Genomic DNA, 69863 nt, shown 5'->3' with positions numbered 1-69863 from the left:
GGAGTATGAGGTAGGAAATTCAGCTTGTTTTTCCACATGGCCAGTCGTTCCAATGTCATCTATTAAATGATAGACTTTTAATTTACTAATTTGAAATGCCAGCATGTGATGTGATAATACACAACATTTGACATGAACTCTTATCCTTTCTTTCATTCATTTGGCAAATATTTCTTGTGTGCCCACTTGGGAACTGTACCCGGTGCTTGGGTGAGCATGAGACGTGTCTCCTACATCCAAGTGGAAGGGAGGAGAGACAGGAGACAGTAACTCTGCAGGGCAATGAGCGCTAGGGCTGAAACGCAGCCCAAGAAGAGACACCTGACTGGGTCTTGGTGGTGAAGGATGACTTCCTGTTGGAGGTGTGAGCATAGTAAGAGTTAATCAGGGCAACAGGATCTCAGTTCACTCTAAGGTCTGGAGACAGAAAAGAAGGCTTATGTGGGGATCAGCAAGAAGTTCAGGGTGACAGGAGCTTGGACTCTTGAGACTTGGGAGAAGAGGCTGGAACCACAACAGGCACCAGACCTGGATGGGGAGAGGGGAGGAGAAGTCGCAGATGGCTTCCCAATTCCCAGCGCAGACAGCTGAGTGAATGAAGTCACCTTATCACTCAGACTGAGAGCACAGGGGAAGATTGCTCTGGCTAATCTGCAGGAAGTAGATGCAGTAGAGGAAGAGTGGAGGCCAGGAGACCAGGGAGGAGGTGAGTGAGGATGATGGCTTGGACTAGGATGGTGGTGGCAGTGGAAGAGGGCAGAAGTGGTCAGGCTTTACATATATTTTGGAGGTGGAGCTGTCATCGGGACTGGCAGATTGATTAGCTGTAGGAGATGAGAGGGGAAAGAAAATCAGGGTAGCCAACTGGGCCTTTGGCCTGCACATCTGGGAGGCATCACTGATGGAGATGACGAAGACCTAGAGAAGAGAGGTTTGGTGGGTTTGGGCTAGGGAACAAGAGCTTTGTTTCAATATGTTTAGTTTGAATCGACCCTTGGACGCTGTAGGGGAGGAAAAAGGTTTCCTTGACCTTCTTAGGGTCCCTGGCTAGAGAAAATTAGACTGACAAAGAAAATTTGACAGGAGAAAGCAGACGCATTTATTTAATATAAGGTTTATGGGAGATGGGAGCCTTCAGAATGAAGTGAAGACCTGAAGAAATGGTTAAATCTGTGTTTTATACATGCACCCCAATGTTCATAGCAGCACTATGTACAGCAGCCAAGACATGGAAACAACCTAAATGTCCATCAATAGATGAGTAGATAAAGAAGATGTAGTATATTTATACAATGGAATACTACTCACCCATAAAAAAGAATGAAATAATGCCATTTTCAACAACATGGATGGACGTGGAGATTGTCATTCTAAGTGAAGTAATTCAGACAGAGAAAAGAAAAATACCATATGATATCACTTATATGTGGAATCTAAAAAAAAAGACAAATGAACTTATATATACACCAGAAACAGAGACATAGACAGAGAAAACAAATTTATGGTTACCAAAGGGGAAAGTGGGTGGGAAGGGATAAATTGGGAGCTCGAGATTTGCAGATTACTAACTAGTATATATAAAATAAATAAACAACAAGTTTCTATTGTGTAGCACAGGAAACTATATTTAATACCTTGTAGTAACCTATAATGAAAAAGAATATGAAAAGGAATATATGTATGTATATGTATGACTGAAACATTATGCTGCACACCAGAAATTGACACAACATTGGAAACTGACTATACTGCAATAAAAAAACAGTGTTTTTAGGCTAGGTTTGTTGAAGAGTGGAAAGTCCTGGAAAGATATTATAGACAAAGAGTTTGAGCTGATTGTCATAAACTGAGGGAACTCAGCAAGGTCTGTTTGTTTGTTTGGGTGCTTCTTGCTGTTATCCCTGTCTTAGAGACAAGGATGCTCCTTTTCTCCAGGTATAGGGAGGGCACCTCTCACATCTCACGTGAGGGTCTTATGAGCTACGCCAAAGGAGGATAGGGATGTGGGGAAGCTCAGAGAGGCCTTCTTGCTTCTGCCATTTTCTCAAACTCTTTCACCTTAAGATACTCAACACACCAAGGTGCCATGTTTAGGGGTTGCGTGTCTTGAATCCCATCAACATCCACATAGTGATTTCATTGAGCATTTCTCCATGTAACAAGCTCTATTCTTAGCACTTTCTATGTGTTACCAATGTAACCTTTACACCAACCCCAGGAGGTAGAGGCTGAGATTCTCACCTCTTTTGTATGGGTGAGAAATGGAAAACAGGCGAGGGCAGGGAACTTGCCCAAGGTTGCACAGCTATTGATTGACACAGCCAGGACTGGCACCCAGACAGTCCAGTTCCAGAGTTTGTTCTCCTAACTGTCAATACCTCCGGAGAAGTGGAGTGTCAGGGAAGCCAAGAGAAGCATGTTTTTCCATAATGAAGGAATGAGCAACTGTGGTTAAGAGGTTAAGGGAAGGCAGAGATGTGAGGATTGGGTCTGGCAACATGTAGATCATTGGTAACATTGACAAGAGCAATTTAAAGGGCGTGGTAGGGTTGAAATCCTGATAGGAGTGGGTTTATAAGAGAACTGAAGGAGAAGAAGCAGAGACAGTGAGTCTAGACAACTCTTTCACGGAGTTTTGCTCAGTAGAGGAGCAGAGAGATGGGACAGACACTAACTGGAGGTGGGACTGGAGTCAAGTGAGATTCTTTTTTTTTTTTAATGTTGATGGGAACACTCCAAATGAAATGGACATTCTTACAATGCAGAGGAGAAAAGGCTAATTATAAAGACGGAAGTCCCAGCGGAGGTGAGAAGGGTGGGATCCAGGAATTCGTCCATTCTGACAGTTGTGTGACCTTTGCCAGCACTGTCATCACCTTGGGGCAGGCACAAAGAAAGCAGGTGTTTAGATTTGTCCAGATTTGATGCAGTGTCAGGTAGGGGTGACAGGGACAGCAGAGCTTAGGGTGTTAACAAGAGAGCTGTTGAAGTGATGAGCCATTGACTCCATGCTGGGTAGGGAGGGAAATGAAGAGAGGAAAGGGCTAATGGTTCGGAAGAAAGTAAACCAACAGATGGGAGGTCCCCGTGAGCTGGAAAGATAACTGTCGCTATCTTCCAACAGGAAGTAGTTGAACAAGCCCACTAGAAAGACAGAGGTCAGAAAGTGGAAGCCCTGCAGTAGAGGTTCCAGAGGTGACAACAGGATGCAGGCTGCCCCTGTGGGAAGAGGTGGCTGCAGTGGAGTTGACCAGGTCTTGGGAGATGTCAAGGTCAAAGAACTGAGAGGCTTGAGGGTTGGAGATCGATAGTGCACAGGCAGGGACGCTGAAGTCTCACACTCATTACTCCACATCTTTGCCATCCTCCCCATCCTCCCAGTCACTTTCTCACATCCAGCGAGGTCTGGGTGGAAAAGAAAAATGAGCCCGATGCAGAGCCTTGCCTGAATGTTCATGGTGCATTAGGCAGTTGGCCAGAGCCTCAAAGGAAGAGAGGTTTCCATCCAGGGACAGAGTAGTCTACCCAGAGGTGAGTGGAGTGTGGCTGAAGGAAAAGCCTCCCTTGAGTAAAGTTGCAGAGGCACCTTGCTTAGCGGAGGGACCCCGGCCTCAGCTAAGGAGAAGTGGAGCGGCTAGAGTGGGGATGTCGGATAGAACTTTCTGTGAGGATGCAACTTTCTTCTGTCTCTGCTGTCCATTACAGAAGCCACCGGCCTCATGACATAGTGTGGCTATTGTGCATGAGGAAGTGAAGCTTTAATTTTATCCCATTGTAATTCATTTAAATTTAAATAGCCACATGTGGCCAGTGGCGCTCTAGGGGCCTGTGCTGGTGAGGGAGCTGCAGTCCTCATGGTCACAAAAGGGCAAGCTGAGAAGAAAGGAAAGTGGTGGAAGGCACGATGGTAGGGAGCCTAAAACTGTTTGGTCAAGTTCATAGTCCCCAACTACAGGTTACTGGCGCTGAGTAGGGTAGACAGGGGCCAGGTGCACCCCCACCCAGACTGCTCTGATTCCTTGTGATGAGAGTCAACCCCTTTCCTCGATGCTGAGAAGAGGAGTTTCCACCAAGGGGGCTTTGGCCCCTTGGTCCTGCTCAGATGGACAAGAAGGCAGCCTCTGATCTGTTTGACCTCACCCCCCCGAGACTCTCAAAGTCTGCTCCCCTTGAGGAAATCAAGGCAGCAAAGTACCCATGGAGGTTTCCGGAAAAAACTAATAGACAAGCATACATCGTGCTTGGGGTGAGTCACAGTAGCCTGGCTCTCCTGTGTGAGGCCTGTCAGGGATCCACCTCATTTCCCCTTCTTAAGTGCAAGGGCACTGCTTGACCAAAAGGAACAAATCAGCCGCCCTTGGAGGTGGACAGACCTTCAGATCGCTGTGGCCTCGGCTCCCCCGACCAGTGGTTTAGCCGGGTCAGGCTTAGCCGGTCCCCTGAGTGAGAATTTGGGCCTCTGCCACTGGACAGAGCTAGTGTTCAGAAGTCAGCTTTGCTGTGCGGCCTGCACCCACCCGCTGGGTCTCCCAGCCTGGGGCCCAGGTCAGGTCTGGGGGCACCCTCCTGTGTCTTCAGCAGGTGGTGGCTTCCACACCTTTCCTCTTCTAACAAGGCCCAACGGGCATGGATCCTGTCAAAGGGTCCCAGGAGCCTGGGCTGCTTCTGGGGCAAAGGCGGGGCCTTTGGGGGCAGGGCTTGGGCCCAGCTCGGGGGAGGGGCTCCCCACAGGGTCAGACAGCCTCCAGATTCCCCAGTCTGCTGACAGGCCGGGACCCTCAGCACGGCCCCTGGCCAAGAGCGGCTGAGCTCTGAGCTCGGGGGATGAGGGGGCGCTGGGCAGCAAGCCCACTGTCTCCTCCTCATGACTTCCCTTCCTCCTCATCCCAGAAGCCTCCTTGCCGGCCAACTGTACTAAAACTCCGGAAAACCATGGCGGGGAGGTTTTCCAATTAGTACATTCTTTTTCCGATCTGGGGATGATTCTTAAAGCAGCGAAAAGCCATTCTTCAGGGCTTGTGGGGATTATCTGCCAGCAGGGACTTGGCTCAGCTCGTGCACTCGTGCTCTGGAGGCCTGGCCTGGGGCTGCTTCGGAGCCAGAGACAAAAGGCAGTCTGCGTTCTGGGGCATCAGGTCACACAGGCCAAGACTGATCGCTGAGTGTTTCCTGGGCTTATGCAAAGGAGTAGATTCAAAAGGGGGGGGGGCAGGTTGCAGGTCTGGTAGATGGCCACGTGGCTGGGGGGGCCTGTTTGTACAACCTCCCTGCTCCCGGTGGGGCCACTGTCCACAGAGCAAGAAATACTCAGGTGTGAATTCTGCCCCTTGGAGCCAAACTGGTCTGCCTTCCCCACCACACTGGGAGTTACTCCATTCCAGGGCTGGGTCTGACTGGTCTCTGGGTGGGGCGGGAGCGGCAGTACGGTGGGGAACAGGAGGTCCCAAAGGGGGCCTTCAGTGAGTGAGGATATGTGTGTGCGACAGGAAAAGGGACAGGCCCCTTAGCTGGGAGTGCAGGTTGAGGGTGGGGCAGGGGCCCCAAAGGCAAGACTGGGCAGGCAGGGTCTCCCTCCATGCACTGCAGAGTTGGACCAGCTCCCAGCAACCTGGAGAGCTGGTTATAGACTCAGAGGCTTGGCCTGCAGGTTTGGGGCTCTGTAGAGGCCATTGTGGATGCAACCACGACTGGGGACCCCTGCCCCCAAGGGACCCACCCTGCTTGGAGCCAGTGGAGTCACCCAGCAAGTGGAAACTGGTTGAGAAGTTAGGAGGATGACGTGGCAGGGCGGGCCCTAGCAGGAGGGGAAAGAAGGGGATTAGGGTGCAAACAAGAGCCAGGCCCTCCCTACACATGCGCCCAAGAGCCCCAGTGGGGTGGGGGCTCCATCCAGAGCAACTGGAGTCCCGGTTCCAGTCCCAGCTCAGCCTCAGGCTGGCTTTGCAGCCCCCACTAAATGCTGTCCCTCTCTGGACCTGCTTCCCAGTCTGCACATGGCAGGGTGTGCGTCAGTTGTTCATCTCTGGTCGCTTCTCGTGTGAGGACACTCCGCCTGGGTTGGCTTTGGGGCCTGATGGTTTTCAGGGCCCCTCCCATCATCCCCCTTCCTAACCTGGGAACCCTTCGGCTAGACCAGCTTGCCTGAGTTCTGTTCCCAGACCTGGAGATCAGGACGGGGTCTTCCCGGAGCTTAGGAGCACTGCTGGCCAGCTCTTTCCAAATGGCCACCTGTCCCTCAACTCATCTGCTGGCTTCAACCTGGCTTCCATTGTCTGCTCACAGGTCGTGGCTCCCCTCAGCATGGGAAGTCACCACCACCCACTCCTGCCTCTACCTTCCAGGCCTCCTGCTTCCCAAGGGGGCCCATCCTGGCTCCACCCTCAAGCCCACGTGCCTTAAAGGGAGCACCTGTGTCCTCAGAGTAGGGCCTTGCTGAGGGCCTGCTTGTCATGGGGAGACTGCCCAAGCTGGAGGACTTCAAGGGGACTTCACCAGAGCCTGGGGGGATGGCCAGCCTTGGAGCTAGAGATGGGGGCAAGGTACAAGAGAAGCTGAGAGTAGAAAGGGACAGGGCCCAGCTCAGGCCAGGCAGGGGTAGTGCTCAGTCTAGGAGCAGCCATAAGCCACCAGGGTCTTGGCCCTTGAGTTCTAAGCAAAAGGGAAGTTCATGAAGGAGGCAGTGTTGCGGCTGGGAGTGGGTGGGAGGTCACCACCAAGGGGACATCTTGTGTGGGGCCTGGTGCCACTGGAGCACTTGGTGTGTCTGGGCCCACCTGCCGGAGGGCAAGGAGTCAAAGAGGAGGCTGATGAAGTTGGCAGGGGCCTTGAAGTCTGGCTAAGGTGGCTGGGGGTGGCCCTGGCCGGAGGGGTGGGGCTCTGTTGGGGTAGTGAACAGGTGGGCAGGGCAGGGCAGGGTAAGGCAAGGCAGTTACCATTCGAGTCAAACCCGTTTGCAGGCAAGATCAGCTGCAGGGCCTGGCAGCCTGGCAGGGAGGGCGGAGTTCAGGAAAGGCTGGTCCCTCTGGCTGGCTCAGCCATGGCAGGTCAGACCCGGAAGGGGCTGACTCACCTGGGATATGGGAAGAGCTTGAGGCCCCCAGGCAGCCCAACCCAGGTAGCCTTTGCTGCTGACTGGCCGTCGGTGGCCTTGGACACCACTCTCCTCGTACTCGCCAGCTGGCTCACCTGGACTCACCGCTCTGCAGTGAGCTTGCCATTTCCCACTGGTGGCCTCTACCTGATACCGGTTTAACCTAGGGGCCCTTGAAGAGTAAGGGGGCCCAGAGAGAGCGTGTAACACACCCTAGGATCTAGGATGTTTAGGAGCTAGAATGCCAAGCCAAATTCATGGCCACCAGCAGCCTGACATAGGGGAGAGGAAGGTGTTAGATGCTGGCCACCAGACTGGAAGCAGAAAAATGTTTGTTGGCAAGAGACAGAGATGAACTGAAGTGACTTTACACACAATCTCCAGCCCCATCCCCCCCCACACATATTTAAACATACACAGGGCTGCTTCCTCCCTATCTGAGAAAGCCCCAGAGGAAAGAGTACAGCTTCCAGAGTCTCCATCACCTCTCAGTCCCCCCAGCCCCCGATGCTGGTCCCCATGCATGCCCCAGTGATGACTCAGACAGGGACCTGCCCTCCCAGAGCTCACCATCTAGAACAATAAAAGGTGACAGCCACTATGCTAGATCGATGTAGTCAGAGGGACTGGGGGAGCACACAGAAGGAAGTGATCTACTCGCCTGGGTGGCCTGTGCAGTCAGGAGAGGATTTACAGACACTTGACTAAGTTTTGAAGAATGACAAAGAGTTCACTAACCAGACCAGGGGACAAAGGACAATCTAGGGAGTCCGAGTGCCAGGAGCAAATGCCTCAAGGAGACAGGACTTGAGATATGTTCAGAAGGCAGAAGGAGGTGAGTGTGGCTGGAATGTACTGAATCCAGGGAGATGGTGGCTGGATCTGCAGGGAGAGGTTGGCACAGCTGAATCCTAGGGCCGCTCAAAGACTTTGCCTTTTATCTCGAGAATGATGGGAAGCCATCAAAGAGCTGCAAGCAGTGGAGTGATGTGTAAAGTCTTACACTGACTTCTGTGTGGAGACTGGATGGGAAGGAAGGCAAGACCAGAGGCAGGGAAACCAATGAGGGGACTGGTCCTGTAGCCGAGACCTGGGAAGTGAGCGTGGAGAGAAGTGGATAGATTGGAGGGCCAGTTGGGACATAGATCTGGCAGGGCTTGATGAAGAAGAACCTGCTAGTCCATTCTTTTCCTTTTGCTCCCGTCATCCTGGTAGGCCAACTCACGGCAAACTCTGTGCTGCAGCCCCCAGCCCAGTGCCTTACACAGAGCAAGTACTCAGCAAGCATGACAATGACACAAATACTCAAAAAGCAGGAGTGAATGCCACTCATCAAACAGCACTGGCCCTCTGGGTCTGGAAGTGTCTCCCCACCCAGCTTGAGGGGTGGCCTGGCTTGCTGATGGGGTGTTCGAGGCTGGGCCTTGGAAACCCCATCTCCCCAGGATGGCTTTCCAGGGCGAGAAATTCCCAGGCCCAGCCGGGGAGCAGGCGCTCACTTTCTTCTTCCCAGCCTCTGGGACTTCCTGCATGATCTCAGCCGACAGCCCCCAGCCGCCTCCCCGCCCCTGTCTGGGATCTCCATCTGTAAAATGGATCTAGGAACAGTAGTTTTCGACAGAATTAACCCGCAGCATCTGTGGAAGTCATCGGCCCCGAGTGGGGGCCAAATCGCGTCGGGCGCGGGCAGGGGAGCAACTAGGCAGCCGGGGCCCTTCACGTGGCGGAGGCCTGCCAGCCCGGGGCCGCGAGCCCAGAAGAATTTGCCTGGCAGATTTCCACGGCGGCAGAGCCTTCTGGAGCTCGCACCGGGCTCGGTGCAGGGAGCCCGGGCCTTGATTTCTCCAGCAGCCCCGCAGGGCGGGGCCGGGAAGGGGAGGGCGGGCCGAGGACACTGGCGGGAGAATGTGCGGAATGTGCCAGGCGCATCTACCTACCCCAGGAGAGGGCAGAGGAAGAGGGCCGGCCGAGGGGAGGGGCGAGGGGCGAGGCTCCGGGCGCAGGAGAAAACCTGTTTGTTCTCCTGCGGGCGGAACCCAGTCCGCGCCTCCTCGCCGCCCTGCGCGCTCCCCGCTGCGCCCCGCACCCCGCGTCCGCTCCCCGGCCGGGCGCTGCCCACCTCAGGGAGCCCGCGCCCCGCGCCCGCCGGACCCTCTGCCCGCCCCGCAAGACGGGCACCTGTGCCAGGTAGGGCTGTCTAGTCGCCGTCGCGCTGCCCGGCGGAGAGTCAGCGAGGGGGAAGCTGGACAGTGCCCAGCTGGGTGACGGGGGCAACTCAGGGCCTCAATTTCCCCATCCATAATCTCCACCCTCTCTAAGCATCCCTTCTGGGCTTCCACTGGGAAAGGCAATGTGCTTAGTTTTCTGGTTTTCATTTAGAGCAAAGAAATTAAGGAGAGAGGTGCAGAAGCCTGGCCGGGTCCCTCCGTCCTGACTCGTTCTGGAAGAGAGGGTTGGGTTGTTAGTAAAAGGCCTGGGGCCAGGGTGCTCTGAGAGTTGACTGCAGGCGGCAAGAATAAGGGAATCACAGATCAGTTAGTTCTCCCTGTGTCCATTTAATAGAGGAGAAAACTGAGACCCAGAGTTTGGCTTGCCCAGGAGCCCAGAGCAGGAGGCTCACGGGTGGCTTATGATGAGCATGTGCTGTACACAGGGCGATCTCCTGGAGCCACTGGGAAGGTAGCTACTCAGACAGAAGGCGCCGAATCAAGTGCCACTGAGTGTTATCGACTCAATCTGCTGGGAGCGGGCTCTGTAGCTGGATTGTTTTTATGGGGGCAGGGGAGCCAAGAGCCTTGTCCTCTTTGGAAAGGCAGAGTGATACCTTGCCTTGGAAAGAGACTGAAAGCTCAGCTTCTCTGTCCACTCTGCAACTTCTGAGCTGGGCCACCTGGGAACCTCCATAGGTCCGAGGGGGTAAGACACCAGGCTGCCTCCCACCCAGGACTACTGGGGGCTCAGCTGAGGTTGGTGATGGGCGTGCCTGGGCTTTGGGACATCCGAGGCACAATGGGACTTGTGTTCTCACTGAGCCATTTGCACTTCATTTTCACTTTGTGGGAGGCAGTACAGCCGCATCTGATAACCACTCTGCGAGCTTTGATAGGGAGCCCCTCACGGCCCACCCAGCAGTGGTCCCGGCCTCTGGCACCTGTACCCAGTCTTGCCTGGGCCTCATGGCCTTTTGTACTTCTGATCGTGGTACGTGGCTGTGGACAGAAAGCAGGGCCCCATGGGCATGGGGAGGGACTCTAGGTTCCCACTCCCTCTTCACCAGCTCACTTAGAGCTGTTGGGGAAGGCAGGGGCAGTGGAGGGGGATCCTACCTTCCCAGGTCCTCCACTGCCTCATCTGAAAAATCAGGGACTCCTAAGAGGCCAGTTCAGAGGTCCTGCTCACCATTTAGAAGCAAGTGGCCAGAAGACAGATGCACAGACCAGGGGCCAGCTTGCTGGCTGGCCTTGGTACTTGTGCTGTTTGCCTCAACACCTGTGTGCCACCCCAGGATGAGAAGGAGCAGATCCGCCTCACCTGCCCTACCCCCTCTTTCCATCAATTCCCAGCCCCAGCCCTTGTGCTTCCTGGTCTGGCTTGGGGGCTCTATACTCAACTGTGAGGAGCTGATGGAAGGCACCCAGCACACGGCTAGGCACACAGCAGGTGTGCCAGATCTGTTCATTTCCACCCTCTGGACGGATGCTCACAGGGCAGCGACAGTGGTGGCCCATGACCACACTGGGTGCTGCAGCTCTGAGTGGCATAAGCACCAGGGGCTGTGGGAGCCAGGAGCGGGCTTGGCTTGGAGGATCAGAAAAAGACTTCCTGGAAGGGGAGGGCTTGGACGCGGGAGGAAGAGTGCGTTCTTTGGGGATGCTTGAGTCTAGCCTCCCCCTTGTTCCCGAAAGACCAAAGCAGGGTCTTCCTAAACGCTTGGAGATAACTCAGACGCAGGTCTTGCCCCAAGAAATGACGGTCTAGTTGGGAAGAGAGATGAGCCATCAGTAAGGAGCTGCCACCTGCATCAAAACTGTCCTCGCTTCCTCTTCAACGGGTGTCCAGATTCCAGATGGAGTGCCCCTAGCTGAGGGCAGCGACCCCAGGCACAGCCAACGCTTCAGCTCAGGCTTCTCTAGCCTGTCCTGCATTTCTGCTTAGTGTCCCAGTGACCTCATAAGATCTAGCAGTGGGGAGATTCTGGGCCTCTAGCAGGGGGCCTGGGACCTGCCCACGGAAGGCATCAGCACCCAGTCCCTGAACTGTCCTCAGTCGAATGCCAAGAAGAGTTTCAAATCTGGCCCAGTGCACTCTAGAAGCTGGAACCCTGCCTTTTCCCTTCCCCTCTCAGCCTCCACGGCTGACTGATCCCTTTGGTCTGGGTCTCGATTCAAGCCACAGTTCATAAGGTGCCAGCTCAGGCATAACACCAGCTTGCTTTCTGCTTGCCAAGGGAGGCTGCCCCCACTGCCAGGCCCTCCTGCCATCCGGCAGGACCATGGCCGGGGAAGAGGAGAGGTGCTTTCTATGGCCCCAGAGCTCTGAGAGGCAGCCCACGTGGCTCCCCAGACCTTTGGGCTCCTAAGGTTGGGATCCGTCAGGGACTCACACCTCTGAGAGTGACACTCAGGAGAGGTTGGTGTCATTCACTCTGAGGGTCTCAAAGTGGTATCAGGAGATGGTTGGTAGTAGGGTGTGCAGCAGGATAGGAAGGTGCCTTTACAGCCCAGCAGTAAGAAAGTGGCTCGGAGGCCAGACTGGGTTGAGACCGCAGCTCGGCCGCAGTCTAGTTGTGCAAACCTGAGCACATCACAACACCTCTGGAGGCCCCGGTTTTGTCGCCCAGACAGAGAGGAGGCCGAAGCCAGAAGCTCCTGCTGCACAGCCACAAGCAGCACGGAGGTGAGGGCCTGTCAGGGCCGTGGGCTGAGCCAGGACTGCAGTGGCCTCCTTGGGGGCCATGGTAGCCAGAGGTGAGGTTGAGGCCAGGCTGGGAGGGGTGTGGACTCCCCACCTGAGGAAAAGCCATTTAAACATCCCTGCCAGTCTATGCCAACCATGCAGATTATGTCTACCCCCAGTTAAATGATTGCCACACCACCATAATTCTTGGGTCATTTCTGGACGCCTACTAAAATCAGATTGGCTTTCTTTTATAATTTTCACTGTTTTGGTTTTTCACTTTTGGATTAATTTAGAACAACATAAAAGTGATCAGAATGGTACAAAGAACTTCCTTATCTGGATTCCCCACTGTTAATGTTCCTGAGTTTTCTTTCAGAAGGGGAAATTGATGTGAGGGTACTTGTACGACAGTTGCTTCCCACTGAGGAGTGGCTGTGGTGGGGCCAGGAGGTGGGTAGGGCTGGTGTCATTTCATTTTTCCAAAGGCAAACTGAGTCAGAGAGAGGAACTTGCTCAAAACTCACTTGAGGATTACCTTATTTCACAGAAACACGTACTGATTTGGCACCAGAAAACAGAGATGACTGAGGACTGAGAAGGGCGGGGATAGGGAAGCGGGAGGGGCAGGGCTGGGTGGAGAGGGGACTGAAAAATGGAAGGATGAGAGGCCTGTGGGTGCCATTCTCAATGTCTAACATGGAAGGCAGGAATCTGCAACTTAAGCACACGTCCCAGGGGACCTGGATGCCAGAGGGACCCAGGGGCCACTTTCAGAAACACTGCCAAGGCTTTTCCCATAGGGAGCATGCTCACTCCCTATTTCCAGAGAAAGCTGGAAACTAGAGCAGCTGCGGTGTTTGTGGGGCTCTGGGGCCACATCCTGGGTCCAAGAGGTGGCCTGGCCTCCGGGGCCAGAGGTGGGCAGGCCCCAGGCTGCTGCCCGCTGTCACTGACAGTCCCTGGCCTTGGCCCCATCTGTGAACACACCTCGGGTGCTCGGTCTGGCCTCCTTGCTCTGGTCCCTGCGACCCCTGGGTCATCACGCCAGTTTCTGATGGCTAGGTCAGTTTCCCAGAGAGCTTGATGGGGCAGAGGGTTGCTATGGAGTGAGCAGGCACAAGGCTTACAGTCCCAAGAATGGAGATCCCTGGTGAAAATGCTTACGCAGACAGTCCCTCATCACTTCTGCCCCGCAAGCTCCTACTCAATCTTTCATTCTTTCAGGAGGGCCAGAGCCAAGGGGCCTTCTTGGGAAATGCAGTGTCTGGCAGTGTCCCGCAGGGCTGCTCTCAGCTCCTATCTGTCTGTCTGTCCAGCACCCAGCCTGACTTCAACCTTCTATAAATGCTCATTGACTAAATGAAAATGTGGCCTTGGGCAAACGCTTTCTCCTCTCTGGGTGTCCATACTCCCATCCAAAAATCAGGGCAGTAATAAGAGGTAGGGGCGGAGCTCAGGGAACTCTGGGTCTGGGATGGACAGGAAGGGGAGAGAGGAGGGCCTGGGAAGGGGGAGGGCAGCCTGTGACTAGGACAAAAGGAGTTGGCTTTGGCCAGTGTTAGTCAGGGGCGGGTGGATGGGACTTCCCTGTCACTGGGCTGAATGGGTGGCAGCAGAGGATGGGGAGACTTGGTTGAGGTGGAGGGGGGCCCAGGTCCCTCTCAGCCCCATTGGCTGTCTGTGTGGAGATGGGGAGGGGCTTCAGACCACCTCGGTTCCAGGATGCAGAGACAACTGTGGTGTGTAGGGGAAGGGACGGAGCCAGCCCAGACCCAGCAGGAGGGCTCCAAAGCTTCCTCTGGCCCCTTCTCATGGCAGCCCAGGGAACAGTGCGGGGAGCTCATATGGGTGGCTCTGGCAAAGCGTCTTGTTTGGGGTGAGGGCTCATGCACCAGCCCTACTGCTCCCAGCATGTTGGCCCCACCTAGGACATGGCCTCCACCAAGACATCTCAGAGGGTCCTGCCCAGAAGCCTTCACTGGCCCTTGAGGCCAAGCCACTTCTGAAATGGCCCAGTTGCCCTAAGCAGTTGTTTGTATCTGGCCTGCTGAGAGCGAGAAAATGGGCACAGGAGAGCCAGGAGGAATCCCAGCCCCTAGGGAGTGACAGGTGGCTGGGTGGCTGTGGCTGCCTCTGCCCCCCTGGGGCCCAAGCTGAGCTCCCAGAACCTGGAGGGAGCTGGCCCGCCCCAGACGGCTGCCTCCCAGTGCCCCTCCAGTGCTGACACCGAGAAGTCTAGATTCTGGGGTGTTAGGGGTGGGCTTGGGGGACGTGAAATTCCAGATCTTCGTACAGAAGTCATTTACCTGTAAAGCACATTTACAAATACTACCCCCACTCCATGCAGTTTTTTTTTTTCCATATTACATTGTCTCCCTCTGCAACCCAAGTCTCCTCCCGCTTTTATTTCCACATGGTGTGCATCCTTCTCGCCACCCCTCGGCTTCCAGGCGGGAGCCCTGGGCCTGGAGCGTCACGGGTGGTCAGGGTGCTCCACTCTGCCACTCAAACAGGCAAGAGAAGCTGGCCAGGGCTCCTGGAACTGTGTGCTGAGCAGCAGACTGAGGGCCTCAGTCATGACCCAGTGGTTCAGCCATCCATCTGGAAGGCTTCTGAAGGGCCCCTTGCCCCTGGACGGCTGCGGAGAACCTCTGGATTCCAAGAACCCCTGGAGCAGCTGCAGCAATGCCTGCTCCACCCCTCCCTGGAGGATAGCACCCCATCTGCTGACTGCCCTACTGCTAGCTGCTGAGACTGGGAATCAGGATGATTGAGACCATTCATGAGACCTGGTCACGGGAGACTGCTTCAGAAAATGGGATGTTTGATCATTCCAGCCCTTTTGGCCTGGGGGATAAGTTTGGCTGACCCAGTGTCAGCTTAGGTCGGCCTGGGTCCAAACAGTCAGCCAAGTGCATGCCTTGAGAAAGGACTGGACGTGGTTACCCACACAGGGGATGGAGGTCAGGGGACTTTCAGCATCCCCAGCCCCCTCCATACTCCATGTCATGTTCTGCTTCGGCATCATTCATCTCTGTGTCCAGGCCTTTCTCAGCCCAGTGTGTGGTGTGCACGCCAGTTCAACCTTGCACTTCTGGCTGCAGCCTCCTGGGCCACAACCTGGGCCCTCCCTCCCTCTGATGGGGGGGCCTTTGCCCCCGGGGGGATGTTGCAGAAGAAGGACAGGCCTAGGAGGGAAGCTTTGAAACTAGCACCTCATGGGGTCCTGTGGCCCTGGTGATGGGCAGAGGGGCTGCACTGAAGCCCATGCCTTCCCCCCACCCCACTGGGGCCAGGTGCAGGGGTCAGGGAGCACTTTGAGAACAGGCTTCATCTTCAGCCAGACAGGGAAAGTGACGTGTCCAGTGACTTCTAGCAGAACCAGGAGTTGGAGTCCATGTCTCTTGGTCTTTCCTTTGCACATGAGTTGGAAGAGATAGCACGAGTGCCCTTCTTGTGAAATGACGGATGATTGGCCCAGCCGGCTTGTCCCTGAGGCTTTCTAATCTAGGTGTGTCCCCCACCGCCCGCTCAGCTTTGGTGTCTGCTGCCCCCTTCAGGCTCTGGTGGCAGCCAGGCCAGCTGCAAAGGGAAGTTCTCTGAGGAAGGATAGGTGGGGCTCTCCAGCCAGGTGGGCTTTGACTGTCTCAGTGTCACTGTCCCCTGGGGACCCAGTCTGCCCCAATTCTGGGGCAGCTTGTTACCCTGAATGACCTTGAGAGGGGCTTCTCATGGGCACTTAGACGCTAGAGAGGACCCTGATCTTGAAGCTTGAAGGCATTTGCTTGAAACACACCCAAAAAGGACCCAGGTGTCTCTTCTAGAAAGTGGCTCTAAGGCACAGAGGGACTTTTCTTTGAGTCCATTCCCTGATGCTGGGGCCACTGGAGGCTCTTTGTCCAAAAGGAACATTTACAGTGAACGTGGGCAGGAACCTCACCACCACACCTAGATCCAATGGGTCAAGCTGTCAGTCAGGTGACAAGGGGCATGGCCTGGAAGGGGCATGTACAGAGTCCTCCCTACCTCCCTCCCACCCTCTTCTCACTGAGGGTAGCAGCTCCCAGGTTGAATTGGGCCAGGAGGGAGGCATGAAGGGACTCTGGCAGCCTGGAGCTTCCGGCTGTTTGTCATAGGAGGGCCAGAGGGGACAGGTGTGACAGCCTGGTCCCCCTCGCAGGTTTTGTTTGTCTGTGATTTAGTTGTGACACCCTCATCCAATGGTGGAGAGCCGAGGCCCCACGGGAGGAAGGAGTCTCCTTGCTGCCGGGCCAGCTGTCTTCTCCCAGACCCACCCCTTGCTCCTGGCAGCACCCAGCTGAAGGATCAGAATGGGCTGGGTGCCCCCAGTTTAGGAACGAGTTGCTGGGACACAAGGGACTTTTCATCACTTCACCTCTTGCCTCCTGCCCCAGACAGGAGTGCTTACGTTTCTGCTGACGTGACGAAGGAGGCCACATTCTGACCCAGAGACCCATGAAAACTCTTGCCTACAGAGCTTTATTAAATGTAGCCTGAGGTTGGCTCCTGCCCTGGGTGGCCCAAAGCGTCAGTGGCTTCATCCAGATGTCCTTGCTGCAACCATATTTGGTCACTGGGCCTGGGTATATGGGTCACTCTCTGGACTGTGCCCTCTTGCCCTGTCCCGCTACTTCCTCACTCTGACTCCTCGCTCACACCTACGAGGTCCGCCCAGACCTGAGAAGTGGGCTATGGTTCCAAGAGACAGAACTGGCCAGCAAGGATCAGAGTGTCACAACTCAGGCCTGTGGAAGAAGCCCTGCCCCTTGTTCTGCTGGGTGGCCAGCGCCCAGCACACACACGCAGACAAGCCCCGACACCCGTGCCCCCTGGCTGTGGCTCCTTGGTGTAAAGCAATGTTCTGTGCTCCTGGATGGCCAGGCTGAAAGCGTTTTGCTCCTCTTCCCTCCTGGTTTACCTAGGAGGTCCCTGCCTGGCAGCCGGCACTGCCCACCCCCAGCCCCCTGCCATCCAGGGTGGAGAAGGGTAGTCACTCAGCCCGCTGTCTCATTCCACACAAGCCCTTGCCTCCAAGACCCCAGGCAGGGGACCTGAGCACTGGGCTGCCTGTGTTCCCAGGCCCCACGGCCTCACCGACACCGTGGCATTCTTCCCGTTGTCTGGAAGAAGCCAGCCCATCCCAGCTGTGCCAGCAGGACCCAGGGAGGGGCACTTCAATCCTGGGGCGGGCTGCTGTGGGGGTGGCAGCAGCACCAGAGTGAGGACCTCAAGGGGACTTGAAGCTCCTCTGGGCTGAAGCTCAAGGCCATTTGTCAAGGGCAGACACAGAGGCCTGCTTGGGAAAGGGGGTGTGCACAACACGTTGAGTCAAGAAAGTTGGCAATTCTAGAAACCTTTCTCAGAGTTAGTTTTGTCATCTCGGAGGCAGAGCACATCCTTGTGGGGTAACAGGGTGCCCCCTCCTCCCACTGTTTCTCTCCATCTCTGTGTCCTCATGCGTCAGCCGAGCATTTGTGTCACTGTCTGCCAGCTCCCCTGGCTCCCTCGCTCCCTCTGGTCTGCCTGCATCAGCTCCAACTCCACTCACTGATGGCCTCTGACACCACCAGGCTCGACAACAGGCTCCGTGCACCCCTCTCATTGGCTCTTCGCTTCGCTCTATCCAATCAGGGCCAGAAACCCTTTCGTTGGGAGGTTGCCAGGCAGCCTTGAGAGGCTGCAGCAGCAGGGAGGAAGGTCCAGGGCAGCCATCCACATCAGAGAGGGTTTGTCCCTGTCTCTCCCAGACAGCCCTGCTGGGGACACACCCCTGTGCTGCAAGAGACATGGGCCGGCAAATGGAAGAGGAAGAAAGAAGTGGGTAAAGGGCAAGGAGGGTGGCCTGGCCTGCTCAGGAGGACTTGGACATGGTCCCGAGCCTTCTTGAGACAGGCTGGTATTGTCCTAGTGGAGGGCCTTGCTTAGACTTAGCACGGAAAGGGGCCCTGCCTAGTGGGGCCTCATCTAGTGAGGATCCAGCAGTGTGTCATGATGGATGCCTGGGGTGGAAAGTGGCAGATAAGCCACCCATTCCTTTGATGATCCAGTCCAGGCCCTTGGGCAGGGCGATGTGACCACTCCTAAGGAATCAGAAGATTTTTCCCTATCAAGGTAGAATTGGGGCCACAGTCCTGAAAGGTACACAGAGTGGCTGTCCTGACTAGGCCCGCACTCACATGGGCCATTTGGGAGGTGAGGACATTCACCAGCATCCAGACACCTAAGTCACGGGATGGAACAGAGCTGGCACCAAATCCCAGGGAACAGCTCGTGTTCTGACTTGGGACCATCCTGCCAGGAGGTGACCCGGTGAGCTGGTCCACAGGCTTGGTGGATCAGCATTACTTTAGATAGTGGGATAACATCACAGCCATATGAGGCCACTGAGGGACGAGGAGCAGGGCTTTGAGCCTGGGGGGACGGTGTTTGCTCTCAGGGTGGGTGGCCCCTCCTGATGGCAGGGCTCATGGGCCAGGAGGGCCTAGGAGTAAGTGCCCAAGTGCCCAGAGTAAGAGGAATACTGGAGCTGCAGGGTGTGGGCTGCCCACCTCGGAGAGGATTCTGGGGTCTGGTGCTCGGAGTTGGTAGTGGCTTGAGCCAAGCACCATCTACATGGCTGGCCGAGTCCAAGAGTCCCCTCCCTCCAGCAGGTGTGAGCCAGCTGCTGGGGCCAAGTGCCCTGCTTTTCCAGCTGCCAGCGGTGGGTGTGCCCGGGCCGCCTGGACACTGGCATTATGCTCCAGGGAGCACTACGTGATGTCACGTATGAGGTCAGCCAGGCTACTGCGCAGCCACAGCTGGGGCTCAGGTTCTAGCTGAAGTTGTTGGAAATGTTTGGGGGCCAGTTGCCCAGCCTCCCCAAGCTCAGTTTGCTCACAGTGTAGCAGGACGAGGGAATACTTACTGCTGCCAGGTTGTCCTGATGCCTAGACTGGGTGCTCACAGTCCACATCCAAAGACCTCCTGGGAGGGCAGGGCCAAGGCTACAGTCAGCTGGCCGAGGGAGAGGGAGGGGGAGTCCTCCCCACATGTGCAAAGTGCATTCCTTCTGTCTTACTGCACCCCTAGTGTTCTGAGCCGAAGCCTGCCTCCTGCTCGCAGGGGTGCTTCTGCTGCTGTGTGACAGAAAGACTATAAATACACAGAGGAGCAAAATGTTTTTGAATATATCCTTTCAGAGGTTTCTTTTCCTGTGAATTCTTCTGTAAATATATTTTTAAGGACATGGAAACATCCTACACATCTTGTTTTAAAAGCTGCATTGTAATATGCTTAAATACAACTATTGGGAACTTCGAGTATTGCCAAATTTTCACCATCATTTTCAGCACCAGGAAGATACCCTCTTGTGTGCTATGTTCTACTTATACAATTGTCTCCTTAGGAGAGATTGCTGTGAGTGGAGCTGCTGGATCAATGGGCTCGCCCTCTCTAAGGCTTTTGATACACATGGAGACCTGTCCTCCAAAAAGATGCCCTGACTGACCTTCCCTAGAAATGCCCTGCGGAGTGGTCCACCCAGCCTCCGAAGCTGCTCCTGTCTGCAGTGAGGGTTTTCTCATTGCCTATTGATTGGACGGCCCACTGCCCTGTTCTCTGAGAAGGGTTAGATGAAGGGAGGGGATGATGGGCCTGAGAGGAGATGTAGGTCAAAGGTGATATTAAGTAAGTCAGCAGCACGGCCCCTGCCAGCCTCCAGCCCAGCGACATAAGCAAAAGTACGTGGATGAACTTGGCAGGCCCACCTTCCAGGGATGCTGAGGCATATGGTCCACTTGGAGTACAGTGTTCATGGAGGAGGGGTTGGTAAGAAAAGTGGCCAGGGGACTGGGGAGTTTACTCCTAGTCTTAGAGACAGTAAGGAGCCAGCAGAAGCTGAGTGAGAAGCGAGGGCTGATGGGTGATCAGCGAGGCACAGATGAAAGCCAGTGGACCAAGGAGGAGGTCAGAAGTGACTGTGGCCTGAACCAGAGCTGTGGGGATGAAGGGGAAAGTCAGCTGTCCAGCTGAGACATAGATTCAAACCTCATATGTCCATCCGTCTGGCTGGTACTCATCACCTGAAAGTATCCTTGTCCTAAAGAGCTGCCACCTTCTTCAGGCCCACCAGAAGTCTCTGCTTCCTGACTCAGATTTATGGTCCCATCAAAAAAGTGTTTTGACTTCTAAGATGCAGCATGAGCCCTGGCCTTTGCCTGGTGAGGTGGGATCTTAGCTGTAAAGATGGGGCCCCACTCCAGCTCCGCCCTCCCGTGCTGTGGGCTCTTGTGCATGTCCCTGCCCCTTTGGCCCAGGAGTCCCCAGTGGCCCCTCTGCCTCTGTCATTTTGTCTGTGCGTGAGTCTGTCCTGATTTTGGAGGTGGCTTCTCTGGTCTGATTTGGCAGAAAACTTCTAGGCAACCTGGCCAACAGGCTTGTCAATGGGAAACTGATGAGTTCCTGAAGGAGCTTAAAGGACAAGTAGTAGGAGGTCCCAAGCTGAGGCCCAGAGGAGGCCAGGGCCTCCCCCAAGGCCTCCAGACAGTCAGCAGCACCAGGAGACAGGGGACCAAGATCTCAGGTAGCCCAGTGGGGCAATTCCATGGGCTGCTGGGAAGGGACAGTTGGGCAGTGTGGTCCGAGGGGCCTACAGGGTGAGGTCTGCTCGATAGAACTCTGACGTGGCAGCCCATTCGCAGTGATGAGGTGCTGTTCCTGGCACGCAGTGGGCTCAGGCCTCCTAGGCTGCTCATTTGGTGCTGTTTATGGGAAATCCAGCTCTTGCTGATGTGGCAAATTTGGTTTGCTCTTGGCCCCCAGCCCTGCCCATTTTTGTGTGCCCCTAACCTCCGCGGAAACATGTCCAACACTTGCCAGCTGGCAGCAGGGCCCGGCTGCTCAGGGCCTGGCCCTGGAGGGGCCCAGAGGATGGCAGGCCCCTCCAAGGGAGGCTGCTCTGCCGTAGGACGGTGCCGGCTGAGCCAGGGCTTCTGCTTCCCTCCACACCCACTTGCTTAAGCCTCCGGCCCCTCTCCTGAGGCCCTAGCAGCCAGCTGTGGCGGGTCAGTCCTGCAGCTAGTCCCATGATGGGTGCTGTGAAGGCCTTGGAGACCACCACGGCCCACCGCTCACTGGCCACAGAAGGGTAGCACCTGGCTCAGGGGCAGAGAGGGGACAAGGCGGGAGGGCAGGGCAAGAAGACAGAGAAATGAAGAGAGAGTGGAGGGCAGGACGTTCTCTGCTTCCCCAACCTCGCCTGCTGCCCGAGATCCATTAAGAGTTGGCTATGGAGTCCTGGGCTTTCCTCACTGGGGATAGAGCCAACCTCTGAACCACACAACAAGGACAAGTTGAGAGTCACTGCCACTTGGCTCTTGTCTGTGAACTTTGCTGTGCTGGGAGGTGCCAGGCGCTTGCAAGAACATTGGTGCGTTCGGTCCTCACAGCTGTCCCAAAGGGTAAACTTTTTTATTTTTAACTCCTATTTGATTGATGAGGGCACTGAGGCAGCCCGGAGAAGTTAGATGACCCTTTTGAGAGGTTTGTCAGACAACTACTAAGGAGTGAGAAAGATGGTCTAGCCCCAAAGCGGCTGTCCACCAGCCTCTGCACTTCCCCCATTCCCTCCTTCCAACTTCACCAGCGTCGGCCCCCAGGGCGGGAGTCTGGCCAGGTGAGCTCTCAAAGAGGGTTTGTGGTCTGCCCTTACCAGCCATCTCTCCAACAGACAGCCTCTGGCAGCCCATGTCGTGTTCTCTAGGAGACTGGCCCTGGGCAGACAATGGGGTGTGCAGCCCAGCGGGTGCCTCTGCCCAGGGCTCCATCTTCCTAATGCTCAAAGGACAGCCTGGATGGTCTCAGTGTGCCAAGGACTATATGGTAACCCAAGAGCCATTATGAAAGCATGAAGTGACAAGCCATGGTCTTGCCTTTGCCCCAGGAGCCTTGTTGAATCCACTGAGAAGGGGCCTGCACAGCGAACGCCATGAGCATCTCAGCTCTTGGAGGCACCACCAAAGGTGAGGCCTGGGCTCCCTGTTGTCCCGGGCTTGGAGTTCGGCTGCCTCCTTCCAGGCCTGCCCCACGAGGGCCCCAGGTTCTGCCTGGGCAGCAGAGTGAGAGATGTATTGGGAGGGCTGGAAAGGAGGCCTCGGGGTCCTGGGGCTGGGCTTTCATTCTGAGGCTGTTTGGCCCCCACCAGGGAAGCCTCTCCCACCAGGCGAGGCGGAGCGTAATAATGTCCTCAAGCAGATGAAGGTTCGAACCACGCTGAAGGGGGACAAGAGTTGGATCACCAAGCAGGATGATTCGGAGGGCCGCACCCTGTGAGTCTGGGAGGCCTGGAGGGTGGGCAGTAACAGGTCGGGTGTGGAGTGGTGCTCCGTGTGGCCCCGTCCATACCTGGGGATGCCAATGGGCTTCCATTGCCCAGAGCTCAGCCAGGCTACTTGGCCACAGGCCCACTGGGGAGGGCAGAGCACGGGAAAGCAATCCAACTGAGGATCAAGGGATGGGAAAGCCAGGGTACCAGGCTGTGTGCGCACTCACAGGCCTGCGGCATGTGGAGGCAGGCCAGGGAGGGAGAAGGTGAGACAGGAACCAGGGGCCACATTCCTGGGGTGCATGTAGTGCAGCCCCCACCTGCCTGGGGGCCCAGCAGGCAGCCACTAGGATGGAGGCCCCAGGGTGGCTGGTGGCAGGGACTCTGGCAGTAACACTTTCGGGTTCCCTCTTTCCCCAGAGAGCTGCCCTCAGGCCGGAGTCGTGCCACATCCTTTTCCTCACCTGGGGAGGTACCTAAGGCCAGGTAAGAAGTGGTGCCTGGATGGCTGATGGGTGGGCCCCTTACTGCAGTCCTCAGGGGACATGGAGGGAGCCCGAGCTGAGAAAGGACATCAGGGTTTATGGGGAGTCATTTGAAGTCCACAAGAAGGATGGCCTTTTCCCATCTGCTCCCTTGTCAGAAAGGGAGTGCAGAGGTCACTGGGTCCACGTCCTCAGCTTTGCTGTGTGGCCTTTGGGTCGGTGCCTCCATGCTGGGTCACCATGGTTCCAGCTGTCACCTGAGATCAAAATTGTCATTGAGACTTCCCCTGCAGGGAGTGAGACAATGTTTGTCTCTGAGGTCCTTTGAGTGACTTTTTCAAGAGTCACATGTGACTCCCTCCTGTGGGTAGGCCTGATGGCTGTGTGCACTTGGTAATCAGTGTGCCAAGGGAGACTCACACATTTGCCCCAACCATCTCCCAAGTTCAAGATGACATATTTTGACAGCTGGACAAGAGGAACAGACCATCCCTCTCTATTTTGAGGACTCTTGCATAGCGGCATTCCAGGAGGCTCTGAAGTGTGGGCACATCCTGCCCACATCTGGAGGAACTACTCCTGAGATGTAAGGGGTTAGAGTTAGGATTAGGGTTAGGGTTAGGGTTAGGGGGACCACCAAATCCAGACTTGATCCTGGCTCCAAACAGCTGGCAGTTGGCAGGTGAGTACAGTGCCAGGCCTTTCCCAGTGGTGGGGACAGGCAATGGTGGCGACTGGAAGGGAGGGGTCCAGGCTCACTGCTAGCTCCAGGGGCTGCATCCAGTAACTCTGGCTGGTAATCTCTCAGTGACTCAGCCCCTGTTACCTGCTAGGTCCTGTGTTGGGTACAGAGGACACAGCCCTCTACTCAGGGAACTGACATCCCAGCAGGAACACAGGCATGACCCCTTTAGAGAGGAGAACATAGAAGAGAGAATTACAGGCTGCGACAGGTGCGGTTGGCAAGGGCTTGAGGGTGGTTCAAAGATAGTATTGTTGTTGGGTGGTATGTTTACTTTGAGGGGTGCAGTTCTCACCCTGGACTTCGATTTGGGAGTATATTTGGAAAACATGTCCCGGAGCACTGTGACTCAGGCGCGGGAGCAGGAGGACCCGGAAGCTTACACACATCTTGGCTGTCCTTCTCTCCTGGGGATGTCCAAGGCCAGTCAGGGGCCATGGTCCAGCCTCTCCAAGCCACAGGTATTTCAGCCAAAAATGCTTGTGTGGCTAGAAGAGGGATAAGTCACCTTTCTTTCTCAGGTCCCAGTGCAAGTATCCCTGCAAGTTGGTCACCTCCAAGAGGCTGTCCCCTGTTAAGGACAGGGTCTGTCACAATGGAGAACACCCTAAAGACTCTCCCTCACTGCTTCAGCCCCCGAGCTCCTCTATTCTCAGACAGAGGAGCCATCTGCCGAGTCCTTGTCTCCTGCCCCTGAGCCCGGAACTCACAGCTCTGCCTGCCCTGCACCTTCAGCTCTGGCCTGCCCACACCCTCCACCCGAGTCCTCTGAGCCCCTCAGTTGCTTTCAGGCAGGAAGTGCCCAGCACGTGGAGTCTAATGTTTTCCAGCCACTGACCAAGCCTTGGACGTGCCCTCCAAACCCAGACTCCCATCAAGACTTGCAATGTGGAAATCCCAGGGGCTGGAAAAGGGAATTTCGAGATGGGTGGGAAGTAAAGGGCAGCTGGCCTCTGCTGGCTCATGCCTGGGCTCTGCCCCTTGGGCCCTCAGGAGGCTTCCTGGAGGGGACCAGGCAGGGTGGGGGCCTCAGCCCCAGGCCTCCAACCACAGAACCTCCAGCTTGAGCTGGGTCAGCTCTGAGGGCTGTTAGCAGGCCACAGAGAAACCCAACTTTGAAGGGGACACTTCTGTACAAATGCCTAGCCATGGAACATGCCTTCCTGGGCACCTACTGTGACCCAGGGCCCGGAAGGATCAGCCATGGGTCCTTTTCCTGGGGAGCATGAGGGAGACAGGCAGAGCAGAACTAGCACCCCAGCTATGGGTGCAGAGGGGCTGGCTTTCTTGGGAAGCAGCTGGCCACTCTTATTTCCCTTGTTCTGACCACCCTGGGGCGATCACTCGGCCCACCCTCTTTGCTGTCATTGGGCAGCCTGGGCCCGCTGGCGAGTCCTCGCTTCACATCACACCTTCTTTTCCCCTGGCAGGCCCCCGAGCACAAGGGCTCCCACTGGCTACATCATCCGGTAGGTGACCGTAGGACCATGCCCATCTCCCCGTGCCCGCCCACACTGCCCCCCGGCTTCTCCCAGGGGAGCTCACTGGGCTGCTTCTCCCGGGCTGTCTTTCAGGGGAGTGTTCACCAAGCCCGTAGACAGCTCATCCCAGCCCCAGCAGCACTTCCCCAAAGCCAACGGAGCTCCAAAAAGGTGTGTCCACTGGGTGTCAGCCGGCGGGAGGTGTGAGGGCCCATGGCCAAGCTTAGGGCAGAGTGAGCCCTCTGCCTGTCACTGAGGGGGTGGCGGGTGGCAGCTCTCTTCCTGTGTGAGGCAGGGCCCTGGACCACTACCAGTGCCCTGGCACTTGGGCCAGTCCCGACTGGCCCTGGTCACCAGGGCAGAAGCACACAGAGGAGGCTGGGCAGGGCATGCAGCCTTGACCTGCTGATTGACGGCGCTGAGCTGGGAGCTTTAGTCCACCTTCCTCCCGGCTCAACCTGGGCTCCATCAGAAAGGTGGGACCAAGGGGACTGGCTCTGTCTGTGGCAGAAAGCCTGGCCCGTTCAAAGTGGCACAGGTGTTCTGGGTAACTGGCGGGGCTGAGAGCAAAGAGGAAAGGCCACCATGAACCCCTTGTCCACCCGCCATGTGCCTGCTGGGCTGTCTGCGCAGATCTGGAAGCAGGAGGGGGCCTGCAGGTAGACACATGGAAACACCTTGCCTCTCCAGCGCTGCCAGTCTGCTGAAAGCAGCCCCTGCTGGGCCTCCCCGCCCCTCCTTCTTGGGCTACAAGATGACTACAGAAGATTACAAGAAGCTGTGAGTATGCCATCACAGACCAAACACCAGGCCCGCTGAGGACAGCTGGCTGCTTGCCTCAGAGTGCAGCTCAGGAGCACTAGTCCTGCCGATGTGACATCCCTGCCAGTTGCCACTGTGGCCTGGGGCCCGCCAGAGAGTGACAAGCCCCAGAAAGTTAGACAGCATGCACATTGCCCTTCTGATCTGAGGCCAAGCAGGGGCTGTAGGAAGCTTCCAGAAAGAGCTGATGGGTCTGGAGAAAGGGTCCTGGGTCCTGGGTCCTGGCCCTGGGGCTGCACCAGACTGGGCTGGAGCCTGGTGAGCCTAAGCTGGCCCTGGCAGCATTATCAGCTGTGTGCACCCTGGGCCTAAATCTGGGCTGCTTCTTGGATATAAATCTTTGGGATTCCCTCTGGAGCTCCCCCTTGTGGCCCCATCCAAGGCTCCCTCCTGTGTGCCCAGCAAGTGAGAAGGGCTCTGGACAGGTGTGGACTGTGCCTGCAGTTCCCAGGGACTCTTTGTCCCTTATCACCATCGCCCAGCAACACAGCAGCTGGGGCATCTTTCTGGAGGAGGGTGAGGCTTGAACTGAGCCTAGGGGGACAGCAAGGGTTGGAACAGGGAGACAGAAGACAGCTGGCTCTCAAAGGGGAAGAAGTGGAGTTAGAGGGACGAAGGGCTACAACTGGCAGCATCTTCAACCCCTCCCCCCTCCCCAGGGCACCCTACAACGTCAGGTGCAGCTCAGCATCAGGAGCTTCTGAAGAGGAGGTGCCCGTCTCTTCTGATGAGCAGAAACGGAGGTAATGGTGCCTGCTGGGCATCCCATGGGCAGGGCAGGGCCTGAGTGTCTGAAGACTGGTGAGATAGGAATGGTGCCCGTTGGGGTGACAGCATGCACAGTATGTAGAGCATCAGCGCTGACCTGTTTCCTGGAGGAGTGGCTGTTGGCAACAGGTAGCCTTCCTTGAGTCCCAGAACCACCTGCTCTGTGCTGAGCCAGTGCAGGGGACCTCATGAACCTTCCATGGGGGCAGAACCTAGGTAATGAGAGTCCAAGGGTAACCTCATCTGTGGGTGGACAGAGCCTAGGGAGGGAGGTGCTTTGGGACTTTCTATCAGTTTGTTTAAAAGGGTCCTGAGCAAATTGGGCCAAAACAGGCTGTGCAGAGTGGCCAGGGAGAACCCTTCTGTGTGTGCCAGGGAGGCGGCAGGGCCAGGCTCCAGAGGTGCCCATTCTCCATGTCCCAAAGTGAGGCCTGCGTTCTTGGGCAATCCTAGGGGCAGAGTCCACAGGGCCAGGGGTCCCTGGGCCTGGGAGGTGTAAGAGAAAAGCCAAGAGCTCCAGAGCCAAGCTGCCAGGCACCGACTGCCCACACTGCCACCTACTATGTGTGGGGTTACAAAAGCTCCACCTGCCTCCCGAGTACCTGCCAGGCTATGCTGGCAGAGCGAGTCCCACCTCACACCATCAGTTGCCCCCTTCTTGTGTCGTCCCAGGTCAGAAGCTGCAAGCAGCGTGCTGAGGAAGACGGTCCCCCGTGAGCACTCCTATGTCCTATCAGCAGCCAAGAAGAGCAGGTGACATGGCAGGGCCTGGTTTCGGGCCAGCTCAGCCACCAACCAGCTCCATGCTCTGGGACAGTTTCTTTCCCCTCAGTCTTCCTCGGGCTGTTGAGGGGTGGGTTGAGAGGGCCCTTCTGGCCAGAACTTCTGGGACTCTCAGATGTACTTTCTGGAAAACTGAGAGGTCTGGCTGCTGCCATCAGGGCAGGCAAGGTGCTAGGAATGGGAGAGAGGACGTGACGTCACCTGTCCACTGGCTCTGCCCAACATGTCACTTTTCTGCCTCCTTTCCAGCAGCCCTGCCCAGGAGACACAGGCCCCATTCATTGCGAAGAGGTAAGTGTCAGCCAAAGTCTTCTGTTGGCAGGGGTGGTGTGTGGGCACTAGGTGGAGAGGGCGCAGGATGGGCAATGGGGTAGCTGTCCCTGAGTAGAGGGAATTATGAGGGGCTGGTGGCTTCTTTTTGAAAGCCAAGCAAGCATCTTGCTAGTTGTGGTGGCACACATGGCCACCAATTCTGCATAGGCAGGGGCCCAGCTGAGAGAACACAGCTTGTGACCAGAAACTTCCATTTGCCTGTGGCTAACAGGGCTAGGCCCCTGACCCAAGATGGAGCTGAAGTGTTTCCAAGGGCCTTTGGAGTTTTGAAACAAGAGTAGCTACCAGGGTCCAAAGCAGCTGTTCCTTTGCCCTCCCTCCCACCCTACCAGGGACAGGCTGGACAATACCTTGTCAGGAGGGATCGTTAGGCTGGGGTTCAAAGGGTTGACATTGGGAGCTCCTGCCTGACCAGACCCTTGGAACTGACCATGACATTGGAGATGGATGAACAGGGATCAATGGGGCATAATTTGGATATCAGGACACTCCAGCTGCATGATGGAGGGGTGTCACCATGAGTTGACAAGACCTCTTCTGCGAGAGGAGACTACTCAGAGGAGGACGGAGAAGAAACCCCTGGAAAGTTGAATTTTAGGGATATTCTGTTGGATACATAGGGGAAGCATCCACGACCAGGTGGCATAGCGAGCTGAGGACTGAAAAACAAGGAAGACTCAGCAGGCCAAGGGTTCCAGGCAGAGGGCCCAGCTGTGCAAAGGCCCAGAGGTGGGAAGACCAAAAAGGCTGAGTGGACAACAGCCAGCAGAGGGTGGTGGCAGCATGATGGAATGACAGATAATGCTATGCTCTTCCTGGCTGTGTTAGGTTCCTGGGACTGCCATAACAAAGCCCAGGAGCGTGTGTCCCAGTTCTGGAAACTAGAAGTCCAAGATCAAGGTGTGAACAGGGTTGGCTCCTTCTGGAAGCTGTCAGGGAGGAAGCAGCCCAGGCCTCTCTCCCAGCTTCTGGTATCGCCTGCGCTCCCTGGCATTCCTTGGCCTGTAGACACATGACTCCTATCTCTGCCTCCATCATCACATGGCTGTGTGTCTGTGTCCAGATTTCCCTCTTATGAGGACAATGGTCATTGGATTTAGGGCTCACCCTACTGCCGTGTGACCTCGTCCTAACTTGATTACAAACTGATCTCTATTTCCAAATGAGATCACACTCACAGGTTCCAGACAGACATGGATTTTGGTGCGACACTATTCAACGCAGGATGCTGTCCTTATATCAAGTTGCAGTTGCTACACCCCAGCCTGAGCCATCTCGTGGCCATAAGCATCACCGAACAGAGGCATGTCCTTCAGGGGCAGCAGAGCAGGCCGGAAGGGCCCCGAAGACACATGGTGCATCTGTTTCTTTTCTTGCCCAAAGGGTGGAGGTGGTGAATGAGGATGTGCCTTCCGAGAAAAGCCAGGACCCACCTGCTCTGGAAAGATCCCCTCCCAGCTTCAGCAGGTAATCAATCGCTCCTCCCTGCCGCTCAGTCCCTGTGGAACCTCTGCCAGGTCACCTCCCTGGCGGGCCTCAGGGCCACTGTCCCCATGTGCCCAGTGACAGGATGGGGCACAGAAATCAGTGAGAGCCTGTCTGGCTGGATGTCCTAGGGCTGAAAGGAGCAAAACAGCCTGGCCTCCTGGGAGGCAGCGCTTCATTCTTGTCCCTTTAGTGCTTATGTGTGTCAACTTAACCCTTGCACCTCTGAGCCCAGTGGCAGCTACAACAGCCTGAGAAAAAGTACCACTATTTTTAGGCTTGTTCAAGGCTCTCCTATAAGTTGGTCAAGTTCAAGCTGCACACGCTGTCCTCTGCCTCCACCAGGGAAGGCTCTGCAGTCCCCATGCCACCCCTCACAGCCCCCTTCTTTGGCAGCACGGACAGAGGCAGAGCCCAAGCATCTCGGGTGATGTGGACAGAGCGCATGTCCAGCCCCGCCAGGACTTGGGAGCCCAGGTGGGTGCCAGAAGCTGGCTCTGGCCCGTGAGCCTGTCAGATGGGATGGTCTGGCCATGGGGTGGCAGGGCCGGGGCAGGCTGAGCGCTGGCGATCTTACTACAGGCGGGGCCCTGCTCTGTCCTGATTGCTGAGTCCCAGAGTGTCCGGTCAGATAATGGTGCTCTCTTGTCTGCGGGCGAAAGGCAATCAATACCTCCTTGTACTGTGAACTGAATCGTGCGAAATCCTGCCGAGAGCGACCCGGCCTCTGGGGCTGTTCCAGCCCTTGTAATGCCACTGCAAGTCCCCACTCCTCCCCATCTCCAGCCCCATAACCATCTGTATGTGCCCTCAGTCCTCAGGGCCACCTCTTCTGTGCTGGGAGGGAGACAGGACCACCTGCCACAGCACAGACTGGCGGAGGAGAGCGAGGCTGCAGAGTTTGTGTGTCCAGAGGGAGCCGGGAGTGCAAGGCCAGCCCCAGGCCATTCCTGCGAGGGCCTGGGGAGGAGGCCAGTGGGCCTCTGCCCGGATGCTGCTCCTCTTCCCCTCCTCCCTCTCTTGAGCCTCCCTGCTTGTCTGAACCTTTGCCATAAGAACTTTTGAACAAGTAGGAAACTTCAAGAGTGCCTCACAAGCTAGCATGGATGGAACTTGGTAATGGATGGAACGTGGGGGCTTAGTCTGCCAGAGACACTGCAACAAAGAACCACAAACTGGTACTAGGTGACCAAATAACCAAAGTGTCTTGTCTCCCAGCTCTGGAGGCTGGAAGTCTGAGATGAAAGTGTTGGCAGGGCTGGATTTTCTTAAGACCTCTCTCCTTGACCGTCTTCTCCTTGTGTCTTCACCAGGTCTCTGTCTGTGTGTGTGTGCTCTGACCTCCTCTTCTTATAAGGACATTAGTCATATTAGATCAGGGGCCACCCTACTCCAGTATGACCTCATCTTAATTGTAATGACCTTACTCCAAATCATCTCACATTCTGAGGCACTGGGGATTTGGACTTCACTGTATAAATTTTGGAGGGGACACAATTCAGCCAAAACAGTACACATCTCTGATTTCTCCTTATTTCTCTTTTGAAAAAAAAATGAATGGTTGTTCTCAGATGCCTTCTAAAAGAATATAGGAGGTGAATTGGGTTGTGCTATATTATGGATTTGAGATTTTAATATTTTATTTTAATATTTATTATTTTAATATTATTTAGTATTTTAATATTTATTGTGGAAAATTCCTTCGGGTGTTTAATCTGAGTCATCTGGCTTGTCATAGACAAATTGGGGGCTCAAACAACAAAAATATACTATCTCAAAGTTCTGGAGGCTGGAAGTCTGAGGTCAAACTTACCTGTGAGGCCCCAGGAAACAGAAATGGGACCAGATTCTGGAATGTTCCAGATACTAAGATGTCTCACAGCAGGAAGGAAAGGGCCCCCTCACCATCAGTGTGCAATAGTAGCTGGTCAGGGAGGCTCAACATGATGCTTCTTCTGTCACACCAATGTCACCAAGTGTTTGGAACCCATGGGGCAGCTTCCAGGTGGGCAGCCTTCCTCTCTGACGCCACCCCATCAGGGCCTACACTGGGTCAGGTAGCCACCATCAGTCCTCCATGCCCAGTTCCTGTCTGCCTGGTTATCCGAGGAGTCCAGGCCTGGCTGTACTCTTGAAGGAGCCCAGCCTCCTAGGGAGCAGTGACTCAACCAAACCCTGAGGTCCCGCAGTGCCTCAGAAAAAGTTGGTTTATGGCACAGAAAGAAAGGAAACTATCACAGCCTTGTCCCCAGGCATGGCCCTGCTGAGGCTGCCACTCCCCAGGTGTGCCCCTGCCCTACCCTCCATGGCTCAGATCTGAAGGTGCCCCTGTCTTAGGCGCCAAATCCTTTAGGGACTTCAGTGTGTCCTGGGGGCTCTCCAGCTATCTTTCTTCCCAGTGGAACTGCAAAGGCCCCTCAGCGCCAAGTGTCCAAACCTGAGCTACTGGTCTCCACTGTCAACCCCCCTCCCCATTCCCCCTCCCACCTCCACTGCTCACCTGTGGCATGGGCTCTCCCTCCATGCACCGCAGGGCCTGGTTTCTTGGGTTCGCCTCATTTTTCCCCTCTGACCTGGCAGAGTAACTGGGGAGCAGTGAGTAAGAGTACAGCTTCTGGTACAGGGCAAAATCCTGGCATTGCCCTGTACTGGCTGTGTGACATTGAGCAAGTCACTTTCCCTCTCTCTGCCTCAGTTTCCTTATGTGTAAAATAGGGAGCAGTGATACCTACCTCCAGAGGCTGTCCCCAATACTAAATGCGATGATGCATGTAAAGTCCTTTGCACAGCGTTCGCGTGCCGCGGTAGGTCGCTGGGCACATCCTAATTGGCAGGGCCCTGCCTTTAAATGAGGAGACAAATATCGCCACCTGCTGGCCTCTGAGGGAAATACCATTGTGGGCGCCAGAGGAGATAAGATACTCCCTCCTCCCTCCCTCCCTGACCTATCCCTCTCTTAGCTGGATGAATTCTTTGGCACACCTTTTGCTACAGACCACTGTCACTCCCAGTGGCAACTAGGGCCGCACTGGATGAGTCCAGCTGAGAACTTCAAATTGGATCAGAGCTATCTGTGGTTGAGAGTCTGGGGAGGTAGTGGGGCTGGTGGAGGCTGCAGGGGAGGATAGGCTGGGGCTGCCGTAACAAGGTACCAGAAACTGGGTGGATGGAACAACAGAAATTTATCCTTTCACAGTTCTAGAGGCCAGAAGTCCTCAATCAAGGAAGGTGTCAGTGAGGCCATGTGCTCCTCCAAAGGCTCTGGGAGAAAATCTGTTCCAAGCCTTTTTCTCTTGGCATTTCTTCGCTTGCAGGGGCATCACTCAGCTTCTGCTTCTGTTATCACATGGCTGTCTTCCCTCTGAAGGTCTGTGTTCAAATGCCCCCTTTTTATAAGGACACCAGTCATACTGCATTAAGACCCATCCTACTCCAGTATGACATTATCTTAATGAATAATTATCTTAGTTAACTAATTACCTCTGCAAAGACCCTATTTCCAAGTAAGGTAACATTCACAGACATCAGGGGACAGGACTTCAACATATCTTTTGGGGGGACATAGTGCAACCCATAACAGACCCCTGGAAGAGGTGCCGTTTGAGCTGGGCCTTTAAAAAGGAGTCGCTCAGGAGGAAGGCATCGAGGGAGAGGCACCAGGTGGGGCAGCGCTTTGCCCCGATTTCTTCTCTGACATAAGAAGAACCACCAGGGAGAAAGTATGCTTCACTTCCCTGTGATGTCCCCAAGTGGGATGTGTCCCTGCTTCCTGGCACCACGTGCTTTAGATGGCACAGAGTAGGGACAGCAGCCAGGGGCTTTAATGCTGTCATCCTCATTATCACCCAAACAGGGGACTACTCAACTCCCCGTCTCCACCCAGCCCCCCTCCACCCGACCCCTCCTCCTCCTGGGACCCCGGAGTGGCCTTTCAAAAGTGCTGGACTGACCATGTCAAGCCCCTCACCCCCTACTTCAAGCCCATCTGGTTTCTGTATTTAAGAGCCCTGCCAGCTCCACCTCCTCCACCCAGTCTCCCCCCAGTTGGCCTGGGCTGGGCTGCACCTTCATGGAACTTCTCAGGTGCCTTTGGGGCTGGATTTGTCCACAGCCCTACAGCTTAGTAGAGTCAGCGCCCAGGCCACTCCACCCTCATGCTGCCCTCTGTTGGGCTGAAGGTTCACACCTATCTGTACCCCAGGTCTCAGGGGCAACCAAAGGCAGGACTGAGTGACTGTAATGTGGACCTGTGTAGGCATGGTTTGCAGTGAAGGGTACCCCCACAAAGCCAGGGAGCTCGGGATTCTCTCTAGGTCCTGCAATGGGGGCAAAAAAATGCATGGGACATGGAGGGATGCGTGCAGTCACCCACACACCAATATCTGAGCACAGGAACCCTCAAAGGGGCCCTCTGAGTGCTGACAATGCCTGATACTCCATGGGCTCCAGTTCGCAGGCACCTGTTCTCTTACCTTCATCCCCTGACTCTCTGACGTGCCCCTCCCACTGGCTCTCACTCTAAATGTGGTCTGTAGGTTTCCTGGGCATCTGGTTCATCATTGGTTCCCATCAGCCCATGAACTCAGAATTCCCACTGGCCTCACAAATAGCCACTTTGGATGCTCCAGTGGGGCCACGGGCAGGGCTTGCCTCTGCCTATGTTCAGCAGCATTGTCAGGACTGGCAGTCCCATTTCCACCTAGTAGGTCCCCCACTGCGCCTGAACGGGGCTAGGCTTCAGGGTGGGAGATTGGTGAATGGGTCCTTAAGTCTCCTTCGTCTAGGACCTGGAGGTCAGTGGTCCAAGCTCAGCTGCAGCACTAAGAAGGCTCAAGTCCAAAGGGGAGACAAGAGAAAAGGGGGCAATGGGTCTGGGTGCCCCACCGCACTAGCCAGGAGGCTCCTGAGGGAGGATGCCCTGGGAGCATCAGCACAGATGGGGAAGGGGAGGCCTTTCTTACCAGCAGTTCTCTGGCTCTCTCCTTTGGCTGCAGCCCAAGAGGTGAGGAGACTGTCCGCCTGCAGATCATGACGCCTGGGGCAGGACTCCGCCTGGTGGCCCCAGACCTGGGAGGAATGAGGTACAGGGGCCCTGCTGCTGTCTGGGCTCCTCACACACCATTCTAGAGATGGGGGCAGCAGGGCCAGGGTGCAAATGATGCGGCCTGGAGGCTGGTTGGTGGGGGGCATGAGCGACCTGGGAGTTGCTGACTGTCTGCCTGGTGGGGGAGAAACAGATAGAAGTGAGAGCAGTGTGCCAGGAGCCCCCTGGAAGTGATGGCTCACCCAGCTGGGCCTTGAGGATGGGACCAGCCAGCTGTGCTGAGTCAGGATATGGGATTTTTGGAGGCCCCCAAGGCCACTGGGGCAGTGGCCCTGCCTGTGTGAGAGGGGTCGCCAGGATCAGGGCAGAGTCAATGGGTCAGCCTCAACAGCTCAAGAGATGGGGCAGGAGTACAACCAGCAGGGAGCATGGCAGACCCAGCCCCTGCCCCCAGGTTAGGGGCCAGACCACCAGGTAACATGCAGGTAGGATTCAGGGGGCTGGGAGCCAGGCCCCAGGGAAGCTGGGGTGGGGGCAAGGGGATATCTGAGCAGGGAGAGGCCACTTCTCCGTAGGGAGCAGACCCATAGAGGAGGCCTCCTGCTTCTCTGTAGCACGGTGTCTCCAGCTCATTTGGCTATTCACCCAACTAACGTGTGCTAAGCCCCTGCCACACGCCTGACTCCTGTGCCAGGGTCTGGGAGGCAGCAGTGAAGCAGACAGACTGGGACCCTGCCTTATGAGGTCTGGGACAGGGGTGCCGGAGAGTCTGCCCAGGATAATCTTCCGGACAGTGGGAGCTCTGAGCAAGGGCCTCTCACCTGCACGGCAAAGGGGATGGAGGTGGTTAGGGAAGGCTTCCTGGAGGAACTGACCTCCAAGACAGGTCCTGACAGATCGCTAGGTCCCTTTCCTCTCTTCCTTGGTTCCTCCCTGTCTACACCCCACTCCACTCAGGCACGGAGTTCTGGCCATTCTATTTTAGAGATATTTCTGTCCCTACTGCCCTCCCTTGGATCCAGGCCTTCTCCATCACTTGCTCCACCCCTCCCCCACCCCCCATTAGCCTCTGTAGCCTGAAGTCTCTACCTCACCTGGCGAGGACTGCCCCTGGGCCCGCCACTGCAGCCTCCCCCAGCACTGCTCGTCTGTGCAGCCTGTGGGCTCTGCCCGGGATGCCCTTTTCCCTCTGCAGTACTCAGTTCCACCTCACATGTCTCCCCTCTGAAGCCCTCCTTCCCCTGTGTCTCTTTCTGAGGCAGCTTCCGTGAGGGGCTGTCCCCGCAGAGTTCACATGGCTCTGTGTTCCTACCTCCAGCAGAGTCACACGAGGAGTCACACTTGTCCACTCATAGATGGTGCTCTTCCTAGGACTCCAAGCTCCTGGAGAGCAGGGTTGCGGCTCTGGGTCCCCTCATGTCCTGCTGGAGCTTTCATTGCTGAAATCACTGAGAATCATCCAGCATGATGATCTCTTTAATAAGGCAACACCAAAAGTGGCTTCACTGGTTTTCCTAAGGCGACGAGTCCCTGAAAAACAGGGGCAGAGTAACCCCCGAGAGATGCAGGAAAAAGCCAGGCTGTCTCTGAGGAAGGTCTGTGCTGTGTTCCCATAAGGCCTCGGGAGTGCCCCTCCTCCATTTTCCAACAAGAAAGTCAAGTTGGGGCAAAGGGAGAAAGAGGGAAAGCTAGAATTCACTAAGCCCCGCCCTGCTACAAGCAGCCTTGCACGTGCCCCCATACAGGAGGCAGATGCAATCACTACGTCCATTTTACAGATGAGGAAACTGAGACCCTGAATGGTGAAGTAACTTGCTCAAAGTCACAAAGCCAAGAGCAGGCCAACCCATGGCTCCCACCAAGGCAGCCTGACTCCCACCATGCACGTTTTGCTCCATACTCACTCACTACACTAGTGGGGACCAGGGGGAGGGAAGAGGGAGGGGTGATAGAAATACTTAGTATTTTTGAGTGAATATATGATGAGTTTATTTATAGGTATCCAAATGCAAATTACCAGGAAATATTTGAGGGTTTGCAGTTGAGTTTTGGGAGAGAGGTCAGGGCTCAAGAGATTTCCATGTTATAGACAGATGAGAACTGAAATAGGATTCAATGTCAAGGTTTACATGGGCTAAAATGTCAAGGGAATCAAGGAGAGGGGACAGCAAGCTGAACACAGACTTTATCATGGAGGTGGCTACTGCCTGGTCACCCACTCTGAGGGCATCTGGGGGAGGGTGGTCAGTTCTGGCCATGTTGAAGGTAAGCTACCAGGGCCAGTCCAAGAAGCAGTGGAGATATGGGTCAGAGCACAGAGTAGGGGGTGGGAACATGCAGATGTCATTGGTTCATTGTTGGCGGTTGATGCCTTGGGAGCAGAGGAGGTGGCCAAGGTGATGGAGCATGCAGATGGAGAGAAACACCCGGAACAGCAACATTCAAGGGGCAGAAGAAGAGAAAAAGGTGAAGGAGACTGGGAAGGTGTGGCCATGGAGGTAGGAGGCAGTGTCAGAGAGTCATGTGGACAGAAGGGGGAGAGAAGGCGGGAATGGCCCACTGGTCAGTGGTCCTGAAGGTGATGACAATAGGAGTGTCTCTTTTGAGTTTGACACCATGACGCTCCCTGATGACCTTGGAGAGAACAGAGGGAGTTTGAATCAGAAGGTTAATATCAGTCTTACACTGTGGTGAATTATAGTCTGGAACTCTGAAGCCAGATGGCTTGGGTTCAAATCTCAGCTGTTCCCTTTGTTACCAATGGAATCTGGGGCAATTCACTCCGGGCTGTCTGTGCCTCAGTTTTCTCATCTGGAAAGTGGGCATGGATAATAACAGTACTCACGTTGTGGGGTTGATGTGGAAAGCTAATGCATGTGGAGTCATGAGAATAGGGTCTGACCCTCAGTCAGCAGAAGCTGTGAGTAGATTTGCAGAATTGGCCAATCCTTCAATACCAGGTTTTAAGCTCCTTGGAGACAGCTGGCATTTGGGGATGCAGTCACTACCCCCTCTGATAGGTGGTTAACTTGTGTTTCTTTCCACTGTAGGTCTTCCCCAGGTGCCAAAAACAAAGAGGCCCCCAACACCAGAGAGCCCAAGAGAGACTTGACTGGTGAAGGGGACTTCAAGGGCCCTGATCAAGACTCTGACAGGTAACTCAGTTCAGGGACATGGAGCCCATGCAGCCCACCATCCAAGGCCTGCTGTGTCCCCTGTGTCTGGGGAAGTGCAGATCCTCAAGGAATATCTACTGAAAGAATGAACGAAGACATGCATGAGGCCTGGAGAGGGGCAGAAGCCTGCCAAGTTCACTCAGGGAGCCAGCTGCAGAAGGGGACAAAACTCCAGGCTAGGCCACCCCCATCCCAGCCCTTGGCCCAGCCTCACTGTGCTTTTGTTCCATTGAAAGCCACCCTGTTCAGCCAAGGCAAGCAAGGCCGCCAAGCTGGCAGTCTGGGGAAGTCAGTGACCAAAGGGTGCATCTAACAGGGACTTCCAGGATGACCTGTAGACAAAGGGAATGTGGACGGTGGTGGGCAAGGATGGGAGGCAGAGCCTAGCAGGGGATGATGAGCCCAGAGAGGGTGGCTGTGCCCAGCCATCCCACAACCATCCCACTGACCTGTCCTTCAAGCTGGACCAGGGGAGCCTGGGTGTGGTGAACAGTGGCTGAGAGTTGGGTATTTCCTCAACAGGAAGCTGGTAGCCAGTAATGGATAAGAGCACGCAGCCTTGTCTGCCTGCCACTGTGTTCTTAGTGTGGAGCCTCAGACCTTCAGTTGGGATTCAGGCCTGGGAATGAGGGAAGGGGACCCAGGATGGTTTGGGAGCCTGGTCTCTGCCCTGGGTTCTATGCTTTATTAGTGGCCCCAAGTGCTTTGACCCTGGTTATGTTGGCCATTGCCCCCCTCCAAAGTGCCAGCCTCCTCCTGAGTTGCCACCTTGCTCTGTTTCTTGCCTCCACTGTTGCTCTCAGCCCAGCAAGTTTAGAAAAAATAGAAATACTGCTGCTGTAGTCTTGGCTCCAAATGGAGCAGCGCAGGGCGGCAGCTGCAGGCTTGAGCTTTTGGTCCTTGAGGCCTGCTCTCAGGACATCTGAGTTTGATCAAAGCAGAAGCCAATTACAGTCAGCAAATACTTCTCTGCCCATAACAGATCAAGTGCACAGTCAAGTGCTGGCCACGTGGGAGCTGGAGCCACAGGCTCCCCACCTGAAGGCTTGGCTGGAGCAGACATCAGCTCTGGGAGAGGAGGGTGAGCTACCCAGGGGAAGCTGGTGGCCCCAAGTTGGGTATTCTCTCATGTTCCTGGTGACAGGCCCGGGTCAAGTTGCTAAAACTGCTTCAGTTGCTAGGGGCAGAGCACTGCTCATTTCCTACAGTCCTGCCTCTTGCTTCTCCCGTCGCCAGCACTCCCGCTGCCATCACATCCTCTGTCCTTGGGCTTTCCACCTCAGGGAATTACCAGTGCTGAATCTTGCTCCTTCTCCTGCCCTCTGCCACTGGCTCTCAAGCACCTCCCAAGGAGGCACAAGGCAGGCGCGAGACAGGTAGGACGGACATGCCTTCTTCCTCCTTGGCTGAGCACTCTCATGCTTGCTTTCTCCCTCGCCTTCCAGAAGCCCCCAGTCCTCCCCCTCCACCCCCGGCCCCTCTCCTCCTCTGGCCAGCTCTGCTCTCAGGGTCAGTGAGCAGAAAAGCAGCGGCCCCGGTGAGACAGACTAGGAGACACGTGTTTCTAGCTGGGCTCTGAGTTTTTGGATCTGGGTGGAGTCCAGGGCCGTTTTCTTAGGTGATTTGGGGAATGGCTCCAAGCCAAGTTTGCGTCGTCCTGCGGATGCCGGCACAGGTACGTCAGCCCCAAGCTGTGCTACAGCCCTTATGGTTCAGAGCAGGTGGCCAGAGGGGAATGGCAAAGCCAGTGTCTGCAGAGAGCCATGAGCACACGCTGCCAGCCGGCACCCTGCCCTCCAGGCGTCTGCCTGAGGAAGGAATCCCTGCTTTCCCAACTGGCTCTTTTGGCTGCCCCCATGTCCCCAAGCCCACTGAGACCCCTTTCCCTCACTATGTTGACCAGTTTGCAACTGATGCCTGGCCCCAGAGCCCCCACTTCCAAATCAGGAGCACAAGCCAGCACGGGGAGAGGACAGTGGGCCCCAGCCTCTGCCCACTGAGCCTCAGAAGGCAAAAGGAGAGGTCACGAGGCCAGGGCCTCAGTTCTCTGAGCTGCCGCTGGCGGGGAGGACTGTGCAGACCCCAGCACCTGCAGCCTGCACCGCCGAGTGCTGGCCAGCACGGTCCTGCACACTGACTGCATCCTCTGGTCCAATGTGACCGGGTTTGGTTCTTTGTCTTTGAATATTCATCCAGATCACCCTTCTTACTTACGCACCCTCATAAAGTGAACGCTTTGCTTTCTGCTTTTGGTTTCCTTACAATGAAGCCAGAGCTCATACTAACTTACAAGATTAGCTGAAGAATCTCCTAGATTCTTATGATTTTTAAGTCTTTCATGTTGTCTTAGCTACATTGATTTTGGCAATGATTTTTAAGAGAGTTGCGTTTTTTGTCTTTCCAAAGAAAAGGTTGTTTCTCATGAAAAGAAAACCACTGTCCTTTTCCATACATTTTCGTGAGTTTACTCAATAACTGAATTTGGTCATACTGGTTGTGAGCACAACTGGCATAAATGAGTTTGGGAGCAAACACAAGGAACTCTTGGTGAGCGTACTGTTCAGGTGGAGGGTGCAGGTTCGCACAGGGGGCGTGGTGCCCTCTGAGGCCTGGCTGCTTGGTGTGCTGTGATTTACACAGAGGTGGAGTATCCAGCCTTTCCCTGGGAAGGCTGCATAAGACAGCACCCACTGAATCTGTCTTAACTTGATGTTAGGGCCCAAGCAGGATTCTAAGCATTTGGCATCTATTAACTCAATTACTCTTCTCAGAAAATGTATGAGGCAGACCAGTTATCATCCTCATTCCACTGACATTAGACTGAGGCCCAAAGACGTCAGGTGATGTGCCCAAGGTCACACAGCCAGGAGGTTAGCAAAGCTGTGATGTGAATCCAAGCAATGTGCCTCCAGGGTGTATACACTTAACCACTAAGGCACACTGCCCTGGTGTCAGTCAGCCGTGGGGTAGAAGTGACTATTGTGCCCTGAGCATCTGTTTGAGCAACTCTCAGTCTCCATCATCTGTCGAGGACAGTAGCCAACCTCTCGAGGAAAGGAGACATACAGACACAAAGTTCTGAATCAACCAGGCTTGGCCTCCTTCCACAGGCTGTGCTCAGCTGCTGGCTTCAGCCCTGTCCTGGATGATCAGGAGGTAGACAGTGCCAACTTGCAGCCTCGCAAGCCTGGACCAGCGGCCACCAGGTAAGGGCAGAGCAACTGCCCCATGACCAATCCCATTGCCAGACAGCCTTCAAGGTTCATCCTTGCTTCCAGCACCCCAGGATCCCCCTCGTGCCTCTCAACCATCTTCACATCAGGTGATCACCACAGGAGAAGGAAGGCTGGGAGGGGCCCTGACCTGGAGGTGAACTCACTCACCTGGGGCAGTGCGAGAGGGGGTACAGGTGATAATTCGGGAGACCCATACAACTCAGCAACTACCCACAGGGATCCAAGCTGAGATGGTTGAGAAGAGGACATTGGGAGGCAGAGTTTGGGAAAAGACCCTGCTAGGAGGTCTCTGTGAATCTCTCCTGCAGGGACTGTAGCCTGGCCCAGCAAGCAGGAGTCAGGGGAGGAATCCCAGGGACTGCTAGCCAGCAGCACAGGGCTCAGTCCCAGAGACTTCCCAAAGTTGCAATGGGAAGAAGTTGTGTGTTTCCAGGCTGCAGGCTTCTGCCCTATTTCATCTCCCAGTCCACCAGTGGGAGCGGCCATTTTGCTGGGTGTGTGTGGCACTTTTAGTAAAGAACGATGTTTCTGGATTCCTACAGGGCCCCAGGAGGTGTAGGTTGGGCAAGGATTCTGGAACCCAAAACTAGGAGTAGACTTCCTCAGGGATTCCAAGCTGATCATGGCCAAGGCGTAGTCTTGATCTCAAGTGCTAAGGCTACAGCCAGGGCTCACAAGATATTCTCAGATACAGTTGCATCTGTGCCACACTAATGGCAGCCTTTATTGGCAGATGTGGGTCCCCCCTTCCCTGAGAAGTGGAAAACCTGGGCCCCAGTCGCCTTTGGTCTGAGGCCTCAGCAGGCCTGTGTGCTTCCTCCCTTAGTTCTGGCGCCACATTGGCCTCTGCTGTCCTGGCTGGCAGGAAGAGCAACAGCCCAGCAGACCTGGAGGACATGGAGACAGACCTGAAGGGGTAAGGCACCAGCCAACAGTATGGAGCTTCCGTGGTGCAGCAGGGCAGCTCAGGTGTGCATGGGCCTTTGGCTGGGAAGGTGAGGCCAGTGAGGCCTGTGAGCTGGCCTAAGCAATGCAGCAAGGGCCGAAGCCCCAGCTGAAAACCTCTGGCCTCTGCCTTTGAGGCCACAGAGCCTTCCATTACACCTTGTTGCCTCTGGCCAGGAAGTCCTCCATAAGCAGGAAGTTAGTGACCACTTCGACGGTACCTGCCCTGTGCTGGAGGCTGGAGCACAGAGACAAATCTGACATAGCTGATGGGGGGCAAAACCTGGCCCAGCCTAGAACAACACATCATGTTGGAGCCCAGGATGGCTTCATGGGCAGGTGGCTTTTGAGCTGAATCCTGAAAGGTGACTAGGAGTCCTCCAAGCAAAGGGAACAGGCTGTACGAAGGACTGCAAACAACCTGGTGTTTTCTGGGCACTGTATGTAGTGGAGTATAGCCAGTAGTGAGGATCCTTGTGGGAGGAGTGGTGAACAGTAGGCTTGTTGAGGCAGGCAGGGGCTGACTGGCCTTTAGTACCAGATATCATTAATAATCACAACAGCTACTTCACTTTGGGGGCACCTACTGTGTGCACAGCCCTCTACTCTCATTCAGTCCTCCGCACAATCCTGTGAGGTTTGCACCTAACCATAATGAAGAACAAAGGACTGGAACCCAGGTCTCTGTGACTCCTGGGAAGAACAGTGCTCTAAAAGAAATAGACAGGATGCTAAGATAGTGATATTGGAAGGAGGGCTATTACTTAGATGAGTGGAGGTGGTGACTCAGCAGAGCTCCTCTACGGAAGAGAAGGAACCAACAACTCTAGGAGGAGCAACGAGAAAAGAGGTGCAGCTAGGGAACCACAAACTTAAAAACCCTGTTGTGAGAACACGCTTAGCAGGTTCCAAAGCATACAATGGCTGAAGCCTACCTGGTAAGGGGGACCATAGATGGAACAGGGCCTTGGTAAGCCATGATAAGGAGATTCTATCTTATTTCAAGTTTTAAGCCAGTGAGGAGGATGGTCTGATTTAGGTGTTTAAAAGGTGAGTGAATTTTTACAACTGCACACCACACTGCAGGTCCTTTTTTACATAAACCATGATGCTGGGGTTTGGGTGGGCAATGGATCTCCAAGGTATGAGGCCCTATTCTGTGCCTTTTTTGTTTCACATTTCACTGAGAATTAACAGAGTGAAAAGAATTAACTGACACCTAGAGTGCACTTTACTAGGTGCTTTACAATCTTCCCAGAAACTGTGTGAAATGGATAAGATGGGGAAACTGAGGTACAGAAAGGTTAAATGACTTGGCAAGGGCTTACAAATGGCAGACTTGAGTCCGAAAGCCAGAGGCTCTAAGAAAAACTTTAAAAAGCTACTTTATGAAATCTGTTCTTTGGAGCCTATTCTCAAGACCCAGAACCAGTAACTGCCAGATGGTTAATGTGTACAGCATGCCATCTGTATAGTCTCACCTAATTTTCCCCAAACCTGGGGCAGGATCTGGATTCTTATACAATTTGACAGTGAAGGAATGGAGGGCTCCTGTGAGGAGCAGAGCTAGGAATAGAGCTCAGATCTAGCCAACTCTAGAGCACAGACTTGGAACTACTTTCCTCTGATTAAATGTTTGCAAAATCAAAGCAAATTTTCTTGATCAGTGTTTGACAACTCTGGCTGCACTTGAGAATCATCTGGGAAGTGTTAAAAATAATTTTTTAAAGCATTGTGAGCCCCATGCAGAGAGATTTAGATTTAATTCTTCTGAGGTGGGCCTCCACTATCAATGACTTTTTTTTTTTTAAACTCCCAGTTTATTTCTATGTTCAGCCTAAGCTGAGAACTACTGTTCTAGGGTAGTGGTTCTGAACCAGGGGCATCTCCCCCATCTCCCACCCGCTGGGAGTCACTTGCCATTGTCTGGAAACACTACTGATTGCCACAACTGGGAGAACGGTGTTACTGGCAAACGGTGGAGACCAGGGATGCTGTCTAACGTCCTACAATGCACGGGACAGCTCCCACCAACCACACGATTATCCAGTCCAAAATGCCAATAATGGCGACGTTGACAAACCCTGATATAGAGCTGTCATGATCTCTGCGGGTAGGAATGTGAATTCAGGACTGGGAAGGAAAAAAACGGTGGACGCAGACAGTTCCCACCTGGGCAGCAGGGATCGGGCGACGGTCGCAGAATGTGCGCGCCGGCACTTAAGAGCCTGCGCGTGACTCCCCGATTGTGAGCGCCTGCGCACGTTTGGGTCTAGTCAAGCGTTGAGACTGCCCTGTGTGCGCCTGCGCTTGCGCCTCTCTGGCCCGTGCGCGCTTGGATTCCGCGTGAGGGCGCCTGCGCGCGCCGCCATTAACTGCAGCGGCGAGCTTGCCTCGCGGTGCCTGTCGGGAAACGCGACGGTTCGCAAAGCGAAATGGCTTCCCTGGGCGCGAGAGGCCTCGGAGGCGCTTCTCCCGCGGCGGTGCCCGCGCCGGCCGCCAGATGTCGCGCGAGGATCACAATTGGGCCGAGCCGCCCCTCAGCTCTCGGGCCGCCCGAGGCTGCCGCTGCACTTCCCCCGCCTGGCCCGGAGGGCCCGGCGGTCCCACCGGCTTGGGGTTGAAGCCGCCCCCCGCCCCGCACGCCCGACCACGTGTGGACCACCGCGCCGCGGTGAAGGGGAGAGCAAGGGAGCTCGGTGCCCGCGAGGAGCCGAGAGGGGCTCCTGCGGCCCGAGCCCGCTTGGTAGTCTCTGGACCCTGGGCGCGGGTCTTCAGAACCGGCCGGGGGCACGAGCTGTGGACACGCGGGGAGGGCAGCTGGACGCTCCAACCACGAGGGACCACTCACGCCCACCCCTAGGAGGACCTGCCTGCGCTGGGCTGGGGGGCTTCCTGGGGGAGGGGCTTAGTTCCCAGGAGTTAGGCGAGGGAGGGTGAGGAGGCTCATGGGGGTGGGCAGGGAGATCTGCAGAGCAGGGGAACTGTCCCAAAGTTGAGGAACTCTGCCATACTCTTAACTTGCTTTTGTTTCATCACACTACTCACACGTACAGGAAGAGGCGGAGCATGGACGCCTGTGCTTGGGCTCAAATCTAAGCTCTGTCACTTACTTCCCATGTGGCCTTGGGCAACTTACTCATCTGTGCTTCATTTTCCATACTTGCAGAGTAGTAGCTATATTAGTTCCTACCACGTAGAGTTGTTGTGAGGGTTAAATGGATTTGTATGTCCAAAGCATGTAGGACATTTCCTGTCACAATGCACTACATCAACGTTGAATTCTCTTTTTATAAAAACTTATTAGACTTTACATCTAAAACGTATTCTGTTTTCCTTTTTGTTATGTTGCAAGTTTCATCTTTTCAGGGTTATGTTCTCTCTGCAAGAGAAACAGGTGAACTTTAAGCACATTTATTCACTGTGGACAATGCCTGTCAACTACTAGAGGTAGTGCAAGAGTAGAAAGGGCTGTTCTCTTCCATGTAGAGTGTGATTGTGTCCAGAATTGGCAATAGCTGTATTAGGCTTCTAGATCTTTGATCTCGTTACAGCCAGACATATTACCTTCCCTATCTCTAAACACTTGACTTCCAGGCAGTTCATTAGGGGCCTGGACTCTGGGATGTTACATTGCTCAGCAAGATGTCCTGTGATTGTTTTACTAAGACATCTTTTTTATGGGTGAGGTGAGTTATACCTTGTAGTGACTCTGCTCTGAGACCTAGGGCAAAGGAGCCTTATTCATCCACTTGTCCTTGTGTCACAGTGGACCCCCAGATTGCTCTTTGCTGAGAACTTGGCTTTATTCACAAACTTGGCGAGGATAACCTCTATTACCATATTTCTGTAGAGAACATTGGAAGGGATAGAACTCACACTAAGTCCGTGATAAAGCTAGCTCAGGGCTGCCAGAGTCGGGAAACAAGCTGTTTAGTCTTCTTGGTTTGCCTTTGGCTCAAGTGTTCGTATCCCAGGCAGAGGTGAGGTGGGTGTGTCAGGGCATTCTGCTGGCTAAGGGACCAGCACTATGTGGAAAGACCACTTTTGGTACCTGGCTGGGCTGCAGCACATCACTGGGTAGAAGCAGCACAGAGAGGCCCAGCACTGACGTGCCTGCAAATCTACCAGGTGCAGTGGATGTGGTAATCAGCTTGTTGTCCCTACTGGGATATTCTGGTTCCTTCCACCTGAGGCTGACGAGTCATATTGCTTTCAGGGCGTACTCTCCAAGGTATGAGCACTGCCCCCCTTATCATTCCACCTTGAAGGCAGGGAGCCTACCTACTGTGGGTTTAGCTTCCATGAATCCCAGGACTGGAGGTCGCTGGAGGTGTGATGTTCTTGTCCTGAAGTAGCCCCACCAGCGATTGGAGTCAAGCTGTTGATGCTGGTAGGGTTGAGTTCAGGATGGGCCAGGATCAAGGTGATGGTGAACTATAGTTTCATTTTCTGGAATTCATGTAATACACGTGAAGATTGCCTTTATCGACTGGAGGGAAGCAGCAGTCCTGAGGAGAAGACGAACTCTCTCCGAGCTGGGGGCCCTGCCAGACTTCTCTCTATCCTGCCCCCCACCCCCACCCCCACCCCGGGACAGGAGCCTGCTGTGGCCATGGGAGGGGATATTTGTGTGCAGTGGGTGAGCAAGGGCTGGTCCCACGGCACTCGCTCCATAAGGGTGCTCGTTCTTCCTCAGCTCCTTGGCAGGTTTTGAGGAGAAGAATGTGGTCACCAAGGTGGTAGAGGCCTGGCAGGGGAGGCCTGGAGCCCTGAGAGATGGCCAGGGAGAAGCAGCTGCACCCACCCAGCCATCTGCAGACCCCAGCACCCCAGAGCAGCAGAGCAGCCCTGGAAAACCTGCACAGCTCCTGGAACTGGACAGCCAAGCCAGCAGGTAAGGACTATGTTGTGCTGGGCTCCTGCCTGCCAGACCGGACTTTTGTCAGGGGCCACGACCCAGGTGGGACCTGCTCTTGCTCCACATGCATGTGCCTGGCACATTGCACACCCCAGTGCTCAGGCTCCTGTCCCGTGAGTGGGGTTAGGATGGTGACTCCCTGGGCATGGATCAGGGTCAAGGGGCTTCTTGTGGTGCTGTGGGTCTGTGATGGAAGCAGTTGTCTGTACCCAGAGGTAAGAAGCCGTGGCTAATTTCTGACATGTGGAGCAGGAAGGAAGTCTTGCAGAGTATATGAGCACTGCAGGTTGGGGGTCAGAGGTCGGGTAGGGGCTATTTGTGTGTCTAAAATGGCTCTGTCTGAGAATGAGGGAGAGAGGGGAGGGGAGAACGCAAGAGAGCATGTTAAGGTGAGCAGAGAGAGGAGGTCAGAGTGACAGGAAGAGAACATGGGTGACAGTAAGAGTGGGACTGTCACTGGAGTTGACCATGTGGTGTGGGTGTTCAAGTCAGAGCTCTCCTGATGGATTCTGGCCTACTGGCCCCTGCACTGGGTGCCCTGTACAGCTTATAGATGCACCGTCAGATCGCTGAAACACAGCGTGTTTGTATTGCTTGGAGATTTTGAGGAGAGCAAAGGAGAGCGAAGGAAATCAGTTATCGCTTCTGCAGATCCAATCGAATGGTTTCTCACACAAGACAGATACTAGAAGGGAAGAGCCGAGACTTTCACCCAGAACGCAGGAGATAGTTCCTGTGGCTCCTCTTGCAGGGATAAAATTAAAATGTTCATCCACCATCGTGATACTGGGATTCTTATACCATAGAGGTTCCATACTTAAATAGGAGGCATTTTTATACCCATCCTTGGCCCCCAGCCCTGTAGAAACCCAGGCCAAAGACACTGATGCACAACCTTGGGCTTCCTGCCACACTCTCAGTGTAGTGTTCCATCTGTCAAGACAGAGTATAAAAAGTGCAACCTGTAGATGAAGCAGGAGGTGATTGGGTTTCTTTTGGAGTTGGGGATTGGGGGGTGTCAGGAAGACTTTCTTTGTAGGTGGAATGAGGTTGGAGCTGGAAGCCTTTGCCAGACAGACAGATACGCTGTAAAGGAAATGCAGAGTCAGTGTGAGCACAGTGAAGGAAGGGTGCATTGGTGGCTTGGTGGGAAGTGCTGAGAGGCAGTTGGGCACCACCTGCTCCTAGGCTGAGGAGTAGGACCCACCTTCTGACAGTTTTCATGAAGGTGAGTGTGACAACCAGACATGACTCGTAGGAAGATTCCCTCCAGCTGGAGGTGAGGGTAAGTGGTGGCCAAGGCTGTACTGAGATTTCAGTGTGGGGCGACTGGGTATAATCATGGCCCTGCACTGTGACAGGAACTAGCCAAGGGCCAGCGAGGAGAGTGGGGGGGATGCTGTGCAGAGATCTGATAAGGTTACTTGGGCCATGTTGAGTGTGAATCCAGGCAATGATGTCCAGTAGACTACTGAGTGATCGGGTCTGGGATTGACTGAAGGCTAGACTGGGGCCTGCAGAGTGGATGAGCTTCCCTGGAGAACATCAGTGGACCAGGGTTTGGTGGGGCACCATTTCCCTGGTCTCTTGTTTACACTACTGGCCTCCCTTGCTCCTCCTATGCTCTTGGGCAGGAGTCTTATTTGCTTGCCAGGTTGAGAACAGGAACTGCATGGACCCAGCTTGGCCCCTAATTCTCCTTGTCTTTGGAAGCAGATAGCTTTAGATACACAGCCCAGAAGGATCCCCCTGAATTCTCTGCCTCTCTCCACAAGCTCCCAGGGCCAGTTGTCCAGCCAGTCCCTTGGCTGAGTAAGTCTTTGTGGTTCAGGGATGCAAGTGAAGCCTTCGTTTTGGTTTCTGCATGTAAAGCCAGCTGCTTCCTTAGCTGACATTTATCTCCATTTTCTGCTCTTGTGTCGAAAAGAAAAAAAGAAGGTATTAATTACTGGTCCCCTAAAACTCTAATAATGTATGTAAAATGAAAAAAAGGTAAAAATAAGAGAGAAACAAAGGCAGATGGGTTAGAATTCTAGAAAATCATTTCGAAGAGTCTTTTACAGGAAGAAGATGTGAGGAGGGGTACTGAGAAGGAAAATTTTGCATAAGTGGAAGAATATGGAAAGAGTACAGTCATGGAAACCAAGCCAAGCTGACTTAACTTTCCAGTGTTCTGTGTACCCTAAAATAAGGGCACCAAATTTGATGACATGGAGCTTATAGCTGCCTTGATGGGAGAAGGTTAGGGAAACAGAAAGGGTAGTGGTTGGATTATGGTGGATTGAGGAGGCAATGGGAGGTGAGGAGGTGCACTTGGTAGAAATACACAACTCCAAAATGGCCATGAAGTGATAGATGTGGGACGGGTGAGCAGATAAACAGTTACAGGATGATCGGGAGGGCTTCCTAGAGTGTGCTTATGTGCCCAGGGAGGAAATATCGGTCGGGGAAAGAGAGTTTGTTGTCAAAAACAGAGTGAGCAAATCTGAAGGTGAAGGATCACTGAGGTCATGGTGGGGGCTGGCAGGTGCTAGTGGTTTTGTGTCTGAGATAGGAGGGAAGGCCGAGTGCACATGTAGGTCAGACGGCAGGGGGAGGAATGAGCAGAGTAATGTGGGTGCCTTCCTTTGTTCTGTGACTTAATGAGCCATACATTCTGTAATTAAACCAAAAGTTTACTTAGTAATTAGCCAGTGGCAAGACATGTGTAAGCACTGGAGAAACAGACAAATAAGACTTAGTCCCTGCCCTCTGTCTCCGTGACCTGGGGGGACAGATAAGGCAAGGTGGCAGCATATACCAGAAGGAGCACGTGTCTTGACGGGACTCACGGAATCAGGGAAGGCTTCATGGAGGGGATAGTGGATGTTCCTCTTGAAGTTTGCCCAACGGTGAAGAAGGGGTCCAGGAGTAAGGGAATCTCCTGTGTGTGGACTGTAGACAGGTAGCTGGGAGCACCGTTCAGTTTGATACAGCTGTAGTTTATGGAGAGAAAGCAGTGGAGGAGTTGATGTTGAGCAGATAGTGTGCAGACAGGAGTTAACGTACCAGATCAGAGACTACTCTCCTGAGAAAAGCCTGTTTGCAGGGTAGGCCCTTGGCTGGCATCTGGGAAGTTGAAACAGTGAACGGTTTTCTGCACTGATATGAACCTTTCCCTAAATAATGAAAGGTAAGGCTGACTGCCTGTATCACTTGTACAAACAGTGTGCTCTATGCTGGATCTCGGCTTGTCTTCTCGGATTGGGGAACTTGGGTATATTCCAGGCAGAAAATGCCTACGTGACCAGCCTCCAATAAAAATCTTCAACTGTGGATGAAAACACTGCCTTTTCCTTTTGCTGATTTTGCTTAGTATCCTTTTGTGGCAATAAATTGGATGACTATGCTGAGTCCTGGGAGTTCTCCTAGTGAATCACTGACCCTGAAGGTGGTCCTAGAGACAGCAACACAAAAACTAAGTGATCACAAGCACAGGTGGGAAGGGTCAGATCCTTATGCCATTAAGGACTTGGACTTTCTCCAGAGGACAAGGAGGAGCCAAGATTTCTTTTTAAATGGTTGTAAAATACACATGACGTTAAAATTAACCACCTTAACCATTTTTAAGTGTGCAGTTCAATGGCATTAAGCACGTTCACAGTGTTGCGCACGCATCACCCATCCACCTCCAGAACACTTCCATCTTGCAAACTGAAACTCTGTCCCATGAGCAGTAACTCCCCATTCTCTCTGCCCCTACCCCTGGCACCCACCATACTACTTTTTGTCTATGAATTTGACTACTCTGAATACCTCATGTAAGTGGAATCATACAGTATTGGTCCTTTTGTAACTGGCATCTTTCTCTTAGAATAACATCCTAAAAGTTCATCAGTGTTGTAGCATGTTTCAGAATTTTTTTCCTCTTTAAGGTTGAGTAATATTCCATAATATGGACTTAGTGCATTTGTTTGTCTATCCATCCATCAGTGGACACTTGGGTTGTTTCCACCTTTTGACTATTGTAAATAATGCTACAGTAAACAGAGGTGTACAATATGTCTTCAAGATCCTGCTTTCCAGCCTTTTGGGTATATACCCAGAAGTGGAATTGCTGGGTCGTATGGTAATTGCATGCTTAAGCTTTTTTAGGAACCGCCATACTGTTTTCCACAGTGGCTGCACCATTTTCCATTCCTCCTACACAGCCAGAACAGTTTTAAGCAGGGGATTGATATGGTCAGATTTGCATTTTAGAATTATCTCTATGGCAACAATGAAAAGAACAGACTGGAACTGAGCAGTGTGCAGACAGGGAGAAGAGCTAGGAAGTGGCTCCAGTCCTCCACATAAGAGATGATGGAGCCACGACTAGGGTGGTAGCTGTGGAGTTGGAGACAGAGAAAAGTGTTCAGTAAGTATAATGGACCCAGAATTGGGCACTCAGTAAGACTTGGGGGAGCAGTGAGGGAGAAGGAAGTGCCAAGTCAGAAAGCACATGCCTAGGTGGATTACATAACCCCTCCACTGCCTGAAGCCAACTGGGAAAATGCCCAGGAGATATCAAGCCAAAGCAGCACACTCAAAACAGGTCAGCGGACAAGGGCACCCAAGGCAAGGCTCTGGCTTCCAGCTGGACATCCTGCCTAGCATCCCCCAGGCATACCGTGCTGTTTCTGAGGTGGGCAGCAACACTTTGCAAGCGCCCTTAGTCTCTTCCTTCTAGTAGTCCAAGTTCTCGAGCATGCTGAGGTATGGCTGTGGACAGCCCCTCTTTCCAGACCCAGCAGGGTTCTCCATTTCCAATCTTTGGGTCCAGTCATTGGCATGGTGACTCAGTAGACTAGGTTCATCAGGAAGGGTGGCATTTGGAGTCTGTATGCCAAGGGATTAAAGACTGCTTACTGCTAATAGTCTGAAGTAGCAATCAGTCCCTCAGCCCCAGAATGGGCAGGTGCCAGGAGGAAAGCTAGTCACAGTACCCTCCTAGTGGACGAAGCCTGACTAGTCTGGGGTTCGGGGAAGCACAGAGGGAGTCAGAGTGAGAGCCACAGGGAACAGTAGCAGCAGCACTGTGAGGAAGAGTGGATGGAGAATAGTAAAAATCCTTGTCAATATTTTAGAGTCTCTGAATTGACTAAGTTAGAAGTTTTGAGAGCCCAGACAGGATAGAGAATTCTCATGGGTAGGTTGGTTATTATTTCACATAGGAACAGTTGGTGTGGTCCAGCAGAAGAGGACCAGAGGACAGTCAGTGCCAAGGATAAAACCTTAGGCCATGGGAGACTGAATTCTCCCATCAGTTTAGCAAACTTTAATTTTTATAGTTCATTAGTGCTGTCATTTCAGATGACTAAGGATAATAAAGACAATGTAATTTGTGTTATAGAGGAAGAACTTGTTGGGTTTCTTAGATGACTTAACTGGTGAAATGGATTCCTCAGTCACTTGAAAGAATTAGAATCCTTGTTCTAAAAAATTTTTAACAGTAATAGGAGCAATATCCCTCTTAAAAGGGAATGCTTCTAGTCAGTCAGGGAACAGACATATGGTACTAGGACCGTATTTAAAACCATGATATTTAAGAGCTGAATGAAGTCAAATTGCCCATGAAGAAAAGGTCCTGAACGTCTGTATTTTAACAAAATCCCATAGGTAAATGATATGAATTTCCAATTGAAAACCACTGGCCTAGAATACACTGTATTTAAATTTTAAAAAGTAAAATTGCAACTAAGATAACATTTTAAAAATAATTGAAATTATGACATAACATTGTGCTGTTGTTGTCTAAATAATCAGGCAAGGCAGCACCAGGACTCTGAGAAATAGAAACATATGGCAGTAAGGGCACTGACAAATCTCTAAGAATTTTACCTAATTAACATTTTACCCATCAAAATTTAATTTAGGAAAGGCTCACCATTATTACTATTATTATTATTGGGTTTGACAATGCTTCCCATGCAATTTACACAATATTAAAAAACCCAATTATTTTTAGCACCTCTTTTATTATAAGATGAAAGAATAAATAAATCCTTTGGGCCTTCTTGGAAATCCCAGTGTCAGTATTAGGTGTGAAAGATATCTCAGATTTGATTTGGGGAAGGCAAAATGTCAAATGTTATAAGGAGGTTTGAATGTTTGATTAAATAAGATTATGGGACAGTGAGAAATAATACTTGGTTATCTATTGAGTCAAAGTGACAAAAAATTTAAGGTAATTATAGGAGGTAACATGATTGTAAAGACTCTTAGCTCCTTTAAAATTAAAAAGCCTTTAAAAAATAATTGAGGACATGGAAAAGTCAACAGAAAGGATAGGACATCAGTTTAATAAGACATGAAAGCTTTGCCTTTTAGACAGATTACTCAAGAGGAAATAAATACCATTTATAACCTTTTATTAAGAGCAGACCAATGATCCAATAAGATTTTGTTACTTTTAACAAAGAGAAAGCCAAGTTTTAGATTTGCATCAGTATATTTGATGCTAGAACTCTTTTCAAAAAAATTTATACAGTCTCATTAAATTAAAGTCAATTTTGACTACAACAAATAACACTTCTGTGAACGTTTTATAACTTTAAAAATATCCATTTACATTTCATTTTACATGTTTCTGAACCACTAGTTATTTTAATTTAGGGCAAAACTATTCTCTTTTTCCTTAACAAAAACATATTTGCATACCTGGCATACAAAGTTGTTTCCCTTTGCCATTATTACTTTTAGAAGTCTCTTTTATACATATTGCTTATAATTTTAACTGAGTAATTTCTCTCTTATAGAGAAAACTAAGAGATCATTTTGAACTGTCTGTCATATACCAACATTTTGTAGCAAACTAGTAAATCTTATGAATGTATGTCTCATAAAACTTGATAGTTACATACTTTTTGTAGTATAGTTTTTCAGTGTGGACAAATGAACACATTAACAGATCCAAATGTAGCCTCTCTGTGCTATAAAAAAATGAGCAAAAAGTATATAAACTTAAGATTAGGGTTAGTAATTAATGTTTCGGTATTTTATCTTACTTAGAAATGATCTCTGTACTTACTGAATATCTATGAGTTGATTTAATTTTGCCTAAGTCTAAGGTTTTAAATTGCAAAAAAGATTTTGGAACCTGTCTTTAAGCTGATGTATTATAAAACACAATTGCCAAGTACGCTCAACTTGAATATGAAGATTAAAGCTTCCTACTAATATTTTTATAGGAGGCTTTTAATTTTTTTTCTCCTGATACACAATCTTCTGGAGACTGTAGACTAAATTGTGGGTTGGAGACCAAGGAGAAACCAAACAGCCAGTTAGGGTTATCTCCAAGGCTCATCTACCTGGACAGAATATCCAGAGCATTTCCAATTAGGTTTTTCAGGCTAATATTGTTGCATTTGCGCTCCCTGGTACCCTGGAGAGCCCCCAGTGGAGGCAGGGACCTAAAGGGCAACATACTGGTCTTAGACACATGAAGGAAGAGAGGTCTTTCGGCACAGATAGTTTGGGATATTGTGGAGCAATAGTAGTTTCTGTGGAGGGTTGACTGGGAGAAGGAAGTGAAGAAGTTAGAAGTGTGAGTGCACACAGCTCTTTCAAGAAGCTTGGCTGTTGTAGGGGGTTGAGAAGCCCTGGGATTGGGGATGGGGTGTTTTAAGTTAGGAAAGGCCTTTTTGTTTATTTTAAAGGGGCCATTTAAATGATGAGCCCTAGCTTCTGCTTGCACCCTACTTCCATTCACAGATGTAGATTTAGTGATGGGCAGTGTAGCAGCAGCTATGTGATCAGATTTGAGCCGCAGGGAGTGGGGTTGAAATTACATCCTGAGTGCCATTAATGAGATGCAAGCAGACGTTCAACCCCAGCCTTTTCATCTGTTAAAAAAAAAAAAAGAATGAAAATGCTACTGCTTCGTAATAATAACTGTGACTACTTCTTAATAAAAAAGACAAGTAGGTCCTAGCTGTTATAAGCAAAGTGGCCAGAAGAGTACGCATGCGCTTGCCTGTCCCGGACTCATGAGCGTTTGCCTTTGGCGTTGTGCGCCTGCGCCAGCCGCCATTTCCTGCAGTCGTGTGCTGGGAACGTGGTGTCCTCCGGGAATTGCGACCATCAATAAAGAAAATGGCTGCCCTGGGCAAGCTTGGCCTTGGCAGGGCTTCTTCTGGACCTTGCCCGTAGCGGCCGCCAGATGGCGTGCGAGGATAACAAGTGGGTTGGACCACAACTCTCAGGTCTTTTCTGGAGCCTTTGAGTTTTCATGGCCCTTCCCCCTTCGCTGTAGGATCACCAGTCCGTTTGAGAATGTAGCGATCCGTGACGATTCTCTTCCACCTCCGTCGCCCCCACCCAGCGCGCCAAGGCAGCCTGGGGGAGAAGCCCCCTGCCAAAGAGCTGCGTCCCTGCTGGGCTTTCGTGCACGGGCCTTCCGAGCACCACGGCCTGGGGAAAAGACAGATTAAGTGGGACTGGGAAGGTTTGGAGAAAGGAGGGTTGGCAGCAGTAAGAGGGGGACAGAAATGCTGCTGTTTCCACCTAGAAAGAGACAGTTTTTTTAAAAACTTGTTGAAGTAATCAGGGTGTTCTTGGGGACTGCCTTTGTTGGTGGGAGGGGAGCAGCAGTCCTGAGGAGAAGACGAACTCTCTCCGAGCTGGGGGCCCTGCCAGACTTCTCTCTATCCTGCCCCCCACCCCACCCCCACCCCGGGACAGGAGCCTGCTGTGGCCATGGGAGGGGATATTTGTGTGCAGTGGGTGAGCAAGGGCTGGTCCCACGGCACTCGCTCCATAAGGGTGCTCGTTCTTCCTCAGCTCCTTGGCAGGTTTTGAGGAGAAGAATGTGGTCACCAAGGTGGTAGAGGCCTGGCAGGGGAGGCCTGGAGCCCTGAGAGATGGCCAGGGAGAAGCAGCTGCACCCACCCAGCCATCTGCAGACCCCAGCACCCCAGAGCAGCAGAGCAGCCCTGGAAAACCTGCACAGCTCCTGGAACTGGACAGCCAAGCCAGCAGGTAAGGACTATGTTGTGCTGGGCTCCTGCCTGCCAGACCGGACTTTTGTCAGGGGCCACGACCCAGGACAAAATTTAACACAGTAGACGTGCTACTTATCTTCTGCAGGTGTGGTTGCCTAGGAGCCTGTGGGATGCTGACTAGCAATGGGTATGCCAGAGGTAGGTCCCCACCGGCTTCACTTTGGAGCCATAGCATCAAATCTGTTAGAGGAAACCTGGTGCAAAGAAAGTGTCAAGAACCATGTTATCTGGTAGCCACTTGGAGCGTGAAGACCTGGGTTGAGAGAGGGGCATGGGGTACCTTTGCCATTCGTGGAGATGGAAGGTCTCTGAGAAAGGTGTTCCCTGGTGTGGATAAACTCTCCCACTGCCATAGCCACCAGGGTGGTCTTGCATGGCAAGATTTGCGTGCTCCCTTAGCTCCCCAGACATCTTTCCCGAAAGTGGCGATGAGTTTGGGGATAACCAAGTGCCACTAGCCATGACCCAGAGGTGATGTATAAGTCTCTCATGAGCCAGTGGTAGGTAGCCACCATATATGCATTGAACAAGATGGCCAGCCCCGCCTCCTGACCCAGGAAGCACACAATGAATAAATACCATAGTAGCAACACCACAGTAGTAACCATTGGTATTTGCTGTGTGCTGAGAATATGCAGGCACTGTTCTTGTGCTTTATATGGACTTACTCAGTTCTTATACCACCACTGTGGAGGAGGTACTGACATCATCTCTGTTCTACACGTGAGAAATTGACGTGGGGGGAGGTTGAATAGTTTGCCAATAGTCATCCAGCTAGACAGTGACCTAACAGGAATTAGAACCCAGACAGCCCAAAGCCTGTATTGCTGATCACCGTGCTACATCTGCTGCTTCTCTGTTTTTAAGAAGCTCAGAAAAGAAGGCTATCTGCTGTTCTGATGGAGGGAGGCCAGGGCAGGGAGTGTTGTAGCTACGGTGGTTGTGGAAACCTTTTCTGCTGAAAAGGGGGAGTTCAGTTGAGACCTGAAATACAAGGAGGAGCCAGCCTGGCAGAGAACCAAAGAGGAAGCTCAGGCAGACAGAGCAGCAGAGCACATATGGAAGCCATGGAGGGAGAGGGAGTCAGGGAGAAGGGACTGAAAGAAGGGTCCTGTGGTTGGAAGGTAGGAGGTGAGGTGATTGGGGGATAGGAGACTAGGTGGGCAGGACCAGGGCCAGGGCCAGGGCCAAACCTTGTAAACTAGAGGTAGGAGGGAGGTAGGACAGTCCTTGATGATGAACGGGGAGCCATGCCATTGGAGGTCTCCCATTCCTCACATTGCAGCCCTGGAGGGGTCCCCATGGGATGTTTGATCCTTGCCTCATCAGGTCTGCTGACCCCTTGACTACTGTGCTGGCTGTGGGTCAGAGGATGCCCGACACTTGCAAGTTGTTCCATCAGAAGTGGATGCTATTTCCTTCCTCTTCTAGTCAGTTCTCTTCACACCGTCTGGTTCTCTGTTTTCTTGTCCATCTGTCTTTCCAGGTTCTCACAAGGCTCCCTCGCAGCCAGCCCACCTCCTCCAGTCCCCATGGTGCATTCCTGTGTCCTAGAGTGACATAGGAATAGGCACATGGTGACTGGGCACATTGAGGCAAGGCACCTCACTCAGTCTGGGGTCAGAGGGCAGGTACTCTGGAAGGGCTTCCCAGAGGAGAAAGTGGTGTCACATGCAAAGGCGTGAGAGAGGTCAGGTACACACAGCACGGTCTGCGAAGATGAGGCTGGGGAGCTAGGCAGGTGCCAGATTGTGATTGTTTTCTACCCTCCCCACCCCTCCCCACTCTGAACTAGTTGAGGGGCTGGGCACTGGATTTTCTGGCAGAGGGGTAATATCCCTTGGCTGGGTGGATGCAGCCACCTCTGGAAGATGATCTGAGTGGCGCCATGTTGGAGAGAAGCCAAAATTAACCCAGGGCTAAGGCTGCTGAACAGGGAGCAAGCATGAGACAAATGGGAGGCAAATGGGACAAATGGGGGAGAGTCAGTAACGGAACCCAAAAGAACGCCCTGAAGTGTGGTGGAGGTGCGGAAAAAGCAGGCGTCTTCCAGAGTGAGGTACACCCAGATCTCTTCCCTGCCTGAGCTAGTCTGCCCCTCTCTCCCTCAGCCTTCTGTTCTCCAGAGAGTTCACTGGAGGATGGGGGTGGGGGGCTCATTGCAGGGAGGGGCTGCCCTGTCCACTGAAGTGGTGAGTGGGGCTATGTCTGCCAAGTCCTTGGAGCCTCATGTGAGTCATAGGCCAAGGCTCTTGGCTGCAGGGGCTGTTCTGGGCACACGCTGGAAGTGCTCTTGCCGCTGACTTATAGTGTGACTTGGGTCACCTAGCCTGGGTTTTCCCATCTGTAAAATGAATGCTTCTACCCATTGATCTCAGGAGCCTCAAAGAACAAAAGCTGTGATTTTCAAGAGTTGTTGAAAAAATGTCAGCATGCTTTTAAGCCACAGTCTTGGGATTAGCCCCTAAAAACCCTGTTTGACCCTGGAAGACATCAGCTCTCAGTGGTGACACACTTGCCCCTCCCTTCACTTCTTTCAGGGTGAGAAACCCCTCAAGCTGTATGGTCACTGTTGCCACCACTGCCACCTCTGAGCAGCCTGATGTTTACATCCCAGCGTCTCCAAGTGAATTGGACTCCAAGTCAACCAGGTAAGAAGATATTCTCTGGGCTGTTTCCTTCCTGGAGCTAAAGGACTTGGCTTTGTCTTATGTTGCTTCCCTGACATTAGCTCTAGTGCCTCCTCCAAATCCCAGCAGCCCGTTGGTCAAGCTGCCACAAAGTGCAGCCTCAGTTCCTCTGACATGAACTGCTGTCTGTGGGCCTTTCTAGGTCTCTGCTGTCCTTGAGACCTTGCTGATATCTCCTGGGGAACACGCCTGGGTCTCTGTCTGTCTCACATTATGTGTTGTGAGGAGAGGCGCGTACCCACTGCCTCACCTGCACTCCTGGCTTCACCTGCCATCTTAGAGCGTAGGAAGGGAGCCATCGCAAGGAGGCTGAGTGAGGGGTGTGTGTGTGTGGGGGGAGATCAGAGGAGCTGGAGTGCACAGCATGGAAATAGGGCCAAAGTTGGGTCTGTGGTGAGCTCAGCATGAAGTAAACCTTGTATCTAATGTCGCCAGGGGCCTCTCCAGGGTGACATGACTTCTAGACCTCTGGAGCTCCAGGAGTGAGAAGGGAGGGGTTAGACTGCTGATGGAGATTCGCACAGAGCTTGTGAGGACCAGCAGTCTAGGACTGAGGCTTAGAGGCTATCTTGGTCTCGGGCAGAAGGGAAAGAAAACGTGGTCAGAGAGGAAGATGGAAAGTCCACTGGACTGAAGTGTTGGGGGATGCGGTGCCTACTGTGGTGTTGAGATCTGCAGAAAGGAGGGTAGCCTCTTTCTAGCACTCTCAGATCTGCACACAGTGGGCTGAACTCATGGGCTTTGATTTCAGCCTAAGGCCACTGTGGGCTCAGCAGCCTGGCAGCTTCCATTTGCTGGTTTCATTGCCCCAAAGTAGTGGCTAGAACCCAGCAGCACCTCTGCCTTCCCACAAGCTCCTTCACTTCCTTCAATCCAAATGGGGAGGGGGTCCTCCCTGTTCTGGACCCCTCCTTTAGCCTAGGCCCAGTCCCCTGGAATCTTCCAATATACTTCTGTCTGGCTATGCTCTTTCTGCAGCAAAGGGATTGTCTGCGTGAAAGAGTACATGAATGCTGGGGAGCGCTCTTCTGGGACGCTGCTGTCTTCACTCTACAACAGGTGAGAGTGAGCCCCAGATCCCTCCGTGCCATGGCCTTCTCCTGCCAGGCCCTGTTTTGTCCTCATTCCTGCATCATCAAGGGCTTGACCCAGAGTAGCTTCTGTATTGAACAGATAGATGATTTAATTGTTCATAGACATGCTTTATGCCTTTCCAGCTATTCTGACTTGCTGTCTTTGGGTTCCCCCTTTATCATTAATTCATCCCACACTCTACTTCCAGCACCATCCATCTCTGCCTGTCTTTGTTTCTTTGTCTCTTCTGTGAAATCCTGAGAGCATCGCTGCTGACAGAGCTTAGAGCTCATCTAGTTAATGCCATCCCATTCCAGAACTCAGGGCTCCTCTCTTCAGCTCCCATGCTCATCCCAGCATGCCATGTTGCCTCACTTGAAAACATATTTGACTGCAGGTCCTGATATCAGTCATCACTTTTCACTCATCATCTCTTTGCTTCCTTCCTGATGCCACATTGAAGGGTACCTCCATGCCACCTCAGTTAAAAAGTAACCCATGCTAAGACAGTGTCCTCCTGGGAATTTTTTTTATCACACATCGCCCCACTGCTAGGGTTAGGATTGTAGTGACAGAGAGGAGCATCCTGGCCTTATTTCTGGATTGGGCCTCTGGGGATTCCAGACCAGCTTTCACTGCTGCTGTGCAGTGATGAGCATGGGTGTAGGGGTCAACTTCAAGTCCCGGTTCAACCCCCATTTGTTAGGTTATTTTGGACAAGATGCCCACCCTTTCTGAGCCTCAGTTTCTTCATGTGTAATTCCTTAGAATGGTTTTTCATAATGACTATTTTGAGATATAATTCAAATATCATAAAATTCATTCTTTAAGGTGTACGGTCCAGTAGTTTTTAGTACATTTGCAATCATTACCACTACCCAATTCCAGAACATTTTTATCACCCAAAAGGAAGCCCCAGACACATTAGCAGCTCCCTCCACCACCAGTCACAGCCCCTGGCCGCTAATGATCTGTTTTTTGTCTCTGTAGTTTTATTCAGGGAGGTTTTTGGAAAACCTCCAGCACTCCCAGTTCCACCATTCTGTTACATTTAATTCTGACAATTAAATTTATTTTAAAATTGAATTTAACATTCAAAGGATTACAACTTATGAAAAGCTAGTACTTTCTTTAATTATACAGTGAGTATTGTGTAGTCCAGTATGTTTTCCACTTTTGCTCTACCTCCCAGGAAGCTTAGAGATTAGCTCAATGCTCAGAAGAAATCAGAAGCTGGGCTGAAATTCTAGCTCCCCTTGCTCTGAGCATGGCCCTGAGGACACTCAGCCTCGGCTCATCACAGAGTTCCTGTGAGAATGGCAGCTTCACTAAAGCACGTTCCAAAGTTTCTACCTAGTTGCCTTTCCCTGGCAATAGTTTATTTTAACCATTAGGTTTTATTGTAAAAAGTCATACTATGGAAAAATGAAAATGCAAAAAGGAAAAAAAACCTCACTCCTAATCCAACCTTGTAACCTAAGCGCAGATGTGTTGCAATGTTTCCTTCTTTTTTCCCCCTGTTTCTTTCTTTTTCACTTTTTTTTGTTCCCATTCCTAGTGTCTGATTTCTGCTGTGAGTGGGCTCCTGGTGACTATTATATTATAACCCAGGCACATATGTGGGGAGAAAAGCCACGGCCCCTTCCCCCTGGTCAGTGAGACTCAGGGTTCTCCTGGTACACACGGCCTCAAGAATCCTAGCCACCCACCTTGTCATCTTTCTCACCACGGCACATCTTCTTTGTCCCCCTTGCAAGGGCTTCTCTCTGAGAGAATTATGCCTCCTTGGCACCAAGTTAAAGATTCTTCTGCCATTTAGCATAACAGATGATGGCTGGTCGTGCAGAGTCATGTCTCAGCTTGTGACCACAAGGTTAATCAGAAAAGCACTCTGCGTTCATGACCGTGGTAGTGATCTGGCTCCCATTCTCTGCCCTCCCCTCTCCCACCACGCTCCCGTTGCAGCGTTGGCAGCATTGAGGACTCATGCAACATGGAGAAGAAACTCCCGTCTGAGAGGTAGGTCTGCTGCATCACCGGGAAGTCCGCAGAGCTACAGAGGAGAAACAGCTGAGGGAGATCTACACGCTAAGCCCCTTTGCTTTTGTTTGCTGCTTTGCTGCTTCTGATCCATTTCTGGATCTGATGTGTCTCACCACAGCAAGGGTGCTGCTTCCCTTATCAGGGTGTCACACTTGTGGCAACTAAAGCCTTTGAATCCAGCTAAGGTCAGAGGGTGAACACAGTGAGTTAGCAGTGGAGGCAGGCCTAAATCCCAGGGCTCTGACTACTCCCAGGTAAGGGATGTTTCTACTCTGCCATCTAACTGTGAGTTGCAACTGGTGGTGGTAAAATACGAGGGAGGACCAGGCCTGTGATGAGGACAGGAGTCTTTAGCAACACTGTCAAGAGACTGAGCCCTGGGACAGCAGGACAGATAGGAACTTTCAGCGAGTTCTGTCCGAGGAAGAAAAGCAGGGGTGGCTCCAGGAACAAAGGCAGGGATACTGGACCTGGGGAGATACTTAACCTAGAATTCGGTATCTAGGACTTCCGTATGAGATTCCCCCCAGCAGGCTCTGCAGCCAGGCTGACTTTGTGATAGCCCCTGGAGTATCACAGGGGCAGCATGGGTCCAGGGCTGTAGGGTCTGAGAGGCAGGACTCAGTGGTCCCAGGCATGAAGAGTAGGGCCATCAGGACAGGAAGCCCAGTCTACTCCTATAGGAGAAGATGTGGGTCTTCCTGTTCTAGAGGGAATAGCCTCGCACCCAGATATGCTAGTCAGGGGGACAGGGAGACGCAAGCTGCCTGGAATGAGAATCACAGCAAGATGTCCATATCTATGACAGAGAGTAGGGTGAAGATACATGGCTGATTTCTAGAAACAATGTGAAGGTCTCTAGTGGACTGAGGTCCGGTCTGGCCCAAGGCTATGCGACCAGTTGCACAGAAAAAGGTGGTGGGCTAGGAGTCCTAGGAGCAAACCTGAGCTGTGTCAAACCAGAGGGTCTGGCTGCATCACATCAGTAGTCTGCATGCCAGCCTGACCACAGATTCTTATTTTTTATTTCATAGAACAACTGGTGGGATCTGTACTTACTGCAACCGGGAGATCGGAGACTCTCCAAAGATTACCCTAGAACATCTTGGCATCTGCTGCCATGACTACTGTTTTAAGGTAAGGAAGAGAAGAGGGGTGCTGCTGCTGAGAGCATCATCCACATCTAGGGGGCGTTGATGGCTTCAGAGAATGTGGACAGGGCTCCATCTCAGAGGCTTTGCAGATCTGGGAGCTGAATGAGCTTCCAAGTCCGAGGGAGTTAATGAGTGTTGACAATTCTCTGTCCTTAGTACCATGGAGAGACAAAAACAGTTTTCTGGAGAAATACTGTTCCCACCAGAGGGCCAAGCGCAAAGGCTTTGGGGCAGGAGCATGGAGTATTCTAGCTCACCTGGGTGAAATGGCACGAGTGAGGGGTGAGTGGTAGGAGATAAACTCCCAGAGCTGGCTAAGAGCTTGCTCGTGTAGGCCTTGCAGGACACAGAGAGACTTGGAATTTTATTCTAAATGCAATTGAAACCTAGTAGAGGGTTTGGGCAGGGGAGTGACTAGGTCTGATTCGTGGTTTTTAAAGAATCCCTAGTCTGCTAGGCAGAGAAGAGACTGCAGAGGGGCAAGAATGAAAAAAGGGAGATCAATTAGGAAAGTGTTGCAGTTGATCAAGCTGGAGAAATGAGTCACTCGATGTGGAAGCTGGCAGTGTCAAGATGGTGGCTGGATTGGGGATGATGTTTGAAAATAGAGGAAGGGTCTCCAGAGGAGGCAGCAAAGTAACACGGAGTGCCCCAAGTGACACAGTTTCTCAGAAGGCTGCAGTGGTCACCCTGTCAGTGGTTGCTGAGAGATCAAATAGGACAAAACCTGAGAATTGACCACTGAATTCTGCAGCATGGAAGCCATCAGTGACCTCAGTAGTGGCAGTTTTGGTGGAGTGATTGGGATAGAAGCTTGACTGGAATGGACTCCTCATAACAGAACAGGACTCGGGGAAGTAGAAAGAGTGAGTCTGGGAGACTCTCCTGAGGGATTGGCTTCATAAGGGAGCCGAGCAAGCTAACGGTAGGGCAGAGGTGCTAAGCATTGGTTTATGATCTGGAGAGGTACAGTAGATATAGCAAACCAATGATGCAGGAGAAAGAGAGGCTGATGGTGACCGTGATGTACTTCTGTAGCTGAGAAAGATGGGTGCCAGTTGACACATGGCAGGGATAGGAAAGGCCGAATACGTGGTCACACACAGGAGATGCATCTGTTTTCTTAGTCAATAAAAAATAGAATGCTCTTCGAGCGACAGGTGGGGAAGGAGTGTTGGACATTTGAGGAGAAAGGGGCAGGTGTGACATACTGTCTCAGACCCAGGGCAGGGGACGGGTAGATGGGCCAAAAGGAAGTGTAGGCCATGCAGAGCCCATTTAACAGGGCTTGTTAACACACAGAGTACTGGGCCCCAACCCAGTTTCTGACTCACTAGGTCTGCATGAGACCTGAGAATCGACCTCTAACAAGTTTCCAGCTGGGGCTGCCGTTCCACCTAAAGTCTGGCCAGAGCAGTGACCAAGGCAGAGAAGGGCCCAGAACATTGGAGGAATGGACAAAAGGCCAGGTGGCAGGAACTCCTCCATCTGCGTGGATCCAGAATTTTCAGGAGCAGTGGTAGAGAGGGACTGTGACATGTGGTTTGACAAAGAACATTCTGTTTTCCTGATTCCTGGGCTTACATGAAAAATCCTAGAAGACTTTGTCAACTTTCGGTTATATATCGAATTACTTAATTATACTTATGTACCTAAGTATACTTATATCCTTAACTAACAGAGCAAAATTACGGAAGTCTGAGACCTAAGCAACTCTTGGCACATTTGGTCTCACAGGGCCAAGTGTTGGGGAGAGGGTATGGTTGGTGTGGGTTTTCAGGGGGCTTTATGAGGGAGGTGGGTCTGGAGTCGGAGGCAAGGAGTTACACAGGGGATTTTTCAGGTGGCTGAGCAGGTCTCCATCGTGTGTGCAGAGGAAACAGGGATGAGGAGGAGAGCACAGGGGGAGGCAGCACGGAAGGGCCGGCATTGTAACCTTGCCTGACTGGGGCTCACGTAGGGGCTGGGGAACTCGGAGTTGTGGCAAAATAGTGAGGCCTGGTATTCCTGGGGAATTCTTAGAATGCAGGTAGGGTGCCTGAGAGCTGCCACCATGGGCCATGAACACAGAGGTGAAGAGGAGATTTTTTTCTAAGATCACAGAGCTGCTCAGAACCAAGGGTCGAAATCCCAGTTCTGATATCAGAGCCAATGTTATCCCAGCTACACTCTGCAGCCTCCCAGGAAAGGTCATCCCATTGCTCAGGCTTATATGTATAAACTAGTCTGTCACTACCTTTAATTGTTGCCTTTGTTAGATTGACATAACATTTCAAAATACTAGTTTGTATTATTACACTTAGGAATACACAGAGCACATTTTTTTATTGAAGTACAGCTGGTTTACAATGTTGTGTTTATTTTTGGTATACAGCATAGTGATTAATTTATACAAATATATTACTTTTCCCTATTTTTCATTAGAGGCCATTACAAGGTATTGAATATAGTCCCCTGTGCTATATATACGGTAGGATCTTGTTGTTTGTCTAAGAGAGGACACTTATGGGCACAGCATCATAACAACCCTTTAGGGTCTGTGTTCTCCTCAGTGTAAGGCACGTTGCAAGGCCCGATCATTGTCTTGGTTTTTTTCTGTGTTTCCAGAGGTGACCCCCTAAATAGATCATCATTAGTTGGCTAAGTTGAGGTTCAAGTCCTGATCCACAGTAGCTAAAACGACAGAAGGCTGATTAATTTACACTGAAGAATAAAATGGCCAGGAGACAAGAATTGAAAAATGGAAGACAGAGTCATCAGAGAGAGGTGCTTGGCGAGAATGAGCAGAGGGAGCTAAGGATCCTAGCAGCTGTTCGCCTCTTTCAGCCGGGAGCTGGAAGGCTTACCCCAGGGGGGTGCTGCAGACAGCTGCAGACCCAGCCATAAGGGGACTCTTGGGCTCCTCTTATTTGAGACTGTGTGCAGGCCACCTTGTGCTGGCCCCTAGTACAAGGGGGGTCTGCTGCAGATGGCAAGATGCTCTCATCCTTCAGGCGTTTGCCAGGGAGGCAGCTTTGAGAAGCATGAAGTCAGAGAAACTGGACTGCTGAGGTAGCCTTCCCTTTCATTGTGCCCTCATATACCTTACTTTGAACTTTAAATATCACAGTTAATGTCCCCCAGCCCTCCTATAACAGCAATGACCTTGCCATTTACTGAGCAGTTACTTTACGTCTCCCCCAGACTGAGCACTTTACATGAACTACCTTGCTAAATCTTTCTGATAACCTGCCAGTGTGCCCATTTTATAGATGAGGAAATGGAGGCTCAGCCTCAGTAACTCACCCAAGCTCACCCAGTTCATAAGTCATGGATTTGGGGCTCAAACCCAGGCTCAATTCTGAAACCTGGGCTCCTAACCACTGTGTGATCATTCTGCCTGTTAGGTTTTTGTTTTTAGTTTTATTTAGTTTGGGCTTTGTCTCTGTTTTCTGCCATTTTTTTGGTCTACTTCAAAGTCTACTCGTTTATATTACTTTACTCGTATGTTGACCTCTAGCTTGTTTTTCTTTCAGTGTGGGATTTGCAGTAAACCGATGGGTGAGCTTCTGGATCAGATCTTCATTCACCGTGACACCATTCACTGTGGGAAATGCTATGAGAAGCTCTTCTAGGTGGGTGCTGGCACCCCAAGGTCCAAGCAACGAGGAAACTTATTAGGGTGAAGAAGTGTACCCTGGTCTCTCCCTGAATCTCAACCTGGGACACTGCTATCTCTCTCAGCCTTTCTGTTCAGAGGACCCCAAGTCCTTGTGTCACTATGCCCTGTGATACTTTGAAGTCTTAGATGGCACAGATAAAGACCCTCCTCATGGACAGTTCCAAGTTGTGGGAATCATAATCTCTTCCTCTCAAGAAGTGCCTTCCATGCAGCACCTCAGCTACACCCTAGGATGCCAGCCAGGCCTTTGTTGTTAGCCTTAGAAAGGAAAAGGACATGGGGAGACACCTAGGTAGTGGGTGGCAGAATCAGGACCTCAACCTGATCCTCGGTCAGGACTTCGGCTTCAGGTCCAGAAGTCTCTGCCACAGTCCCTTGGACCACCTCTACCACTGCTTGTATAGCATCAGATCAGGACTCCACAGCCAAGGTATTCAGTAAAACAATGTATGGGGGACCAGCGACAGGTAAAGTCCAAGATAAGTGTGTATGTGTGGGAAGGGATGGTGCTGTCCTGGAGCAGGCCTGACCAGGAAGGGCTGCTTGGTCAGCCTCTTGGCCACATTGTCAACTCTGCCTGAAAATAAGTTTGCATGCTAAAAGCCTACAGAATTGACCCCAGTGTCCGAGCTTTGTGGTGCCTGGTGATCCTGACAGCCCCTCTTCCTTAGCGCCTCCCCCAGCTATGAACACAGAGCAGAATATCTCCCTTGAAGTCAGTGGGAATGGGTAGCAACCAGGCTCTCCACCAGCTACAAGCCCGTTCTGCCTCTTCTCCAGAAGACACCTTGACCTGGACTGTTACTCCTGATGCCTCACCCTCCCCAAGAGCCTCTGACTGGTCATTGGGTTGGGTGTGCATTTCCAGTCTCATGGATACTTCTACTTTCTTTTGCTTCTTCAGGCTGAGAAGAAGCTGATGACTCCTGGACAGTTACTCCGAGTAGCTGGCTCTTCTTCCGTCACTTCCCCCTCCTCCACTTGATTTCTCCATGCTTTTGTCCTTCTTGAGTTGAACTTGCTTACATCCAGTAGCATATCTTAATGATGCTATGATAATTACTTGTGCGTATAGCTTTTTATAGCTTAGAAAGCACTTCGCACCCATGATCTTGCTTCAGGCTCAAGCAAAGAATTCCATCTTGGCTTCCCTAGGACACGGTGGCTTCCTGATGAGTTGAGGTGGCGTGACATGATAGGCCTGTGCAGGAGCATGGGGTTCAGTGTGTCCTGACTCTTGGGACAGAGAACAGATCACATTCTGGTTCACAGTTCTGAGTGTACCTTTGGGACTTAAGAGCAGTAGGAGACACCCTGAAGCTTCTGAAGGGCCAGGCTGAAGACTGTTGACGATCCCTGGTGGGTAAATTATAGACATTGACTGCTAGGGATTGACATAGGCTAATGTTTAGCTTGTTTATTTTTTAAACTTTCCATATACTTTTATGGGTAGCTAGCTGCTTTTCATTGAGTTATATGGCAGGTTTTAATTACCTCCTCCTACCTAGCTTTCAGTACAGTTGACTTTTTTCCTACAGGCATGTGGGCATATATTAGAAAGTTTGCACATTAGGTTTAAATTCTATAGATGTGATTCTTAGGTGGCTGCTGACCAAAGGGACATCTGTGGCTGAATCTTGACAGCTAATTAGTACCTTTGCCCTCAATTTCCTATCCCTAAGCTTTATACAGAAATCTCCTAAAGTAGATTTTAGGATGTATAGAGTCCACCAGGATCAAGAAGGGAGAAAATTAGCTAATGTTTCTTGAGGCCTTACTACATAACCAGGCATTATCACAAAGTGATGACATTAATCTGCATACTAATTTTGTGCAGAGGCTGTTCGTGTCCCCATTTGGCAGGTGAGGATGTTGAGGCTCAGAGAGGTGATCACTGCATTGTATAGAGCCATTGCTGTCTCTCTCCAGAGCCCATGCACTCTCCAGCAACAGTAACCACAGTTATGAGCATTGATTGAGTGCCGAGTATATGCCAAGCACTGTGTGGAGGTTACATAATCCTCCCAGGAACACTGCCCTCCTCAGGCCTTCCCTGAGGCCCACTTTTACAAAGAGGAGAAGGTGCGAAATTGCAGGGCATCCTGGGTCCCCATAAAATACTACAAGTGTCAGCCCCCCCACCTCTCTTTTCCGTGAAAATGCTTCTGAAATAAATTGCTCTCTGCTGGGAAGAGATTTGACTCATAGACCTTCCCAAAGAGGAGCTTGTCAGCCCATGGAAAGCTCCAGTGGGCTAGCTGATTGGAGCACATAGCCTTAAATGGCCTCCTGTTTTCCAGTCTAGACTCTGTCACAAGCTACTGGCAACCTCTGGGGCCCCAGGTACTTGAAACAGAAAAACCTGTTGGCCAGCTGGACAGATGTAGGCCCATTCATGCAGTCAGCTGATGCTCTGCTCAGGTTCATCTGGGCTCCTCTGCCTTTGGGACCAGCATCACTGTGTAAGTTTTTCTCAGAAGAAACTGAGAGTTTTTGTGATGAAACATGAGGGCCTTTTGTCTTGATTTAATTAGAAGATGTCTCTCCTTCTCTCTCCAGTTTCTGAGTCCTATGCAATTAATTGGCTGGTGGCTTCTTCTTGCCAAATGATCAGAGAGGAACATTCCATGTATTTGCCTAGATGTGCATCAGAGTTTCTGTGGAGAGGAAAAGTGGTACAATATGCAACGTGCCAACACTAAATATGAGCTGGTCTTCCTCAAGACTAGCCCTCAGCGTGGGACTTGGCACATGGTAGGGACTGATGCATACATGCTGAGTGAATGAGTGAAAGGGAAAGAAAGGTAGCTCCTTTGGGTGGGAGGTGCCTTCCATGAGTGCCTACCTGATGGAGTGCAGGATAAAGAGGTCCAAGATAGGCTGGCTTCCCCACCTTCAAGATACATTCTACCTTTGAGGGACTTTTAGACCCAATATGCAAGATACTGATTTCAATCCAAAACAACCTCTTTCATGTTTAAGAAAGCACAGAATTCTGTAGACTTAAGGAAAAGAGGTGGTTGCATTACATGTTTGCTGCTTTTTAATCGCCTATCATTTAAAATCAGCCTTGCTTAACCCACATTAATGTACACAATTATAATAAATCTTAAGATATTTCATGTGTCAATGTTAAGGTTTCCTTTTTTAAATGTAATAACTTGGTGTATTTGATGGTGTGATTTATTTTCTCCTATTACTTGAAGCCATTCTCTCTACAAAAATAAAAGCTTTAAGAAGTATCAAATCTAAAGAGAAAAAAAAGTAGCATGATCTAGAAACTGTGGATGTACAAGGAGTGTGGAACTCTAGACCTGTCAGATCTTAGTGAAGAATATTTTATTCTTTTGGGCCCATCCTCCCTTTCATTATTGCAGCTTGGCCGCCTTGTCCTTGTTGAACACTTGAAATGACCAGGAGCTTAGGTCCTTACAAGCCCATTCTGTCAGTGGAAATGCATTCTTGAGTTACAACATGTTTCCCTTTAACTATCACACCTGAAATAGATAAAGAGGTTTATTGAGTTCTCTCTCTGTCAACTCTTCTCCCATGTAAAGACCCCTGGTCCCATCAACTCTTCTTTGACAGTAATTCTGAATACACACCTCTTAAACACCCTCCTCAAAGGTGCTCCCCCATCACACCCAAATCCATTCCAGCAGATGTATATCAATAGGCAAGACTTTCACC

At 52.4% G+C, this 69863-nt stretch overlaps 1 protein-coding gene across 2 annotated transcripts; it reads left to right on the top strand.

The window, feature by feature from the left end:
* The first annotated feature begins 21938 nt into the window (after positions 1-21938).
* ZNF185 (zinc finger protein 185 with LIM domain) lies at positions 21939-69264 on the top strand. Of its 2 annotated transcripts, XM_031445641.2 has the most exons (24): positions 21939-22008; positions 22191-22314; positions 22731-22796; positions 24968-25006; positions 25112-25189; positions 25709-25798; positions 26500-26583; positions 27281-27361; positions 27641-27682; positions 29108-29191; positions 29606-29686; positions 34204-34290; positions 37304-37408; positions 38412-38510; positions 40540-40635; positions 41492-41581; positions 46310-46507; positions 55331-55528; positions 58092-58202; positions 59220-59300; positions 61281-61334; positions 62393-62495; positions 66028-66126; positions 67078-69264. In XM_031445641.2, the coding sequence occupies exons 1-23, from the start codon at positions 21975-21977 to the stop codon at positions 66124-66126; spliced, it is 2124 nt and encodes a 707-aa protein (XP_031301501.1). In that variant the 5' UTR covers positions 21939-21974; the 3' UTR covers positions 67078-69264. The 2 variants fall into 2 exon arrangements, with proteins under 2 accessions (XP_031301501.1, XP_064338859.1); XM_064482789.1 differs by lacking the exons at positions 29606-29686; positions 34204-34290.
* The last annotated feature ends 599 nt before the right edge of the window (positions 69265-69863 follow it).

This window comes from Camelus dromedarius, chromosome X (assembly GCF_036321535.1).
Source record: "Camelus dromedarius isolate mCamDro1 chromosome X, mCamDro1.pat, whole genome shotgun sequence".
NCBI classification, from domain to species: Eukaryota; Metazoa; Chordata; class Mammalia; order Artiodactyla; family Camelidae; genus Camelus; species Camelus dromedarius.
This window is presented reverse-complemented; position numbering and strand designations above follow the sequence as displayed.

What these genes read in the sequence shown, in the direction of transcription:
- ZNF185 (XM_031445641.2), top strand. Translation starts at nt 21,975, where the DNA reads ATGAGCATCTCAGCTCTTGGAGGCACCACCAAAG. An exon ending in TCTTGGAGGCACCACCAAAG is followed by an intron (nt 22,009 to 22,190) that starts GTGAGGCCTGGG and finishes GGCCCCCACCAG; the next exon opens with GGAAGCCTCTCCCACCAGGC. An exon ending in GCCAACGGAGCTCCAAAAAG is followed by an intron (nt 25,190 to 25,708) that starts GTGTGTCCACTG and finishes TTGCCTCTCCAG; the next exon opens with CGCTGCCAGTCTGCTGAAAG.